We start from the raw sequence: 72,089 nt of genomic DNA, 5'->3' as shown, positions 1-72,089 counted from the left end.
GTCCTATACAGAATCAGTTTACTTTTGAACGCTTGAGACATGAAAAGTTTCTGGAAATGATTTTGTTGTTAATCTGCATCCCAACTGACCTAAAAGACAAAATGACTAAGATACATTCAGTGATTAATTCCATGTTTTCCAAAAATTTGTAGCTTGTTCCGGAAGAATGGACAGACTGTTTTTGCCATTATTTGTTTAAAATAGTACATTTTTGAAATGTCCAACTTGTTTAAGACTTGCTATGGATTTGAAAGTTAAACTGATTAGTTACATTGTTGAGAAATCTTCAGTGATGGTCACTGTTTTTTTGTTTTTTGTTTTTTAAACAGAAACATACGTCATTCTGATAGCAGACAAAACAACAATACCAGCAGAGGGCAGTGTGACACTGACCTGTACTGTGGAGAAACCTGCTGGTTCATCATATGAACTCTATAGACGAATAGCAGACTTTCTGAGAATTAATCAAGATCAGTTCTTAATTTTTAACTTCTGGAAGTTGAATTTCATAAAATAAAATAAATCAAACTCATTAATCTTCTATTTACGCTCCAGGCACTTCCTAGTTTTTAATTTAATGATGATAATAGTTTCTGTTTTCATTACATTTTTTAATAGTTTCCAGCACAGCTTCAGTGACTCTTCAACACAGCTGGTCTCTGATATACAGAGGAGAGACGGTCACTCTGAGATGTGAGATCCAGAAAGATGAAGGATCTCAGTGGACGTATTATTGGAGGGTTAACAGTGTAGACTATACATCATCCAATGAATACAGGATCAACACATCTACTATGGCCTACAGTGGAGAATATCAATGTTCGGGTAGAAGAGAAAATCAGCTAACAGAATGGAGTGATACCTTCAGACTGTCAGCTTTATGTGAGTCAGACTGATCCTCATTCATACTGAGAATATTCTGTCTTTAGTTTACTGATCTACATAAACAAACCAGAACAGGAAGCATTTCTGATCCAGGAGCCTCATGAAGCTCTCTCGTGATTTCTCTGGTAAACATCAGATATTGAACTGAACTGTAGCATTAGTGGAAAATAGAGAGAGAGTAATATATATAGAAGAATTTTTAGAGAACACATTTTGGAGAACTGTGTCTGTTTTCAAAACTAAACAGATGCAAAGAGAGGAGAGTTAAGATGAACTTAGTAGTTAAAGATAAACACTGAATCAGATTTAGCATCACACCGCTGCAACAAACTGTCTATTGGACAAGATGTTAAAGAGCAACAGGATATATGTTTTGATGTCTGTTTATGGTTTCTCTCCAGTGTGAAATGGATCATATTTAAATGTATATTAACAGAGTTCAACATTAATCGACACCAATAACTGAAATAGTTACATATTTAATCACTATGATGTTTATAAACAAGGTTTACTAGCAGATGTCAGATAAACGACCTTACTATAATTAATACATTTCTAAAAGTATAAAAAGATTATGCAGTGTTCATCTAAGCAGCAACATGATAAAAACATTTCCAGACACAATGTGTCTGGACTGTGTGTTTCTATGATTTTCTTGAGTTCTTTCAGTCTGATGTTAAAAACTCTTCCTGAGTCGTTCAGTCTGGACCTTCATGGTTCTGGACCTCCTGGTTGATAAATACACAAGTAGTTTTAGAAATTATAAGACAAAACTTAATTATTAATGCAGGTTTGAGATTTTGCTTACAATAATGTGATGTCTTTCATCTTGTTATTATTGTATATTTTTAAGACATAATTTAATTCATATTCATCTGACCTGTCAATCATGTTTAGGTTTCATTATTTGTGCTTGGTTCTAGAAGGTAAATTTGTGATTTGTAATATTTATTTAAGTAATAATCTGAATATTTAATTGTATTTATGTTTTGCCACAGCTGATAAACCCAAAGCCACAGTAACACCAGAGAAAATATTCCTGCCAGCAGGGGGCAGTGTGACACTGACCTGCTCTGTTTTTAACTCTGATGGCTGGAAGTTTGACTGGTTCAGACAAGAGTCAGAGTCTTCTACAGCTCAGCCCATCAGAAACAATGAACCAGATAAAATCCTCAGTGTCTCAGATGGAGGAGTTTACAGCTGCAGAGGAGGAAGAGGAGATCCAGTTTTCTACACTGAATACAGCAATGAAGTCGACATTAAAACTGGTGAGACAGACATTAGCAGCTTCAAGCTTTGGATGATTTCTTAGATCAGGTGTTACAAAAGGAATATCTAGGCTGAGATTAGATATTTACAGCTGACAGTATCCTGGTATGGAAAGTATTTGTTAGATTTATGGATTTTAAATTAATGACTTCTATTATATATTACTCATGATTATTCATTGTCTTGTCAAATTAACCTATGTTTTGTGCATTTTCAATGATTTCTTTAATTGAACGTTTTTTGGTTGTTGTTTTTTTTGTAATATTAACCCTTGAATTTAAGGGTCAATAAATTTAACCTGACTTAGCAGGAAAGTTTTTATTTTCTGACCACAGATTTCTTTTTGTGAACAGTCTCCATTTATGTGACCTTGAAACAAAACTGGCCTCATATATTCAGTGGAGAGACGGTCACTCTGAGATGTGAGATCAATGGAGGAGGAGAAACTCAGTGGACGTATGAATGGAGGACAAATGACAAAAACTCTCCAACATCCAGTGAATATAGGATCAACAATATTACTGAGTCTGACAGCGGAGAATACAGCTGTAGAGGAAAAGGAAACAATCGGTTCACACAGTGGACTAATTACTCATTAAGTGTTTGTAAGTAGATCATCTATTGTAGATATGAAATAATTATTTACAATGTTTCATTAAGTCACATCTAAACGGTTCACTTTAAAAAAAAAAACATGAAGCTCTTATGGTGTTCACTAAAGTTCACTTCTGTGATATTCCATAATGTATTTAACATGCAGATTACAGTATTTTCTGTTTAAGACTTTTAAACCAGCTCTACTTTGATGCTGCTGGGCAGCCAGACTTTGTTTTAACCTTTTTACCGTCATGTCAGCACAGATTAGATTCATATATTTATATTCACTTCAACAGGCTGATCCTGAAAGATGAAGATTTACTGAAAAATTAGAAGGAAAATAAATTCAATGCCCAAAGTTTCTTTAGCTCAATTCTATGGAAATAAAGATTAAATCCAGGTGACCTTTTTATAATTCTGGATGTAAGATGAAGAATATTTTAATATTATTTAATATTATTGTTGTGTTTAATAAAAAAGAAGCCAAACCTGGTAGAAAACAAAACACTAAAATTAGAAAGTCTGGAGGATGTTTGAATACAATCAGTTTTAAACTGATCAGAAATGTAGCTTTCTTGGAAGGACAATAGAAAATTAGTGGATGGACCAATACTTTTGCACAATACTGTCTGTATTTTAATAAAGTTTTGACTCTCATATAAAGCCCCTCCATCCTCCAATGAGCCAATAAAAGCTGATGAGGCAGATTGTGATTCTCTGGTCCTGCTGCAGTTTTACCACTGAGTTCAATTCATCTGATTGTCTGAAAGTGTAGGAAAATCACCACTAGACTAAAAATAGTTCAACCTTTAGTTGTCAGCAGCTGTTTCCTTGTTGAATGACTGAGAAGTGATTTGTTCAGTAGAGCTGATTTCCAGCCCAGTTCTCCTGACTGCAGCAGAACATTAGAAGATGTTCTGGTTCAGTTTGGTTCAGTTCAGCTCTGAAGGGATTTGATACAACATGATTTGATTCAATCACAATCAGATTGTTTTGATTTCTGTAATTCATCAATTAATGTGTCGATCAACAGAAGATATTCTAATGTCAATAAACTGCATGTTTATGAGAAAAGATTATTTTAGTGTTAAATTTCAATAAATATGTGAATCCATAACAACCACATGTACTGCTGTTTGAAAACATTTGACAGATAAAATGAGTCAATAGTTGTATTGATCTTTGTCTTTGCCTCAATCAGCAACAAATAAACCCAGAGCCACAATGACAGCAAGTCCAACGATCATACCAGCAGGGGGCAGTGTAACACTGAGATGCTCGGTGGACATGGGTGATGGTTGGAGGATTTACTTGTTCAGACAGGATCCAGATCAGCCAATAGCAATCAGTGAACCAGATGGAGTCTTCATCGTCTCAGATGGAGGTTTTTACACCTGCAGAGGAGGAAGAGGAGATCCAGTTTTCTACACTAAAACCAGCAGAGTGGTCACTATTCATGAGACTGGTGAGTTTAGTTTCTGTTCATCAGTGAAACAAACAAATTATCTTGAACTTGTAAATATGTTTATAGAAGTTTTTCATTTTTGGAATATTAACTAAGTGTAATTTTGTATTACTTAATAATGTTACACAGCATTTTATTGCATGTATTTATTATTTAAAGCTTACATCAATCTGCTGTGAAATGTATTTATTAAGTTTAAAAGTTTTGAAACTGAAGTTGGTATTATTATTTATGTTATGTTTTACAAAAAATATTGCATCTTCTATATGTTTAGAAGACACAGTTGTATTAATAATTTTATTTAATACCCTAATTTATTCTGTTTAAATATTATTTTTTTTTCTTATATCAGTTTGATCTTTGAATTCATTGAATGATTCCCTCCTGAAAACGAGGAAAGGTTTTACTTCTGACTTTATTATTGTTACATTTCTAACCAGAGATTTATGTCAACAGTCAACATTAAACCCACAATAACCAGGAAACCCAACTGGCCTCAGATATTCAGAGGAGAGAGAATCAGTCTGAGATGTGAGATCAGAGGAGGAGGAACTCGGTGGACGTATGAATGGAAAAAAAACAAGATAAACTCTCCACCATTTGATGAATACATGAACATCTCAGCTGGATATAGTAGCAGATTCAGCTGCAGAGGAAAAGGAAACTATCAGTTCACACAGTGGAGTGATGATTTCTCATTAGCTGTCTGTAAGTAGATCATCTGTTACAGACATAGAATGATTATTTACAATGTCAAACTGATGACTTTTTATTGAACATTAAAATGTTTCATGTTGTTTATTATATATAATAAATATATGATTTATTGATTATCTTCTAAGACAAACTAAAATCATTATTTCCCCAATCAGCTGCACATTTATAGTTTTCTCAGTACCATATTCTTCATATTACAAAATTTGGCTTCTGTAATTTATGTCAAATATGATTTGACATAAAATAAGATCTTGTTCACAGATCTTATTGTCTGTGAAATCCAATCCTTCTTTGATGCTGAGCAGCAAGACTTTCTGTTAATTTGCTTATTACAATCTTGGCAGTAAAGACTAAAAAAAGAAAAGTGTAGTGATCCACAGTAAGAAACAATATGATTAACACCTGCTCAGATACTGACTGTGTTTCTGTGATTTTCTTGAGTTCTTTCAGTCTGATATTAAAAACTCTTTCTGAGTCCTTCAGTCTGGACCTCCTGACTGATAAATAATTTATATTTAGAAATAATCTGACAGGGCCTGAATTGTAGTAATCAGTCCTGTTTTGAAGTTTAATCAATTTTACATACTAGTAAAATGTCATTTATTTTCTAATTATGGTATAATGGCATGATGGTAAATATGACCTGTCAGTCTTGTTTAGGATTCATTATTGGTGTTTGGTTCTAGTAACTCAACATTTGATTTATGGCAACATATAGTAATATATGTTTCCATATTAAGATTAGATTGTAACAATAATTTTAATATTTACTTGTTTTTATGTTTTGCATCAACAGCTAATAAACCCAAAGCCACAGTAACACCAGCAACAACATCCCTGCCAGTAGGGGGCAGTGTGACACTGACCTGTTCAGTGAAGGTCTCTGCTGGCTGGAAGATTCACTGGTACAAGAAGTCAGTGTATAATAGATATGAGTTCATCACAAACAATGAACCAGGTGGAGTCCTCAGTGTCACAGAGGAAGGTGTTTACAGCTGCAGAGGAGGAAGAGGAGATCCAGTTTTCTACACTGATTACAGCAGTGAAGTCGACATTAAAACTGGTGAGTTTAATCATTTTAATCATCAACCTAATTAGAGATTCAGTTTGGATCATCAGTTTCTGTCCTACTTCTATAGAAATAGTTCATTTTTGAACCAACAATATCAAATAATAATCACTAGAAACAGACACGCGATGGACTATTTAACAAACCTTTTAAACACAGTGAAAACAAGATTCACGTTATTTATTATAAACAATCTGAAACAAGTTTACCAGAATAACTTGAGAAAAAAACAGTATAATTACAAGCCTATTAGTCACTGAAACAATGAACAGAATGAACCACAATCTTCACTGTGAGATCACAACAACAATCAAATCAAAGATGAACTGTTGTCCCAATCAGATCATTTCCTTATATTAAATAAATCCATCAGTAAAACAAAAATGCTGAGCAGCTGCATAATCCATCTTATGTGAACACGATGCTTCTGTCAAGATGTCGCTCTGCATAAGGGCACATCCTCACATGGATCGATGTTTTCAATGTTTTTATCTTTTTATTTTTAAAATCTTTTTCAAAATCTCTTTCTCTGTTTTTATTTTTATTTTAATCATGTAAAGCACTTTGAAATGCCTTCCTGCTGAAATGTGTTACACAAATAAAATTTGATTGATTGATTGATTGATTGTCATGATCAGATGTCTGAGACTTTAGATATTTCTTGTTGGACATTTTAAAACATAAACCACATGTGGCTCTGCTGCAGTTAATGGAAGATTTGCTGTATTATATTTTACCTGTATGAATATGTCAAAGACTTTAACTCTCAGGTAAAATCTGTTCTCTGCTGGAACTAATTTGTCATTTTGAGTTTTAAATGTAAAATTGCAACAATGCTGCAATTTGTGACATAATATGATTAACATCAACACAGCAGGAAAAGTTTTACTGCTAATGTTTTTTATTAGATATTTTTTTATGTGAACAGTCGACATTAAACCCAGGTTGACCCTGAAACCCAACTGGTCTCCAATATATAATGGAGAGACGGTCACTCTGAGCTGTGAGATCAGAGGAGGAGGAACTGAGTGGACGTATGAATGGAAACCAACCACGTTAAATTATTCTCCAACATCCAGTGAATACAGGATCAGCAAAGCTCACAGTGGAACATTCAGCTGCAGAGGAAAAGGAAACCATCAGTTCACACAATGGACTCAATACTCATTAACTGTTGGTAAGTAGATCATCTGTTATAGACATGAAGTTATTATTTACAATGTTCCATCAAGTTGCAATTAAAAAGGTCACTTTTCCTAACATTTGTTGACCACATATTTTAGTTTAGCTTTTCACACACAGAAATTAAAAATCAATGTTTCCCTTTCTTTCAAATCATTCATTGATCAACTTGATCAATGAATGATTGGTCATTCATTAATCAAAAGAAAAAATCATTTCATAGATTTATGCCAAATAAAAGGTTGATGCTAAAAGACAAAGATTTCTTGACAGAGAAAGAGGAGCACTGACCCGTTACACAATGTGTGTTTTATGTTTTTGACAGTTCTATAGCAATAACATAATTTCAGGTGACATTTTGTTTAATTCTGGATTTAAGACAAATTTCCTGTTAAAGTACTTGTTGTTAATAATAAATAAACACAATAAATAAATCAACATTGCTTGGAAAGTCTGGAGGAACTTTAAAAACAATAACTTTTATAGATGACAGAAAGTTTAAATATTTGAAGGAGAATTTAAACTTTAGTTGTCAGCAGCTGTTTCCTTGTTGAATGACTGAGAAGTGATTTGTGCAGTAGAGCTGATTTCCAGCCCAGTTCTCCTGACTGCAGCAGAACATTAGAAGATGTTCTGGTTCAGTTTGGTTGAGTTCAGCTCTGAAGGGATTTGATACAACATGATTTGATTCAATCACTATCAGATTATGATTATTATGATTTATTATAATTTCTGTGTTTAAAAAATGATTTGCAGTGATCCTCAGTAAGCAACAACATGATGAAGTTCTGTCCAGACACTGACTGTGTGTTCCTGTGATTTTCTTGAGTTCTTTCATTCTGATTTTAAAAACTCTTCCTGAGTCGTTCAGTCTGGACCTTCATCCTTCTGGACATCCTGGTTGATAAATACACAAATTGTAACTTTAGAAATTATCTGAACTTTTTTAATCAGTGCAGGTTTGAGATTTTGCTTGCATGAATCAGATGTCTAGAGTGTTATCATTATTATATACTTTTAGAATATAATTTATTTCATAATTATTATAAGCATGATGATAGAACAGACCTGTCAGTCTTTCCTAAGCATTCATTATTTGTGTTTGGTTCTAGTGGCTTAAGATTTTATTCTGAATATTTATTTGTTTTTGTTTTACTTCAACAGCTAATAAACCTAAAGCCACAGTAACACCAGCAATAACATCCCTGCCAGCAGGGGGCAGTGTGACACTGACCTGTTCAGTGAAGATCTCTGCTGGCTGGAAGTTTTACTGGTACAAGAAGTCAGTGTATAATAGATATCAGTTCATCACAAACAATGAACCAGGTGCAGTCCTCAGTGTCACACAGGAAGGTGTTTACAAATGCATAGGAGGAAGAGGAAATCCAGTTTTCTACACTGATTACAGCGATGAAGTCGACATTAAATCTGGTGAGTTTAATCATATTAATCATCAAAATAATTAGAGATTCAGTTTGGATCTTCAGTTTCTGTCCCAGTTCTATAGAAATAGTTCATTTTTGAACCAACAATATCAAATAATAACCAGGAACAGACAAGCAATTAAGTATTTAACAAACCTTTAAATACAATGAACCCAACATTCATGCTATTTTATATAAACAATCTGGAACAAGTTTACCAGAATAACTTGAGAGAAAACAGTATAATTACAAGCCTATTAGTCACTGAAACAATGAACAGAATGAACCACAATCTTCACTGTGAGATAACAACAACAATCAAATCAAAGATGAACTGTTGACCCAATCAGATCATTTCCTTATATTCAATAAATCCATCAGTAAATCAAAAATGCTGAGCAGCTGCATAATCCATCTTATGTGAACATGATGCTTCTCAAGCTCAGATGTCTGAGACTTTAGAGATTTCTTGTTTGTCCAACATGAACCAAATCAAATTACATTTTGAAACATAAACCACATATATGGCTCTGCTGCAGTTAATGGAAGATTTGCTGTATTATATTTTACCTGTTTGAATGTGTCAAAGACTTTAACTCTCAGGTAAAATCTGTTCTCTGCTGGAACTGATTTGTCATTTTGAGTTTTAGATGTAAAACTTGCAACAATGTTGCAATTTGTGACATAATGTAATTATCATAAACATAGCAGGAAAAGTTTTACTGCTATTTTTTATATTACATTTCTAACCAGATATTTCTTTATGTGATCAGTTTCCATTAAACCCAGTGTGACCCTGAAACCCAACTGGTCTCCAATATATAATGGAGAGACGGTCACTCTGAGCTGTGAGATCCAGGGAGGAGGAACTGAGTGGACGTATGAATGGAAACCAACCAGGTTAAATTATTATCCAACATCCAGTGAATACAGGATCAGCAAAGCTCACAGTGGAACATTCAGCTGCAGAGGAAAAGGAAACCATCAGTTCACACAATGGACTCAATACTCATTAACTGTTGGTAAGTAGATCATCTGTTATAGACATAAAGTTATTATTTACAATGTTCCATCAAGTTGCAATTAAAAAGGTCACTTTTCCTAACATTTGTTGACCACATATTTTAGTTTAGCTTTTCAAACACACAAATTAAAAATCAATGTTTCTTTCTTCTTCAAATCATTCATTGATCAACTTCTAAGAAAAACAAAAATAATTTTTTGCTCCAATCAGCTGCATATGTACAATTTTCTCAGTAAAACAATTTTGTAAAGTTTAAATTGCAATTCTGTGATATTTAATCCAACTTTTTATGTCTCTGATTATCTTATTATCTCTGTAAGACATTTAAACCAGCCAGGCTGGCAGCCAGACTTTCTTTTACCCTTTTTACCGTCCTGCCAGATGCAGATGAGATTTTATACAATTATGTTGAATAATATCTTGATGCTGAAAGATAAAGATTTCTTGAAAGAGAATAAGGAGCACTGACCCATTACATAATGTGCGTTTTATGTTTTTGACAGTTCTATAGATATAAAATAAATCCAGATCACATTTTGTATAATTCTGGATTTAAGATGAAAAAGATAAAGAGTTGTTAATAATATATAAATAAAATAAAATAAATCAACACTGAGATTGCTTGGAAAGTCTGGAGGAACTTTGAAAACAATAACTTTTAAAGATGACAGAAAGTTTAAATATTTGAAGGTATATTTAAACTTTAGTTGTCAGCAGCTGTTTCCTTGTTGAATGACTGAGAAGTGATTTGTTCAGTAGAGCTGATTTCCAGCCCAGTTCTCCTGACTGCAGCAGAACATTAGAAGATGTTCTGGTTCAGTAGTTTGGTTCAGTTCAGCTCTGAAGGGATTTGATACATGAATTGATTCAATCACTATCTGATTATTATGATTTCTGTTTTTTTTATTGAATATGTAAGTCCATAAAGATCACATATGCTGTTAAAAACATTTGACAGAATAAATCTGTGAATTGTTGTATATTCATACAAAAGTTAAGAAACGTGTCTCATGTGTTCTTTAGACTCACTTCTGTCAAATATTAGAAGTTAAATTAAAACAATTACGTTTTAAAGTGTGATTTGAGGGAATAAAATGCATACTTTGTTAGAATTAACTTGCTTCAAAAAATATTATACAGTGGATATGAATTGTACTTGTCCAATTCATATCCACTTAAAAAAATCAAATGATGTTTTTTAAGTGGTGCTATATAAATGAATCAAATTAAATGACATTGAAACGAGTCAAATTATGATATTTTAGTTCTATTTGTCTTTTTCTCAATCAGCTTCAAATAAACCCAGAGCCTCACTGACAGTGAAGGACACAATCATACCAGTAGGGGGCAGTGTAGCACTGACCTGCTCTGTGGACATTGGTGAAGGCTGGAAGAATTACTGGTTCAGACATTCACATCGTACAGCTCGGGACATAATAAACAATAAACCAGATGGATTCCTCAGCGTCTCAGATGGAGGTGTTTACAGCTGCAGAGGAGGAAGAGGAGGAAGAGGAGATTCCGTTTTCTACACTGAATACAGCACAAAGGTCACCATTCATGAAACTGGTGAGTTTAGTTTCTGTTCATCAATAAAAAAACAAATTGATTGATTGACTCTTTGTTTACCAACAGAGTAAAACTAACAAGAAAAGGATAAAATGTAGTTTTTATTTATAAAGTCTGAAAATTTAATCCAATGGATTTAAGATCAGGGTGTATCCTGCCTTTGACCAGAAACTGCTGGAGATAGAAACCATTAAAGACAATCAGCTGTAAACAATGGATGAATATTTGTTAAGATTTATAATCACTAAACTGTTGCCATTTTAAGTAAATCTCATAAGTGTCATTAAAATCATTTAGAAATTAAGTTTATAGTATATTTTGATATGCAGCATTTTAGTCTGTCAAATTTTAAAATAATAATATTAATGTTTCTTGATGTTTGATTTCAACAGGTAAACTTGTTCCTGTCCTCTCTGTGTCTCCATCATGGCTGAATCCTGGAGCCTCAGTGACTCTGAGCTGTGAGGTTCAACCTCAGGATACAGGATGGAGGTTCTACTGGTATAAAGCTGTTCCTGACTCATCAGTCAGAAATTATAGTTTTGAGCTGCTTCCTAACGGCACCAATGGTACTGAACAGAACTACATCATTAATGGATCGACTCACACAGCAGGATTTGTGTGCAGAGCAGGAAGAGGAGAACCAGTGAACTACACTGAATACAGCGAACCAAAGTTTGTCTGGTCTGCAGGTCAGTTTAATTCTCTCTATGTAAAACAGCCAATATATTGTGACAGCATAGTATGAGCCATATAATCTGCGAAAAAATCCATTTCCTCAGTCTTGTTCCAGTGCTCCCATTTCAAACTACACAAATACACAGGTTGGTCAGATCTAGAAGGAGGGTCCTAGCGCTGTCAAATAATCTTGTGTACACGCTGCTCACATCCTCCTCGTTGCTCTCTTCTTCGTTACATCTAGTTAACCACACTAAAGCCCGCCATGAATGCTCTCGCTCATTAGCATGGACACTTATGAAGGCAAATAAACAGTTAAACGGTAAGTTGTTTTTCCACCATTAGCACATTGAGCAGCATGTACCTGAAGGTGATTGGCTGCACAAACATGCTCCTTCTGGCTGATTGGTTGTTTCTGTCCGAGCTGTGGATATTTGCAGACTGCGTTAGTAGCACTGTTAGGAGGTGGACTTTACTGCATCTTCACTAAAAAAGATCAGAGCAAACATTTTGGCAAGCTGATAAAAGTCCAATGGTTAATTTTATAACCAGCCAAATGGCTTAGGCCAGTGGTGCCCAAAGTGGATCCTTGAGGGCCGACATTCTCCTGCATGTTTTAGTTCTCTCCCTGGTGGTAGTAACAACCTCCTCAGCAAGTCATTGTTCTTCTAAGGCAGTGTTTCTCAATTCTGGTCCTCAGGCCCTCCTGCCCTGCATGTTTTAGGTGTTTCCCTTCTGCCACACACGTGGGCTGAATATTTGTGTGATTAACAGGCTTCTGCAGTACTTGATGGTGATGTAATCATTTGAATCTGCTGTTCTGGAATAGAGGCACATCTAAAACATGCAGAGCAGGGGAGCGTGAGGACTGGAATTGGGAAGCACTGTTCTAAGGTCTTCTAATGAGCCATCATTTGATTCAGGTGTGTTAAACCAGGCAGAGAACTAAAACATGCAGGATGCCGGCCCTCGAGGACCAACTTTGTGCACCACTGGTTTAGCCTATCTCTAACTAGCTGACTGGCTGGCTATAAGAGTGATGTTTGTGATCTCAGCTAAAATCCTGTCTTGTTTCCAGATCCTCATCCAGCAGCTTCTCTCTCAGTGAATCCTGACAGAGTTCAACACTTCAGCTCTGAGTCTGTGTCTCTGATCTGTGAGGGAAACTCTACTTGGAGAGTGATGAGGTTTACAGAAACAGATTCACTGTCAGACTGCTCCATCTGGGGGAAAATGAATGGATCCACAAGTACCATCAACATAAACCAGTCTGATAGTGGAGTTTACTGGTGTGAGTCTGGATCAGGAGAGTTCAGCAACGCTGTCAACATGTCTGTACATGGTGGGTTATGATGTATGAACTTTTCCTTATGCCTCAACTTTGAATGTACGTTTGAGTGCATGTGCTGCTTTTATAAATATTTTGAATATTTGTCACTTGAGCTCGTCATAATGTGTGCTACAACATGACGAGATCATGTTACAGCAGGTAAAGTGCAAAATGTTTACTGATTTAACTTTATGAAGTTTATTTTATACCCCGCCTCTCGCCCGAAACGTTGGCTGGAGATGGGCACCAGCACCCCTCCCGACCCCACTGAGGGAAAAAGGGTGCAAGAAAATGGATGGATGGATGGAAGTTTATTTTATCTTCAAACATAAAAACTCTGTTTGACATTAAAGACTCCAGATGTGATTCACCTCCTAGACAGCTGGTGCTACTGCTGTTTTTTAAATTGTGTCCGTATTTCTTGAAATGTAGCTGTGTCAGAAAATATTTTCTTTAGGATTGGTAGATGGTAGATGTGGCTTTTAGTGGTCATGAGATTAAGAAGAAGAAAGACGGAGAGCAACTGCATCAGCGCTTGGAGGAGGAACGATTTACATCCTAGTCGATTCTTTGACTAGAATTGAAGAAATTATCTTCATTTTTTGTCACTTTGACTTGATTTCATGTAATTAAAGTGCATTTAGATGTATTTCACACAACATTTCACCAGAGTCTCTTGGTTGTTATAGTCGATGGAAAAGCTCCACCTTAATTATAACCTCTTTATGTTGGAGAATATTTAATCATCACTGGTCACCACAAGCAAGCAGTGATCAGGTGAAGGGATCACACACAGATTGGCTTTTACAATACACTGACCCTTAGAGAAAGATTTAAAACTATCCTGGAAACGGAAATAAAATATTACAAGCATTGACAAAGAAAATATCAGCTTATCATGGAAAAAACATGATGATCTGTGATCAGCAGGTCTGGATTTTCACTTGAGGAAAATTAAAAAATCTGAATCAAAAGTTTGTTTTAAGTATGTTTCCATATTCCCTGCCAGTAAAGAGGTGAAGAGGATAAAAGTATTTGATGCATTTTAGTCAGTAAAACTAATTAGTTGTTGGAGAAGAACAAGGTGATCACTGATTAGGTTGATGTGGATCTGCTGCAGGTTCTGATTATGTTCAGATTTGAAATCAGATTTTTACAAAACAGAGGATGATGTCATGAAACCTGCAGTTAAATAATATTTATTCATTTTTAATGTTTCTTATTTTCAGTAACTGCATCCAGTCCTGTCAGCTCTTCATTTCCTGTCATGTTGATCATTAGACCAGTTGTTGGAATCGTTGTCATGACTCTCCTGTTCTTGTTGTGGCGCTTCAGACGGTCCAGAGGTGAGACATTTTTCTGACAATACTGGATCAGATTCAGTGAAATACTTTTTGTTCAAATGTTTCAAATTTATTGTGATGTTTTAAGATGGACGGAACTTATTAAAAAAAATTTAAATGTGTTTTTATCCCTGCAGATTTAAGCAGTAACAGGTCAGTAAAAACCATCTGTTATCTCTTTAATCTTGAATCAAAAATAATTACTTTCATGAAAACATTAAAGTTTTGTTTATTTTCAGACTGAATCAAGCAGAGACCCAGAATGACGGTTCTGTTTACAGCTCTCTGCTTCATGGTTCGTCTCACATTAAACATCTTTATGATTAATTGGGATTTATATTTACTCATTTTACTGATGAATAAGTTTCTGGAACAAACAAAATAAATAATTAAACACAGAGTGAATCAGGTTTCTACATTAATGGTGCTTGCATAGAAAAAAATATTCTGACATAATTGATCCATAATTACTACTCTTCATTAGAGTAACATAAAAATACAAAATTCACAAGTAAATGTCCAAATATTGTCAGGAAACATATTAAAATAATCAAATAGAGCTAAAATCAAACCATGAGAACATCAACTTTGTGAAATCATTTGATCTATTTCCAGTCATTTGAACTTTGACCTTGTTTTATTGTCTTTAGGTGACTCTTCCCTCTATGAGACAATCCAACTCAGCAGAGCCTCAGGAAACGGTAAAGTAAATGTTTTATAGCAGAAAGAGATTCAACATCTGGATGATTTAAAAAGACTGATGATGGAAAATACAGAAATATTTCAAATGAAGATGAATCCAAACATGTTAATCAAAAAACTTAAATACTTCAGTTACTCCAACATATTGGATATAAGAAAACTAAGATTGTTTCTCAATATTAAGTTTCTCTTTTTGTTTGATTCCCAATTTATTCATCTGACAGTTTCAGCAGAGATGATTCATCATCCAGCAGAAGATTCTGACTATGATGATGTTGACCAAGGTAATTATAATTTAACATCTACATAATAACTGTAGTCATAACACAGACAAAATTACTAATCAAAACAAAGGACAATAAAATAGGTAGATTGATTCTGCATTGATCTTTATGCATTTTTATCCAATGTTTATTTTTAGATGAATCAAAACAGATCATCTATTAATATCTTCAAATTCTATCAATCTTTGATATGCTGCATACGATTTAAAGTAAATGACTTAAATAGAGTTAAAAATCTAATTTTATATTAGAAAATGTTCAAGTCTCAAAAACTAACACATTTTTAATGCTGAGAAATATCTCACTAAATTATCTCTCCATTGACAGAAAAACAGAATTCTGCAGCAACAGACCCAGCAGTGTCAACTGAATGATTCTCCTGCATGAGATAAAAGCTGTTTTCTTGGATAATCCCATATTTTTGTAAATGTATGTTTTTATTTTGAACATGATGGAAATATAAAACCACACACACAAACCAGGAATGCAAAAGACACTTTTTTGTACTACAATATTCTTAACATGCTCGAAACAGAGTAGGAAGAAGTAAGAAACTTATGAACTCCATAAACACATACAGTATTTTTAAATGAACTCATTAAATCAATTAAAAAAATAAACAAGTTAATTAATTAATTTTTCCTTTTTATCTGGGTTTACATGTATAAATATACATGTGTTAGCCTCTACTTACATAAACACATTAGTACTATCTCGCTCACCCATATTTCTGTATCTTGCGAAAATGACCTTGTTCTCCTTTTAAATTGTATTAAATTTTGACTGTTTTAACTCATTTAACTTGTTCCATAACTTTATACATAAACTGAAATACAAAAGCTTTTTCTTGTTGTTCGTAAACTACGAATCTTTAAGTTTGACTTTAAACCCCTTAAGTTAAATCCTCCTTCTCTTTCTAAAAACATGCTCTGAGCTCAGTTTGCAGTTTATTAGATGTCTTAAACACAATTTGAGCAATTTTAAATTCCAGATTTAAGAATTCTAGATTTTAAGAATAACAGGTTTGTGTGTTCATTATATCCAACATTATGGATGATTCTAATGGCTGGTTTCTACAGGATACTTAGGATGTAAAGAGATTTTTTATTAATTCCCCACACTTCTGAACAATATGTGAAATATGGCAAAATCAGAGTTATATAGAATAGAATATGAAGTTATTTATTATTCAGAATAGCTTTAGGATCGATATGCTTCAACTTAGTTTATCCCGTAAATGTTTGATATGAGGTTTCCAACTAATTTTGTCATCTATTATAACACAGAGAAACTTATTAACATAAACCCTTAGAGTTACTCCCTCTACCTGAACTTGAATTTGAGCTTTTTTGTAGCAGTTTCCAAAAACCATCATTTTAGTCTTGTCCAAATGTAGTGATAATTTATTATTGTCAAACCATTTCTTTAATTTATTGATTTCTGAGGTGACTATGGACATTAGTTGTAAGTTTTCACCAGAGACTAGAATATTTGTGTCGTCAGTAAATAACAGAGTTTAATAAATTAGACACTTTGCTTATGTAATTTCTATACAAATTAAATAAAACTGGTCCCAGTACTGACCCTTGAGGTTCCCCACATGTAATCTCCAGACAATCAGATTCAATATCTCCCATTTTCACTAATTGTTTTCTGCTCTTTAAATAACTCCTCATCCTGTTCAAAACCTCTCCTCAAATTCCATGATGTTCTAATTTTTTAATTAAGATATCATGATTTATTGTGTCAAAATCTTTCTTTAGGTCTCTGAATACCCTTACAGCTAATTTCTAACTATCTGTTGCTTTGGTAATTTTTTCTTCTAAGTCATTTACGGCTGGTGATGTTGACCCATTTGCTCTGAATCCATATTGACTACTGTAGAGTAGTGTATGTTAATTTTATGTTTTTCTATGATTTTTTTTCTATTCTCTTCATAAAATGTTCTTCTAGAACTTTAGAGAACCGAGAGAGAAGAGAGAGACAGGCCTGTAGTAGTTTGTGAAGAGGTGATTATTGCCAATTTTATACGTTATTATGATCTTTGCTATTTTTGTTTTGTTGGGAAATTGTCCCATCTGGAATGATAAATTACAAATGTAAGTTCATGATTTATTAATTATAATGATTATTTTTATATGATTTATTGTAAATCTGTGTGAACTAAAATGGATTGCAAATATTTTTTGTTTGCATGCATTGTTCATTGTTAATGTAAGAGAAAAATATCATATTCATATTTGAGATGATTTGATTCTGTTAAATGTTAACATTTAAATGTGTGACACAAATTTTGCTTTCATAAGTCTCTTTGGTGATTAAATATTTGTAAGGTACTTTCAGAATTGTGATTGTAAATAAATGCCAAATAAATCTATTGTAATGCCATTTAACAGCCACTAGATGGTGATACAGACTAGTAATTTAACCGTGAAGGTACAGAGTTTCATCATCCCAGTTTATTTTTGAACTGTTCATATTTATGACAAGCAACACAAAACGAATGTATATAGGAACCAGAACCAGAAGCTATAATTTTCTAAACTTAACCCTCCTGCTATATTATGATTATAAATGCATTAATAAAATCTGTCAATGAGATATTTATGAAGAAGCAGGAAGAAACTTTAAAACTTCTTGAATTCTGACTGTTGACATAAGTTTCTGCCTTATGTCAACATAAGGCAGAAACTGTTGGAACCTTTTAGTGTTGGAACTAAAAGGTTCCAACACTTGTTGGAACCTTTTAGTTCCAACAAGTGTTTGCTACATGCTGCTGCTGCTAATCTGGAGGAGCAACATGGAGGAGGCAGAAGGAAAGAGTTCACTGTGTGGGAGAGATTGGCTGAGGACTGCAGCTATAAGTAGAAGATTTGTGCAAATAAATGGCACATTTTATGAACTTAACACTTGATTGTGGATAAAATGGGAATTTTGACACATAATTTGTCCCTGTAGAACAGAAAGCATAGAGAGACGTCACTTATTATACATTCTGATGCTGGTGATCAGTCTGACTGCATTTGCTTCACACAGTCTTACTTCTATTTTTATTATAGTTCAGTTCATATCTGATTGTGGTAATGAGGTAATTCTCACTATGAGGCTCTTTAGACACGAAGAGGAACCATAAAGTTTCTGTCTGTCTGTTCTCACAACCTAGAAACCAGAAAAAAACAAAAACATCTCTATAAACAGACAGTAGAAGCATATTGTCACTGTTGGACAGAAAACATTTTATATAGAAAATTTAAATTTTTCAACAACAAAAAACATACAGAAAAACTACATCAAATGAAAAAAAACTAGAAAAAGAAAAATTGATTTGAACCAGTTTAAATTTTAAACACTATTATTATCCTTCATTCTCTGCATTAATGGATCCACCAGACCTTGATGATCCAGAGCTGGTGGATCATCAAGGTCATAATCTGGGTCTGATATTTAAGGTTGAACGCAGCCCGGCTCCAGACGAGTTTAAAAAGGGTGGGGGGGAATCGGATTATTTTTGGGGATAAAGTCAATCTATAGTAATATTAATATTACACATGTAAAAGAAAAAGGTACAGTGCAGTAAAACTACTCCTATAAGAACATTTTTTTCCAAAAAGGTTATTCAAGTTAATGTAATAAGTACTACCCACTTTTCAGCATAGACAACATCAGTAGCCTACAGGCTACATGTTAACAAGCTGAAGGTGCTGTATTGATATTAGCTAGCTAGTTATCTTTTAGCAAACTTTACCTGCATCCAACAGCTTTACTCAACTCAGTCAGTTAGTTTGGGGGACAAAACTCTACAAAGTTTTTTGTGTTTTGCTGGTTTTCTGCCATGATTCTAATACAAACCTGAATAGCTCTGTACAGCAGCAGCAGGTCTCCGTCACTGCCGCACTTTGACTATTTTATCCTCAAACAATGACTGAGGATGATATGTTGGAAATTGACTCAACATGTAAGTTTATGTCAAAGAAATCATCAGCTAAAGGACTTTATTGCCCATAGTGCCATTTTATAGCACAGTCTAGTAACTGTGTTACCTTTAGTTGTTATGAAAATGCTGTCCATATTAAAAATTACTTAAAAGAAATTAGACTTTGCATCAAAGCTGCTCTGTCTCTTTAAGAAGTTGCGATTCGTTCCAACACTTCCCCTTCAGTACCTCATGTCAACAATGCTTCCCCTTATTGTCCATTGATGTCGTTTACAATGTCTTATGGTCTTAGAGCTCATGTTGCGTTTAAAGGCTGCTCAGAAAAATAGGTTACCATTTGTTAGCTACGTTTTAAACAGTTTTAACTGCTGAAAAAAGTGACAGAAGGTAGAGACATGGGGAGTGCGGAAGCCCCTACTGTATCAAATTGATATAGGAATAACAGAGTTGGCCACTTTAAGGTAAAAACAACAATCAACTTCCAGTCCAGGAGGGACACGGGTGACTCTGTGGGCAGGCAATGTCTACTAATGCCGCCGGGCCTGGTTGAACGCCTTGCTGCGGCTCAACCATCTCTTGTTGGTTTCACTTAACCTCTCTCTCTCTCTCGCACACACACACACATATTACACATATTCACACCAGCTTTAGCTCCTTTTCAGTAACATCATGGTATTCAATGTTCCATGAGTCATGAGCTGCTTTTAATCACATTATAATAACCCATTGTGTCACTTAGCAGCAAAGAAGCTGCAAAACCACCAGACAGATCATTTGTTCATCACTGAGCTGAGAAGCAGATGAAAGGAAGTTACTCGAAGAAGGTGTGAAAAAATATTTTTTGAAAAAATTAGAAGTTTAAGAATCAAAAAAGAAACGAGCTATTTTGCAAACTTTAAACACAAAACTGCTCACAAAAACTCTGATTCACATCAAGGTCTTTCTTTAAAGTCACAGTATTTTTATAACCACATTAATAGTTGTGTTCATGAAACAGGTTGAAATGTTTGTGCAGTGGACAGAAAATAAAACCCACCAACTGCTGCGATCAAAGCAGCTGCTGCTGTTCTGACGTTTGTGATAAAGGGAAGGAAACACACAGCTATACTGAGAAGCATAAAACATGCTGGTGTCATTTATGTGTGACAGATGTAACTTCTGCTTCATTCTTCTAGATAAAACATCGTAGAAACCTTTCTGATGAGCAGAAGGTCTGGATGTGAGGATGGAGAACGCTCTGCTCTGCATGCTGGGATTTTTCTGTAAGTTCATCACTGACTTTATGTTTAATGATCAAAATGATTCTGAATGAAGGAATTAGAGTTTATCATTATTTGATCTGTTTCTCTGTCACCTTGACAAGAAGCGATGTGTGTTTCTAACTCTATATGTTGTCTTGGGGTTATTATATAAAGACGGAAAGTCTTATTGGTATTACATTTTTTATCTCTGACTTTATTTCTAAAACCAAAGCATTTTTACCTGAAATGCTGCTATAGTTAAAATATATTTGTTTTGACTTTAATCATGTCTGATCAGCTTTTATTCTTCATTGCAGTTCTCAGTCATCTCATCTATGTAAATGCTGAAGGTAAGAATCAGTTTTTCTTGTTTGTTTTTCATTCAGTTTATGATGAATATATAATTAAACACCAACTTTAAGCATTTTTATGCATTTTAAACAAAATATATATTTTTATCAGTTTTATTTGATAGCTAGTTGAACAACATTGTATCGATTTGTGTTGAAATAAAGATCTTTAAGTACAAAATATTAACCGTTGATGAACATTTTTCTCTCTATTTGATCATCTCAACTGATTCGAGGGAATCAGGAAATAAAGACTATAATCAGGAAAGAGACACGGAAACAAGTCAGTAACTGTCTGGTTTCAAGATCAAACTGTCTAACTCATTTAATGGCTGCCTCAGCATCTTATATTAATCATATGAAGTTAGCATGTTTATAAGATGTTAATGTGTTTAAAACTGAAGATTCACATGAGAGGAACCTTAAAGAGGAGAAAGGTTTGTGCTTTTCTGTAAAAGTTGAAAGGTTTTCTCTCTTCAGTGCCATCTGGTGTCTGTGATGTGAAGGCAAAAAGTTAATGTGGACAAAGTTACTTCCCTTTTCTTTACACTGACATTTATTAATCTCACCATCAGTCATTAAGACTTTACTATTTATAATCGTGCAGTTTTTTAGAAAATTATTCTGACTATTATTTCTTACATTTACAACAAATATCATTGGATCTTTTGTTGTCTTCAATGAGTTTATTTTCTCATTGAGATTTCAAAAATACCTTCAGTGATTTATTCTTGTTTTCTGTAAGTCAGTATTGGTCTGGATCAAAGGAAAGATTGTCTTTAAGATCCAAATATGTATTTTTTGAGATATTGGTGCAGTTGGTAGAACTGCTGCCTTGCAGCAAGAAGGTCCTGGGTTCGATTCCCATTCTGGGGTCCTTTGCATGTTCTCCCTGTGCATGGTGGGTTCTCTCCAGGTACTCCGGTTTCCTCCCACAGTCCAAAAACATGACTGTCAGGTTAATTGGTTTCTCTAAATTCTCTTTAGCTGTGAGTGTGTGTATCGTTGTCTGTCTCTGTGTTGCCCTGTAATGGACTGGCGACCTGTCCAGGGTGACCCCGCCTCTCGGGGTCAGTTGACAGCTGTGCACCAGCATCCCTCCTGACCCCCGTTTGATAAGGGTGTAAAAAAATGGATGGATGGATTCCTGGCATCATCAGCATCACTAAGAGTGTTTAAATATAAGTTTGGTGAAATTTGTGAACAAATCAAACTTAAACACAAAGATTATTAGCAACACAACAATCAAACTATGAAGAAGATTCTTTGGACTGTCTAATTAAATCCTAAATTAAAAATTTAATCTTTTATCTCTGTTGAAACCATTAAATTTAATTTAATACCACTGATATGCTTGATATATGAATGCTAAGACTTTAGATCTGTGGTCTGTGTTAAAATTCCAGCAGTAAAATAAAAAACCCTCTGATAAAGTCAGATTTAGAAATGTCTGATCTGGTTGGTGGATCTTCGGGTTTTCTCTCCAATTCATCCTGCAAATGCCTGCAGTCAATAAATGACTTAACAGTTTTCTTGTGTGTGTGAAGGTTTCAAAGTTTCAGTCACAGGAAACATCATTCTCTGCTGGAGCTGATTTATTATTTTCAAGCTCAACATATTTTCTTCTTGTGATAAATGAAATAATCTGCCAGTGGAACTAATAGTTTTTCATCACTAGTTCAGAATCGTTTTATTTGCTGATAAGTTCCTTGTAAGTTTCTCTTGTCTATTTTCAAGTGTTTTAAGATATTTGCACTACAAACTAGATGAAAATATTTGATTAGATTTTGTATTTTAGATTTTGTATTTTTGCAAATACATTATTTTTTAGATTAAAAACCTGCAACATTTCTGCAATTTTTTAGAACAACAAACTGTCTCTATAGTTTGTTGTTCATCTGTGAGGATCCTGGTTCAGGAAGATGTGCAGGAAATCATGATTTCAGCTAAATAACTACTATTGCAGCCTGATGATGTTTATCTGTATTTAATATTGTAAAATGATTTAATTAATTGTTTTTTAGTGTGCAGTTTCTCCAGACCACAAACAAACATTTGTAACTCCCATCATTTGATGATTTGACAGATTTTTATATTTTTAACTGATTCAAAGGAAACAACTACACTGACCTCAGGTGCAAACTTCATACAGGAACTTGGTACAAAATATACATTTTATGTTTGAAGATTTTTGAATGAATATATTCTTTTTATTTCTGTATCATCTGTGATTACTTTTTGTCCTAAAAATCGACAAAATTTCTGTTGTCATATTTACCCTTGGACACAATAAATGATTGATTCTTGACATGACAGGAAATGTTTATATGTTACATTTCTAACCAGAGATTCTTTATGTGAACAGATTCCATTAAACCCACTGTGACCCTGAAACACAACTGGTCTGAGATATTCAGAGGAGAGACGGTCACTCTGAGATGTGACATCAGAGGAGGAGGAACTGAGTGGACGTATTATTGGAAAATAAATGACAGAGACTATGAAATATCCAGTCAATCCATACCAATAACAGCCTACAGTGGAAGATTCAGGTGCTATGGAAGAAGAAACGATGAACCAACACAATTGAGTGATTATTACTCATTAACTGTTTGTAAGTAATCTGTTATTGACATGAAGAGACTATTACAAATGTTTCATCAATCTCATTTAATCAGCAACATTTTTCCTACCTAGAATTTTATATTGCTTTAATATTTTAAAGTTTCAGACAAAAACTAAAAATCAGCTTTTCCTGCTGCTTAAAATCATTTATTGATCAATTTTTTAGAGAAAAAATATCATATCGCTATAATCATCTGCAGAAGTGAATGTTTTGTCAGTAAAACAATGTTATAAATGTTAAACTTCATTTCTGTCATATTTATTTAAAATCAATAACCCCAAACTGAGAGAAAATATAAACATGGAGGAAGTTTAAAAACAATCAGTTTTAAATATGATCAAAAGATTGGAAGGAGCATAGAGAACAGATGATTGGACCAAGACTTTTGCTCAATACCGTCTCTATTTTAGTAAAATGTCTCTCATATAAAATCACTCCATCTTTAATTGATCCAATTAAAGCTGATAGGAGGCAGATTGTGATTCTCTGGTCCTGCTGCAGTTTTACCACTGTGGTTCCTCTGAGTTCAATTCATCTGATTGTCTGAAAGTTTAGGAAAATCACCACTAGACTAAAAATAGTTCAGCCTTTAGTTGTCAGCAGCTGTTTCCTTGTTGAGTGACTGAGAAGTGATTTGTTCAGTAGAGCTGATTTCCAGCCCAGTTCTCCTGACTGCAGCAGAACATTAGAAGATGTTCTGGTTCAGTTTGGTTCAGTACAGCTCTGAAGGGATTTGATAAAACATGATTTGATTCAACCACAATCAGATTATTATGATTTCTGTGTTTAAAATATGATTTGCAGTGATCCTCAGTAACCAGCAACATAATAAAGTTCTGTCCAGACACTGACTGTGTGTTTATGTATTTTTCTTGAGTTCTTTCATTCTGATGTTAAAAACTCTTCCTGAGTCGTTCAGTCTGGACCTTCATCCTTCTGGACCTCCTGCTTCATAAATATACAAGTTGTAGCATTAGAAATTATCAGATTTTTTTTTTTTACTGCAGATTTGAGATTTTGTTTACATTTTGCTTGAGGTTTTGCTAGATAACACTCTAGAATCAAATATCTAGAGTGTTATTATTATATTTTTTTAAGATATCAGTTATTTCATAATTATTATAAGCATGATGATAGAACAGACCTGTCAGTTTTTGCTAAGGATTCATTATTTGTGTTTGGTTCTAGTGGCTCCAGATTGTAATCTGAATATTTATTTGTTTTTATGTTTTGCCTCAACAGATAATAAACCCAAAGCCACAGTAACACCAGTGACAACATCCCTGCCAGTAGGGGGCAGTGTGACACTGACCTGTTCAGTGAAGGTCTCTGCTGGCTGGAAGTTTTACTGGTACAAGAAGTCAGTGTATAATAGATATGAGTTCATCACAAACAATGAACCAGGTGGAGTCCTCAGTGTCACAGAGGAAGGTGTTTACAAATGCAGAGGAGGAAGAGGAGATCCAGTTTTCTACACTGAATACAGCGATGAAGTCGACATTAAATCTGGTGAGTTTAATCATTTTAATCATCAACCTAATTAGAGATTCAGTTTGGACCATCAGTTTCTGTCCCAGTTCTATAGAAATAGTTCATATTTGAACCAACAATATCAAATAATAATCACTAGGAACAGACAGATTATGCAGTATTTTACAAACTTTTTGACACAGTGAACACAACATTCATGCTATTTTATATAAACAATCTGGAACAAGTGAACCAGAATAAATGGAGAGAAAACAGTATAATTACAAGCCTATTAGTCACTGAAACAATGAACAGAATGAACCACAATCTTCACAGTGAGATAACAACAACAATCAAATCAAAGATGAACTGTTGACCCAATCAGATCATTTCCTTATATTCAATAAATCCATCAGTAAATCAAAAATGCTGAGCAGCTGCATAATCCATCTTATGTGAACATGATGCTTCTCAAGCTCAGATGTCTGAGACTTTAGAGATTTCTTGTTGGACATTTTAAAACATAAACCACATGTGGCTCTGCTGCAGTTAATGGAAAATTTGCTGTATTATCTTTTACCTGTATGAATGTGTCAAAGACTTTAACTCTCAGGTAAAATCTGTTCTCTGCTGGAACTGATTTATCCTTTTGAGTTTTAGATGTAAAATTGCAACAATGCCGCAATTTGTGACATGATATGATTAACATCAACACAGCAGGAAAAGTTTTACTGCTAATGTTTTTTATTAGATATTTTTTATGTGATCAGTTTTCATTAAACCCAGTGTGACCCTGAAATCCAGCTGGTCTCCAATATATAATGGAGAGACGGTCACTCTGAGCTGTGAGATCCAGGGAGGAGGAGGAACTGAGTGGACGTATGAATGGAGACCAACCAGGTTAGATTATTCTCCAACATCCAGTGAATACAGGATCAGCAAAGCTCACAGTGGAACAAAAGATAAAGATTTCTTGAAAAATATTGAGGAGCACTGGCCCGTTACACAATGTGTGTTTTATGTTTTTGACAGTTCTATAGCAATAACATAATTTCAGGTGATATTTTGTATAATTCTGGATTTATGATGAATTACCTGTTAAAGTAACTGTTGAGAAGTGATTTGTTCAGTAGAGCTGATTTCCAGCCCAGTTCTCCTGACAGCAGCAGAACATTAGAAGATGTTCTGGTTCAGTTTGGTTCAGTTCAGCTCTGACTGGGATTTGATACAACATGATTTGATTCAATCACAGTCAGATTATTATGATTTCTGTGTTTCATCAGTTAATGTGTTGACTAAAAGTAAGTTCTCTAATATGAATAAAGTTTATATTTGAGTAAAGACATTTTATAATGTTACATTAAATCAATGTGTCAGTAGATAAAGACCAGAGATGCTGTTGGTTAAAAACATTTGACAGAATAAATGAGTCAATATTTCATTGATTTTTCTCAAAATAAAATTAAGAAAACATGTTATCAGTTGCATGTATAGTTTTTTTTATTTATGTTTGATTTTACTGATTAAATAAAACCATAAAACTTTTTTGACTATGTTACTGAATTTCTCCCTTTGGATCAAATCAGATTTTTTAAATGTGCAACTAATGGGAATTCATTAACTTAGATATTAATTGAAGCTGTTTGTCTTACAATGATTCCTGTTATTTGTTGTTAAGTGGTGCTGTATAAATTAACCAAACTGAATGTAATAAAACTAGAACAACTTTGATAATTTTGTTATCATTGTCTTTATCTCAATCATCAGCAAATAAACCTGCAGCCAAACTAACAGCCAGTGATACAATCATACCAGCAGGGGGCAGAATAACACTGACCTGCTCTGTTAGTGGATCTGATGGCTGGAAGTTTGATTTGTTCAGACGACAGACAGTGGATCATACAGCTCAGTTCATCAGAATCAATGAATCAGATGGAGTCTTCAACGTCTCAGATGAAGGTGTTTACAGTTGCAGAGGAGGAAGAGGAGGAAGAGGAGACCCAGTTTTCTACACTGAAACCAGTGATAAAATCACCATTTGGAAAACTGGTGAGTTTAGTTTCTGTTCATCACTGAAACAAATTATCTTGAACTTGTAAAAACATTTATACATCAAGCTCAATTATGGAATATGACATTAAGTGTAATATTGGCTAATAATTTTAAACTGCATCTTGCTGCATGAGTGATGTTGACAGTTCACATCAAACTGTTATAAAATCTAATAAGTTTAAAAGTATTTAAGTGTATGTGGTTTTCTTATTTCTGTTATCTTTTCGACTAATGTTAATTTTTTTCTATATTTAGAATTCACTTATTTCATTTATGTCCTCAAATTATTCAGTTTTAATATTTTTTTTTCTTAAATCAGTTTGACCTCTAAACACAGAGAATCACAGCCTTCTGACAAACGAGCAAATGTTTTAGTTCTGACTTTATTGTTGTTACATTTCTAACCAGAGATTTTTCTATGTCAACAGTTTCCATCAAACCCACTGTGACCCGTAAACCCAACTGGACTCAGATATTCAGAGGAGAGACGGTCACTCTGAGCTGTGAGATCAGAGGAGGAGGAACTGAGTGGACGTATGAATGGAGACCAAACTACAGAAACTCTCCAACATCCAGTGAATACAAGATTATTGCAGCTGATAGAGACAAATTCAGCTGCAGAGGAAAAGAAAACTATCAGTTCACAGAGTGGAGTGATGATCTGTCATTAACTGTCTGTAAGTAGATCATCTGTTATAAAACTTAAGTGATTATTTACATTTTTCATCAAGTCTCTTCTTCAGTCATATTTTCTGATACACATTAAACTTTTCTATGTTGTTGAAACATTTTAGTTTAGATTTCTAAACACATGAAATAAAAATCAGCTTTAATTAGTGATTTTAGTTCTTTCTTGTAAATATAATTCTAGATTTAATATCAATAATATTTAAGAGGTTATGGTTAAAAATAAAACAACTAAAGCTGATAGAAAAACAAAAACTCTTAAATTACTTAAAAAGTCTGAAGGATCATTGAAATCAATCAGTTTTAAAAGTGACAAAAAGTTTAGATTCTTGCATTAGAGAGTTTAGAACTGATGGACCAAGACTTTTGCACAATCCTGTCTACATTTTAGAAAATGCAGACAGTAAGTAAGTAAAGTTTGTGTTTATGGAAAAAAAATAGTTTTCTTTATTATATTTTAGTAAATATGTGAATACATAGACCAGATGTGATTAACAACTTTGACAGTGTAATGAGAAAATAGTTATATTGATATTTTATATAACATTAAAAGAAACATGTCCCATCAGTCCTGCTTAAAGTTTATTTTCGTTTGATTTTAGTGGTTAAATTAAACCATAAAAATTTACACTGTGATTTATTTGAATAAAATGTTTTTTTAGTGAAATAAATTTGATTTTTTTAAAATTTGGACAAAATAGTGTTTTATAAACCTGGATATTAATTGAACATATCTGTCTTATAAAGTGAACAGTGATATTATTTGTTGTTAATTGGTGCTGTATAAATAAACAAAACTGAATGTAATAAAACTAGTACAACTTTGATAATTTTGTTATCATTGTCTTTGTCTCAATCACCAGCAAATAAACCTGCAGCCAAACTAACAGCCAGTGATACAATCATACCAGCAGGGGCAGAATAACACTGACCTGCTCTGTTAGTGGATCTGATGGCTGGAAGTTTGATTTGTTAAGACGGGAGACAGTGGATCGTACAGCTCAGCCCATCAGAAACAGGGAACCAGATGGAGTCTTCATCATCTCAGTTGAAGGTGTTTATAGCTGCAGAGGAGGAAGAGGAGATCCAGTTTTCTACACTGAAACCAGTGATAAAATCACCATTCATGAAACTGGTGAGTTTAGTTTGTGTTCATCAATGAACAAATGAGCTCTGAATCTTGAATTTCTGTTCAGTGCTGCAGTTTATGATGACAACCAGCAGAGCAAAACTAACTAGAGTAGAATAAAATGTAGTTTATTTATACCTAAATTAATCTATAAATGGATTTAAGATGAGAGGCTCATCCTTTAGTCATTTGGTGGTAAAGTTTCTTTATTGAATCACATCATTTTGATTTAAACTTATTTCAGAGCTATTTTTAAATTAAAATATGTTTGTCTTGTAGGAAAAACTAAACTAAAACTTTGCCTGATTTTGTTAAGAATTCCTTAATCACATTAGTTTTGTTTGACCAAGGTTTAAAGTGTGTGAGCTCTTTTTAATGACATGATGTATTTGAAAAAAACATTTCCACTGATTCTTTGAGTGTTAACCAAGCCGTGATTTCATGTTTAAAACTCAAACATAAATTGTGAGCGATTTTTTTATCTTTCAGTAATTTTAAATTGTTTTAAATTTAAAATTTAAAACAATTTAAAATTAAACTTCATCAGTTCAGAAACTTTTTTTTAGAAAAGTTTCTGAACTGATGAAGTGTCATGTTGGGGTCTAACTTTTTAACCCACATGCAGATCAACTCCAGAGAGTGGGAATGATTTAAGAGATTTATTACAAAAAATAAGAAAAGAAACACAGGTAAACACAGCCCGGTGCGTTTGGGCTGGAACTCAGGTCAGCTTTGAGAGAAACAGATGGTAAGTTTGAGGTCGTCGGAAATTTGGATATGGTGCTGGTGGCGAGGTTACCTCCAATCGGGAGGGAAAAGGACTGGGGGGAATCCTGTGGAATCCGGAGTTTGTTTGAGGTGCTGAGGATGGAGGGCTGCGGCGGCGTTGGAGGACGGACAGGTAAGTCTGGGAGCTTAAACTGCTTGGAGTTGTGCTTGGAGGGGGACTGCCAATCTGTAGGTCCAGAAGGGCCTTTGGCAGAATCTGCTTTCACCAGTACGTCGCAGGACAACCAGCTGCAAAAAGTCAGAGACACAAGAGGATCAGAATCCTGGAAGGGATCAGTAAGTATTGACCTGAGGTAAGCATGTACCATAACTGGCTAACAATCTGGCAGAGAAGTGGGCAGCCTCCTCCAGTTATACAGCTCCTGATGGCAGAATGGTTTCAGGTGCGAAGGTCCGCAGACGCCCTCTGGTGGATGAAACAAACAACTCCAGATCCCAACATGAGGCAGCAATCTGACTGAGTTAGAGCAGATTTCCCTGGGAGTCATGGGAAGTCTGACTTTGAACAGTCCGAACATGAAAGACTGGATGATGAACTGAATCAGAGGAGACTTCCTGTTTGTACTTAGTTTTCCAGGTTCCTTTTCTGGCATTTACATTTGTTACATAAGAAAAAACTCCAAAAAATGTCAGTCACTCTGACTGTATAGTTGTTACATGTTGATCGCATGTGGTCATAAATAAAAATGTCAAAATATAAAAAGAACTATGTGGTCCTGATAGACATCTATAAAATACCCTGGATTTAAAAAGAAAATATTTAGGTCACCAACAACAAAACAAATATAAGGTGTTAATATTACAACATTAGATGTTTTCTTCCAGGAACATGAGATAAAACATGAATTTTAAATGATTTTTGTTTAGAGCTGTTTAGTTCTACTCTCACCAATCTGACTAAATGTCATGATTCTCTAATTGTTTTACAGATGATTCTTCTTCTGCTCCTCTCCTCCTGAGTCCTGTTCATCCTGTGACTGAAGGAGATCCTGTTACTCTGAGCTGCAGAGATAAAGAACAAAATCTTCTCTCCAATGTGTTTTTCTATCATAATGATAAACTCCTTGACTCTGGCAGCAGAGGGAGCTGAAGATCTCTGCAGTGTCAAAGTCAGATGAAGGTTTCTACAAATGTCAACATTCAGGAAAAGATGCACCGAGGAGCTGGATGTCTGTTAGAGGTGAGGAGGAGGAAAATGTTTGATTTAAAAAAAATTCACTTTAATTAGGAATCAGGTGAACACTGACAATGTTTATATGATGGTCAAATTTAAGTCACATTTATCTGTTGTTAGTGAATAATATCATCAAATCTAAAAAAAAATGTATTTCCAGTAACTGTATCCAGTCCTGTCAGCTCTTCACTTTCCATCATGTTAACTGTTGGAATCGTTCTCATTACTGTCATTATTCTCCTGGTCTTGTTGTGGCGCTGCAGACGGTCCAAAGGTGAGACTTTTTTCTGACAATAAAGGATCAGATTTAATCAAAACTTTATTTGCTCAAATGTTTTAATTTTATTGTGATGTTTCAAGATGGACTGAAAGTAGAAAAAATTGTTAAATGTCTTTTATTCCTGCAGATTTAAGCAATATCAGGTCAGTGAAAAACATCTGTTCCCTCTTTAAACATGCATCAAAAATAATGACTTTCATGGAAACATTAAAGTATTTTTTTATTCTTAGATTGAATCAACCAGAGAGCAGCAATCCAGATCCTGGAGTGACCCAGAATGACGGTTCTGTTCCCAGCTCTCTGCTTCATGGTGTGTCTCACATTAAACATCTTTATGAATAATTGAGATTTATATTTACTAAATTTTCTGATTAACCAGTTTCAGAAACAAAACAAATAAACACAAAGTGAATAACATTTTTACATTATCGTAGAAAAAAATATTCTGACATTATATACATAGTTATCACTCTTCAACAGTGTAACATAAAAATACAGCTGTAACATTTTTATGAAATGAATAAAATTAACACTGGAAGCAAATATGAAAATTTTATCAGGAAACATAGCAAACTACTCAAACACAACTAAAAACAAACCATGGCAACATCTACTTTGTGTGAAAATGATGTAATTATTTAATTTATTTCCAGTCATTTGAACTTTAACCTTGTTTTTTTTTGTCTTTAGGTGATGATTCCCACTATGAGACAATTCAACTCAGCCAAACTTCTGGAAACGGTAAAGTAAATATTTTATAGCAGAAAGAGATTCAACATCTGACTGATTAGAGAGACTAAATGATGGAAAATCATGAAATATTTCAAATGAAGATAAATCCAAACATGTTAAATACTCAAAGAACTTCAACTCTTCAGAGTTACTCCAATAAATGGAACATTAAATAACTTGAAAATTGTTTCGCAACATTAATTTTCTGTTTTTTGTGATTCCCAATTTATTCATCTGACAGATTCAGCAGAGATGATTCATCATCCAGCGGAAGATTTTGACTATGCTAATGTTGACCATGGTAATTATAATTTAATATCTACATAATAACTGTAGACGTAACACCGACAAAAATTACTAACCAAATCAAAGGGCAGTTCAATAAAAAAGGTAGATTGATTCTACATTCCTATTTTGCTTTTTTATCCAGTGTTTATTTTTAGATGAATCAAAACAGATCATCTATTAATATCTTTAGATTGTATCAATCTTTGTATTCCTGATATGCTTTATAACAGAAGGTTTAAAGTAAATCACTGAAATGGTTAAAAATATAATTTTATCTTATAACATGTTCAAGTCTCAAAGACTAACAAATGTTTAATGTTGAGAAATGTCTCACCAAATTATCTCTCCATTGACAGGAAAGAGGAGCAACAGCTGCAGCAGAGGTGAATGATTCTCCTGAATGAGATAAAAGCTGTTTTCTTGGATAATAATCCCATATTTTTGTAAATGTATATTTTTATTTTGAACATGATAAAAATATAAAATCACACACATGAACAAGGAATGTGAAAGACACTTATTTTTTGTACCACAATAATCTTAACATGCTCGAAACAGAGTAGGAAGAAGTAAGAAACTTATGAACTCCATAAACTCATACAGTATTTTTAAATGGACCCTCATTATTAAATCAATTAAAAAGATAAAAAATAAACATGTGTTAATTAATTTTCCTTTTTATCTGGGTTTACATGTCTAAATATATACATCCATCCCCACATACACTCATATGCGTTAGCTTCTATTTACATAAACACATTAGTGGTATCTCTCTCACCCATTTTTTTATATCTAATGAAAATGACCTCCTTATATTTCCTTTTAAATTGTATTAAATTTTGACTTTGTTTTACCTCCTCATTTAACTTGTTCCATAACTTTATACATAAATTGAAATACAAAAGCTTTTTCTTGTTCGTAAACTACGAATCTTTAAGTTTGGCTTTAAACCCCTTAAGTTAAATCCTCCTCCTCTTTCTAAAAACATGCTCTGAGCTCAGTTTGCAGTTTATTAGATGTCTTAGACATAATTTGAGCAATTTTAAATTCCAGATTTAAGAATTCTAGATTTTAAGAATAACAGGTTTGTGTGTTAATAATAACCAACATTGTAGATGTTTCTAATGACTGGATTCTGTAGGTTACAGTGGATGTAAAGAGATTTTGTAGTTAATTCCCCACACTTCTGAACAATATGTGAAATAGGGCAAAATCAGAGAGTTATATAGAATATGAAGTTATTTATTATTCAGAATAGCTTTAGCCAGGATCGATATGCTTCAACTTAGTTTATCCTGTAAATGTTTAATATGAGGTTTCCAAAACATTTGTCATCTATTATAACACAGAAAAACTTATTAACATAAACCCTTAGAGTTACTCCCTCTGCCTGAACTTGAATTGGAGCTTTATTGTAACAGTTTCCAAAAACCATCATTTTAGTCTTGTCCAAATGTAGTGATAATTTATTATTGTCAAACCATTTCTTTGATTTACTGATTTCTGAGGTGACTATGGACAGAAGTTGTAAGTTTTCACCAGAGACTAGAATATTTGTGTCATCAGCAAATAACACAAATTTTAATACATTAGACACTTTGCTTATGTCATTTATATACAAATTAAATAAAACTGGTCCCAGTACTGACCCTTGAGGTACCCCACACATAATCTCCAGACAATCAGATTCAATATCTCCTATCTTCACAAATTGTTTTCTGCTCTTTAAATAATTCCTGATCCTGTTCAAAACCTCTCCTCAAATTCCATGATGTTCTAATTTTTAATTAAGATATCATGATTTATTGTGTCAAAATCTTTCTTCCGGTCTCCGAATACCCTTACAGCTAATTTGTAACTATCTGTTGCTTTGGTAATTTATTCTTCTAAGTCATTTACGGCTGGTGATGTTGACCCATTTGCTCTGAATCCATATTGATCACTGCTAATTAGTGTATGTTTGTCTATGAATTTTATGTTTGTCTATGATTTTTTTTCTATTCTCTTCATAAAATGTTCTTCTAGAACTTTAGAGAACCGAGGGAGAAGAGAGAGACAGGCCTGTAGTTTGTGAAGTGGTGATTATTGCCAATTTTACACGTTATTATGATCTTTGCTATTTTCATTTTGTTGGGAAATTGTCCCATCTGGAATGATAAATTACAAATGTAACTTAATGATTTATTAATTAGAATTATTATTTTATATGATTTATTGCAAATCTATGAACTTAAATGGATTCCAAATATCCCAATATTTTTGTTTGCATCCATTGTTCATTGTTAAATGTAACAAACATATCATATTCATATTTGAGATGATTTGATACTGATATTGATGTTAAATATTAACATTTAAATATGTACTTAAATAGGTACTTTCATTATTGTGATTGTAAATAAATGCTAAATAAACCTGCCAGACTGTCATTTTTATTAATATGTTTTTATGTCGGATGACTCTGCAGATAAGAAATAACATCTTGGTTCTCTAGTTCAGTTTTAATGAGTTTATGTTAAGTGGAAAAGGTTAATCGTTAATCTGGTGTGAAACCAGCATTATTGTAATGCTCTTTAACATCCACTAGATGGGGCTACAGACTATTAATTTAACCATGAAGGTACAGAGTTTCATCATCCCAGTTTATTGTGGGGCTGTTCATATTTCTGACTAGCAACAAAAAACAAATGTACACTGCTCAAAAAAATAAAGGGAACAGTTAAACAACACAATATAACTCCCAAGTAAATCAAACTTCTGTGAAATCAAACTGTCCACTTGGGAAGCAACACTGATTGACAACAGGGACCCTCGTCGGGTCAATCAGTGTTGCTTCCTAAGTGTGGAGAATTGTGGAGTACTCACTTTAACCCAGAAAAGGAATTAGATCAGTTTTAGCTTATTTTATCAGAAACTGTAGAGTACTCACTATTTAGAAATGGAATTAGATACTTAGTAACCCTGAACAGGAGAACTTAGTCTACATACTTTAGAACAACATTAGATTAGTTTTCTTTCCTCTTTTTTCTTTCCTTTGGTTTGTTATTTGGTTTGTATTTCCTTTTAACTCATGTAAAGCTCTTTGATTTGCCTTGTTGCTGAAAATGTGCTATATAAATAAAATGACTTTACCTTACTCCAAAAATAAGCTCATTTCTGATTGGTTCATCTGCTGCTGTGGCTCTGAAGCTGAATCTGAAACAATAAATGTTGAAGATCAGTTTCATTTCTATTAAACTCTCTCTTTATGGCATTATCCATCCCACTTCTTTTCCCCCAAACCCATAATCCTACCTGCAGCTCTGAACCTCACCTGCCTTCCCTCTCCAGCCCACAGTTCATTCCTGTCAGAGAAACTTACCTCAGACCTCCCAATTGGTTGCCCAGATCCAACTTCCTCCTTACCCGCTCCCGCTGAGAAGCCTTCCAGGAGACGTCGGCTAATTTCTCCTGCTGTCCTATCAGAAATTCTGTCCACCACTCGCACAGTCGTTGACCCGTCTCTCCCCTTCCAGTCGAACCCCAGACCCGGTTCAAAGGATCACCTGTGATTGTTTTTTGTAAATAAATTCTTAACTTACTGTTGCTTCCCATATCTGATTCTACATGTGGGTTAGAAGCCTACCCTCGAACATGACAGAGTGTGTGTGTGTGTGTGTGTGTGTGTGTGTGTGTGTGTGTGTGTGTGTGTGTGTGTGTGTGTGTGTGTGTGTGTGTGTGTGTGCGTGCGTGCGTGCGTGCGTGTGCTGTGTGTGAGTGTGTCTCATTTTGTAGCTTCCTTAAAAGCTCCATCTCTTTCTACTTGATCAGTTTACGTAATTTATTTTTAAATAATATTTATGATTCACATGTGTGATTTTTCCATTCAGTAAGAATAGACCCCTAACTCTTTCACCATCACATATACTTTTGACTTGGTGTTGATGCTGATCTCAGAAATGAGGAAACAAAATATTTTAAGCTCTTTTAAATGCAGCTGTATTCAAGAGTAAATGATTGCTTATGATTTATTGATTCTATTAATTTTTAAATACACTTGAGCTTCAGACTAAAGAACCACATGAAGATATTTAATCCTCAAACAATGACTGAGGATGGTATGTTGGAAATTGACTCAACATGTAAGTTTATGTCAAAGAAATCATCAGCTAAAGGACTTAAAGACCCATTGTGCCATTTATAGCACAGTCTAGTAACTGTGTTACCTTTAGTTGTTGTGAATATGCTGTCCATATTAAAAATAACTTAAAAAGAAATTAGATTTGCATCAAAGCTGCATGTAGCACCTTGAAACTGGCCTCTGTCTCTTTAAGAAGTTGCTATTTGTTCCAACACTTCCCTTCAGTACCTCATGTCAACAATGCTTCCCCTTATTATCCATTGATGCCATATTCAGTTGTTCTTTGAAGTATTGGACTGTGAAGTATTTCCTATGATGAGCTCAGCAGACGTGCAGATCCAACAAGTGTTTGCTAACTGCTGCTACCGCTAATCTGGAGGAGCTACATGGAGGATGCAGAAGGGAAGAGTTCACTGTGTGGGAGAGATTGGCTGAATTCTGCAGCTCCAAGTAGAAGATTTGTGCAAATAAATGGCACATTTTATGAACTTAACACTTGATTGTGGATAAAATGGGAATTTTGACACATAATTTGTCCCTGTAGAACAGAAAGCATAGAGAGACTTCACTTATACATTCTGATGCTGGTGATCAGTCTGACTGCATTTGCTTCACACAGTCTTACTTCTATTTTTATTATAGTTCAGTTCATATCTGATTGTGGTAATGAGGTAATTCTCACTGTGAGGCTCTTTAGACACAAAGAGGAACCATAAAGTTTCTATCTGTCTGTTGTCACAACCTAGAAACCAGAAGAAAAAAAAAACATCTCTATAAACAGACAGTAGAAGCATATTGTCACTGTTGGACAGAAAACATTTTATATAGAAATTTAAATTTTTAACAACAAAAAACATACAGAAAAAATACATCAAATGAAAAAAACTAGATAAAGAAAACTGATTTGAACCAGTTTAAATTTTAAACACTATTATTATCCTTCATTCTCTGCATTAATGGATCCACCAGACCTTGATGATCCAGAGCTGATGGATCATCAAGGTCATAATCTGGGTCTGATATTTAATATTGAACGCAGCCCGGCTCCAGACGAGTTTAACAGGGATGGGGGGAATCGGATTATTTTTGGGGATAAAGTCAATCTATAATATTAATATTACACATATAAAAGAAAAAGGTACAGAGCAGTAAAACTACTCCTATAAGTACCTTTTCCCAAAAGGTTATTCAAGTTAATGTAATAAGTACTACCCACTTTTCATCATAGACATCATCAGTAGCCTTCAGGCTACTTGATGACATGCTGAAGGTGCTGTATTGATATTAGCTAGCTAGTTATCTTTTAGCAAACTTTACCTGCATCCAACAGCTTTACTCAACTCAGTCAGTTAGTTTGGGGGACAAAACTCTACAAAGTTTTTTGTGTTTTGCTGGTTTTCTGCCATGATTCTAATACAAACCTGAATAGCTCTGTACAGCAGCAGCAGGTCTCCGTCACTGCCGCACTTTGACTATTTTATCCTCAAACAATGACTGAGGATGATATGTTGGAAATTGACTCAACATGTAAGTTTATGTCAAAGAAATCATCAGCTAAAGGACTTTATTGCCCATAGTGCCATTTTATAGCACAGTCTAGTAACTGTGTTACCTTTAGTTGTTATGAAAATGCTGCCCATATTAAAAATTACTTAAAAGAAATTAGACTTTGCATCAAAGCTGCACGTAGCACCTTGAAACTGGCCTCTGTCTCTTTAAGAAGTTGCGATTCGTTCCAACACTTCCCCTTCAGTACCTCATGTCAACAATGCTTCCCCTTATTATCCATTGATGTCGTTTACAATGTCTTATGGTCTTAGAGCTCATGTTGCGTTTAAAGGCTGCTCGGAAAAATAGGTTACCATTTGTTAGCTACGTTTTAAGAAGTTTTAACTGCTGAAAAAGTGACAGAAGGCAGAGACATGGGAGTGCGGAAGCCCCTACTGTATCAATTGATATAGGAATAACAGAGTTGGCCACTTTAAGGTAAAAACCTGGTTGAACGCCTTGCTGCGGCTCAACTAACTCTTGGTTTCACTTAACCTCTCTCTCTCACTCACACACACACGCACATGCACACACTCATACATATTTGCGTGGCTATATTTGTGGGACTTTCCATTCCATTCATTTCTACAGCCTAAACCTTACCTTTACACTTTTCCTAAGCCCTCGAGAGTGAAAATTCTCAAGCCTAACCATCACATACCTACCCTAACCAAACTAAATTCACACCTTAGACCTAACTCTGACTTCTCACCCAAAAATAGGGTTCGCCCCACATGGAGCAATTGGTCCCCACACCGTAGTATGTGTCAGGAAAATCGTCCCCACAAGGTATGCAAATAAACAAACACACACACACACACATGCACATGCACACACACACACACACACACACACACACACACACACACACTCATACCAGCTTTAGCTCCTTTTCAGTAACATCATGGTATTCAATGTTCCATGAGTCATGAGCTGCTTTAATCATATTATAATAACCCATTGTGTCACTTAGCAGCAAAGAAGCTGCAAAACCACCAGACAGATCATTGTTCATCACTGAGCTGAGAAGCAGATAAAAGGAAGTTACTCGAAGAAGGTGTGAAAAAATATTTTTGAAAAAATTAGAGGTAAAGTATCAAAAGGAAAAAAGTTATTTTGCAAACTTAAACACAAAACTGCTCACAAAAACTGAGATTCACATCAAGGTCTTTCTTACATTATGCAATATTTGTTTAAAGTCACAGTATTTTACAACCACATTAATAGTTGTGTTCATGAAACAGGTTGAAATGTTTGTGCAGTGGACAGGAATAAAACCCACCAACTGCTGCGGTCAAAGCTGCTGCTGCTGCTCTTCTGACGTTTGTGATAAAGGGAAGGAAACACACAGCTATACTGAGAAGCATAAAACATGCTGGTGTCATTTATGTGTGACAGATGTAACTTCTGCTTCATTCTTCTAGATAAAACAACGTAGAAACCTTTCTGATGAGCAGAGGTCTGGATGTGAGGATGGAGAACGCTCTGCTCTGCATGCTGGGATTTTCTGTAAGTTCATCACTGACTTCATGTTCAATAATTAAAATGTTTCTGAATAAGGAATTAGAGTTTACCATTATTGATCTGTTTTCTCTGTCACCTTGACAAGAAGCGATGTGTGTTTCTAACTCTATATGTTGTCTTGGGCTTATTATATAAAGACGTTAAGTCTTATTGGCATTATACTTTTATCTCTGACTTTATTCTAAGTCAGAGATAATTTTACCTGAAATGCTGCTATAGTTAAAATATATTTGTTTGAGTTTAATCATGTCTGATCAGCTTTGTTCTTCATTGCAGTTCTCAGTAATCTCATCTATGTAAATGCTGAAGTAAGAATCAGTTTTTCTTGTTTGTTTTCATTCAGTTTATGATGAATATATAATTAAACACCAACTTTAAGCATTTTATGCATTTTAACAAAATATATTTTTATCAGTTTTATTTGATAGCTAGTTGAACAACATTGTATCGATTTGTGTTGAATAAAGATCTTTAAGTACAAAATATTAACCGTTGATGAACATTTTCTCTCTATTTGATCATCTCAACTGATTCGAGTGAATCTGGAAATAAAGACGATGATCAGGAAGAGACACGGAAACAAATCAGTAACATTCTGGTTTCAAGATCAAACTGTCTAATGTTTCTAATGGCTGCCTCGCATCTTACATTATCCATATATTATCCAGTTCATCCTGCAATGCCTGCAGTCAATAATGACTAACAGTTTTCTTGTGTGTGTGAAGGTTTCAAAGTTTCAGTCACAGGAAACATCATTCTCTGCTGGAGCTGATTTATATTTTTCAAGCTCAACATTTTCTTCTTGTGATAAATGAAATAATCTGCCAGTGGAACTAATAGTTTTCATCACTAGTTCAGAATCTTTTTATTTGCTGATGAGTTCCTTTTAAGTTGTCTTGTCTATTTTCAAGTGTTTTAAGATATTTGCATTAGAAACTAGAAGAAATATTGATTAGATTTGTATTTTAGATTTGTATTTTGTAAATACATTATTTTTAGATTAAAACCTGCAACATTTCTGCAATTTTTAGAACAATTTATCTCTATAGTCTGTGAGGATCCTGGTTCAGGAAGATGTGCAGAAATCATGATTTCAGCTAATAACTACTATTGCTGCCTGATGATGTTTATCTGTATTGTAGTGTAAAATGATTTAATTAATTGTTTTTTTAGTGTGCAGTTTCTCCAGACCACAAACAACATTTGTAACTTCAATCATTTGATGATTTGACAGATTTTTATATTTTTTAACTGATTCAAATGAACAACTACACTGACCTCAGGTGCAAACTTCATACAGGAACTTGGTACAAATATACATTTTTATGTTTGAAGATTTTTGTATATTCTTTTTATTCTGTATCATCTGTGATTACTTTTATCCTTAAAAATTGACTAAATTCTGTTTGTCATATTTACCCTTGGACACAATAAATGATTGATTCTTGACATGACAGAAATGTTTAATGTTACATTTCTAACCAGATTCTTATGTGAACAGCTTCCATTAAACCCACTGTGACCCTAAACACAACTGGTCTGAGATATTCAGAGGAAGGCGGTCACCTGAGATGTGAGATCAGAGGAGGAGGAACTGAGTGGACGTATATTGGAAAATATATGACAGAGACTATCAAATATCCAGTGAATCCATCATCACTATAGCTGACAGTGGAAGATTCAGGTGCTATGGAAGAAGAAACGATGAATCAACACAAGAGAGTGATTATTACTCATTAACTGTTTGTAAGTAATCGTTATGACATGAAGAGACTATTATAAATGTTTCATCAATCTCATTAATCAGCAACATTTTTCCTACCTAGAATTTATATTGCTTTAATATTTAAAGTTTCAGACAAAACTAAAAACAGCTTTTCCTGCTGCTTAAAATCATTTATTGATCAATTTTAGAGAAAAATATCATATCGCTATAATCATCTGCAGAAGTGAATGTTTGTCAGTAAAAAACAATGTTATAAATGTTAAACTTCATTCTGTCATATTTATTAAAATCAATAACCCCAAACTGAGAGAAATATAACATGGAGGAAGTTTAAAAACAATCCATTCTAAATATGATCAAAAGATTGGAAGGAGCATAGAGAACAGATGATGGACCAAGACTTTTGCTCAATACTGTCTATTTGAGTAAAATTCTCTCATATAAATCACTCCATCTTTAATTGATCCAATAAAAGCTGATAGGAGCAGATTGTGATTCTCTGGTCCTGCTGCAGTTTTACCACTGTGGTTCCTCTGAGTTCAATTCATCTGATTGTCTGAAAGTTTAGGAAAATCACCTCTAGACTAAAAATAGTTCAGCCTTTAGTTGTCAGCAGCTGTTTACTTGTTGAATGACTGAGAAGTGATTTGTTCAGTAGAGCTGATTTCCAGCCCAGTTCTCCTGACTGCAGCAGAACATTAGAAGAGTTCTGGTTCAGTAGTTTGGTTCAGTTCAGCTTTGACTGGGATTTGATACAACATGATTTGATTCAATCACAATCAGATTATTATTATTTCTGTGTTTAAAAAATGATTTGCAGTGATCCTCAGTAAGCAACAACATGATGAAGTTCTGTCCAGACACTGACTGTGTGTTCCTGTGATTTTCTTGAGTTCTTTCATTTTGATTCTAAAAACTCTTCCTGAGTCGTTCAGTCTGTATCTTCATCCTTCTGGACCTCCTGCTTCATAAATATACAATATACACTCTAGAATCAAATATCTAGAGTGTTATTATTAATTTTTAAGATATCAGTTATTTCATAATTATTATAAGCATGATGATAGAACAGACCTGTCAGTTTTTGCTAAGGATTCATTATTTGTGTTTGGTTCTAGTGGCTCCAGATTGTAATCTGAATATTTATTTGTTTTTATGTTTTGCCTCAACAGCTGATGAACCCAAAGCCACAGTAACACCAGTGAAAACATCCCTGCCAGTAGGGGGCAGTGTGACACTGACCTGTTCAGTGAAGGGATCTGCTGGCTGGAAGTTTGACTGGTACAAGAAGTCAGTGTATTATCCATATCAGTTCATCAGAATCAGTGGACCAGGTGCAGTCCTCAGTGTCACATGGGGCGGTGTTTACAAATGCAGAGGAGGAAGAGGAGATCCAGTTTTCTACACTGAATACAGCGATGAAGTCGACATTAAATCTGGTGAGTTTAATCATTTTAATCATCAACCTAATTAGAGATTCAGTTTGGACCATCAGTTTCTGTCCCAGTTCTATAGAAATAGTTCATATTTGAACCAACAATATCAAATAATAATCACTAGGAACAGCCAATTATGCAGTATTTTACAAACTTTTTAACACAGTGAACACAACATTTATACTATTTTATATAAACAATCTGGAACAAGTTTATCAGAATAACTGGAGAAAAAAGAGTATAATTACAAGCCTATTAGTCACTGAAACAATGAACAGAATGAACCACAATCTTCACTGTGAGATCACAACAACAATCAAGTCAAAGATGAACTGTTGACCCAATCAGAGTCTTTCCTTATATTAAATAAATCAATCAGTAAAACAAAAATGTTGAGCAGCTGCATAATCCATCTTATGTGAACATGATGCTTCTGTCAAGATGTCGCTCTGCATAAGGGCACATCCTCACATGGATCAATGTTTTCAATGTTTTTATCTTTTTATTTTTAAAATCTTTTTCAAAATCTCTTTCTCTGTTTTTATTTTTATTTTAATCATGTAAAGCACTTTGAAATGCCTTCCTGCTGAAATGTGTTACACAAATAAAATTTGATTGATTGTCATGATCAGATGTCTGAGACTTTAGATATTTCTTGTTGGACATTTTAAAACATAAACCACATGTGGCTCTGCTGCAGTTAATGGAAGATTAACTGTATTATATTTTACCTGTATGAATGTGTCAAAGACTTTAACTCTCAGGTAAAATCTGTTCTCTGCTGGAACTGATTTGTCATTTTGAGTTTTAGATGTAAAATTGCAACAATGCTGCAATTTGTGACATAATATGATTAACATCAACACAGCAGGAAAAGTTTTACTGCTAATGTTTTGTATTATTACATTTCTAAACAGATATTTTTTATGTGATCAGTTTTCATTAAACCCAGTGTGACCCTGAAATCCAGCTGGTCTCCAATATATAATGGAGAGACGGTCACTCTGAGCTGTGAGATCAGAGGAGGAGGAACTGAGTGGACGTATGAATGGAAACCAACCAGGTTAGATTATTCTCCAACATCCAGTGAATACAGGATCAGCAAAGCTCACAGTGGAACATTCAGCTGCAGAGGAAAAGGAAACCATCAGTTCACACAATGGACTCAATACTCATTAACTGTTGGTAAGTAGATCATCTGTTATAGACATGAAGTTATTATTTACAATGTTCCATCAAGTTGCAATTAAAAAGTTCACTTTCCCAGCATTTGTTGCCCAAGTATTTTAGTTTAGTTTTTCAAACACACAAATTAAAAATCAATGTTTCCTTTTGCTTCAAATCATTCATTGATCAAATTCTAATAAATAATAATTTTGCTACTGTGGTGCAGTTTTCTCAGTAAAATGTTATAAAGTTTAAATTTCACTTCTGTGTAATTAAATCAAATATTTTATGTCCCTGATTATCTTATTATCTCTGTAAGACTTTTAAACCAGACCTGCTTTGTTGCTGCAGAGCCAGACGTTCTTCTAACCTGGCAGACTGGATTTCATAGAGTTATGATGAATAACAGGTTGATGCTAAAAGATAAAGATTTCTTGAAAAATATTGAGGAGCACTGACCCGTTACACAATGTGTGTTTTATGTTTTTGACAGTTCTATAGCAATAACATAATTTCAGGTGATATTTTGTATAATTCTGGATTTAAGATGAATTACCTGTTAAAGTAACTGTTGAGAAGTGATTTGTGCAGTAGAGCTGATTTCCAGCCCAGTTCTCCTGACTGCAGCAGAACATTAGAAGATGTTCTGGTTCAGTTTGGTTCAGTTCAGCTCTGAAGGGATTTGATACAACATGATTTGATTCAATCACTATCAGATTATTCTGATTTCTGTGTTTCATCAGTTGATGTGTTGACTAAAAGTAAGTTCTCTAATATGAATAAAGTTTGTGTAAAGTTCATGAACTTGTATATTAATTGAAGCTGTTTGTCTTAATGATTAACAATGATTCCTGTTATGTGTTGTTAATTGGTGCTGTGTAAATGAACCAAACTGAATGTTTTAAAACTAGTAAAATTTTGATAATTTTGTTATCATTGTCTTTATCTCAATCATCAGCAAATAAACCTGCAGCCAAACTAACAGCCAGTGATACAATCATACCAGCAGGGGGCAGAATAACACTGACCTGCTCTGTTAGTGGATCTGATGGCTGGAAGTTTGATTTGTTCAGACGACAGACAGTGGATCATACAGCTCAGTTCATCAGAATCAATGAATCAGATGGAGTCTTCATCATCTCTGTTGAAGGTGTTTACAGCTGCAGAGGAGGAAGAGGAGATCCAGTTTTCTATACTGAAACCAGTGATAAAATCACCATTTGGAAAACTGGTGAGTTTAGTTTCTGTTCATCACTGAAACAACAAATTATCTTGAACTTGTAAAAACGTCTATAGAACGTCCTCATTCATGGAATATGACATTAAGTGTAATATTGTATTAACTAATAATTTTAAACTGCATTTTGTTGCATGAGTTTGATGTTGAAGGTTCACATCAAACTGTTATGAAATCAATCAAGTTTAAAAGCTTTTAACTGTATGTTGTTTTCTTATTTCTGTTATCTTTTCTACTAATGTTAATTATTTCCTACATTTAGAATTCACTGTTTGTCATTTCATTTCTATCTCCAAATTATTTAGTATTAATATTTACTTTTTTCTTAAATCAGTTTGACCTCTAAACACAGAGAATCACAGCCTTCTGACAAACGAGCAAATGTTTTAGTTCTGACTTTATTTTTGTTACATTTCTAACCAGAGATTTTTCTATGTCGACAGTTTTCATTAAACCCAGTGTGACCCTGAAATCCAGCTGGTCTCCAATATACAATGGAGAGACGGTCACTCTGAGCTGTGAGATCCAGGGAGGAGGAGGAACTGAGTGGACGTATGAATGGAGACCAAACTACAGAAACTCTCCAACATCCAGTGAATACAAGATTATTGCAGCTGATAGAGACAAATTCAGCTGCAGAGGAAAAGAAAACTATCAGTTCACAGAGTGGAGTGATGATCTGTCATTAACTGTCTGTAAGTAGATCATCTGTTATAAAACTTAAGTGATTATTTACATTTTTCATCAAGTCTCTTCTTCAGTCATATTTTCTGATACACATTAAACTTTTCTATGTTGTTGAAACATTTTAGTTTAGATTTCTAAACACATGAAATAAAAATCAGCTTTAATTAGTGATTTTAGTTCTTTCTTGTAAATATAATTCTAGATTTAATATCAATAATATTTAAGAGGTTATGGTTAAAAATAAAACAACTAAAGCTGATAGAAAAACAAAAACTCTTAAATTACTTAAAAAGTCTGAAGGATCATTGAAATCAATCAGTTTTAAAAGTGACAAAAAGTTTAGATTCTTGCATTAGAGAGTTTAGAACTGATGGACCAAGACTTTTGCACAATCCTGTCTACATTCCTGGAAAGTGCTGATGAACAGCAGATCCTGCAGTGTGTAAAGTTTGTGTGTACGGAAAAAGATTATGTTTCTTTATTATATTTTAGTAAATATGTGAATACATAGACCAGATGTTCATTAAAACTTTGACAGTGTAATGAGAAAACAGTTATATTGATATTTTATATAAAATTAAAGGAAACGTGTCCCTTCAGTCCTGCTTAGAGTTTATTATTTCTGTTTGATTTTAGTGGTTAAATTAAACTATCAAAACTTAAAGTGTGATTTATGGGAATAAAATGTTTTCCTTAATGGAATAAATTTGATTTCTTTGAATTTGGACAAAAAAGGATTTTATAAACCTGGATATTAATTGGACATGTTTGTCTTATAAAGTAAACTGTGATGTTATTTATTAATTGGTTCTGTATAAATAAACCAAACAATGTATTAAAACTAGTAAAATTTTGATAATTTTGTTATCATTGTCTTTGTCTCAATCATCAGCAAATAAACCTGCAGCCAAACTAACAGCCAGTGATACAATCATACCACTAGGGGGCAGAATAACACTGACCTGCTCTGTTAGTGGATCTGATGGCTGGAAGTTTGATTTGTTAAGACGGCAGACAGTGGATCATACAGCTCAGCCCATCAGAATCAATGAACCAGACGGAGTCTTAATTGTCTCAGATGGAGGAGTTTACAGCTGCAGAGGAGGAAGAGGAGGAAGAGGAGATCCAGTTTTCTATACTGAAACCAGTGATAAAGTTACTATTCATGAAATTGGTGAGTTTAGTTTTTGTTCATCAATGAACAAATGAGCTCTGAATCTTGAATTTCTGTTCAAGAAATTCAGGATTCTTGAATTTCTTGAACAAAACCAGCAGTTTGACAACCAGCAGAACAAAACTAACTAGAGTAGAATAAAATGTAGTTTATTTATGATGCCTGAGATTTAAATTAATCTGTAAACGGATTTAAGATGAGAGGCTCATCCTTTATTATATTTTGTGTCATTTTGTGGTAAATTTGTTTCTTTATTGAATCACATTCATCATGTCTGTTTTGGAGATTTTCTCACAGCTTTATTTAATTTAGGATTTTATGTTTCCTAATTTTATCCTAGGGCTGCACAGTGGCGCAGTTGGTAGAGCTGTTGCCTTGCAGCAAGAAGGTTCTGGGTTCGATTCCAGATCTTTATTATTAAAGATGTCTAAAAATCAAAGTATTATTTTCAACCAGACATTTTAAAGATGTTTCTGATCTCAGATGAAATCCTGTCTTGTTTCCAGATCCTCATCCAGCAGCTTCTCTCTCAGTGAATCCTGACAGAGTTCAACACTTCAGATCTGAATCTGTGTCTCTGAACTGTGAGGGAAAAACTGCTGAGTGGAGAGTGATGAGGTTTATAGAAACAGGACAACTATCAGACTGCTCCATCTGGGGGAAAATGACTGGATCTACATGCACCATCAACATGAACCTGTTTCATAGTGGAGTTTACTGGTGTGAGTCTGGATCAGGAGAGTTCAGCAATGCAGTGAACATCACTGTACATGGTAGGTCAAGATTTATCATTGTTTTCCTTCTCTTCACTTTGAATTTCAGCATCAAAGGGCTGATGTGCGTACTGTTTTAAGCACCTTTAAATATATTTTTTTTTTTTCCTAAATTGTAATGTCTAAATATTTTATCATCAAGGATGTCCAGGCAAGTGTATCTGTAGAGGTGCAATGACTAACAAATTAAAATAAAAACATTTTGATTTAAATTTAGGTCAAACTTATTGCTCTTATCCATATTTGCTTCTAGATTAAATGTGTTCTACTTCAATAAAACATAAACTAAAACTTTACCTGATTTCTGTCAACAACAAAAATCAGCCTGACCTACTGTGTGGTCAGGCACTCAGTCTGGGTTCAGGGTTCCCAAGTTGTCTTTTTGAAAATGACATGATGTATCAATAACAAAAAAAAAATCACTGATTCTTTTAGTGTTTAACCAAATTGTGATTTTATATTTTAAAAATGAAAAACTTTCATTTTGTGAGATTCTTGTCACTCAGTCGTTTTAAACTCTTGTTTTGTCCTCTGTTGTGGACATCTGAACGCTCAGCTTATCTTTTATTCATAAATCTGAATAGAGGAAGCAAAAATTTGACTGAGAGCAGATTTCCATGGAAATAATGAGAAATGTGCATTTACATGAGTTACACAAGAAAAAACGCCAAAAATCATCAAAATCATTCTAATGGTATAGTTTTACATGGCATTGACAAGTGGTCATAAATCAAACTGACAAAATGTAAAAAGATATGTGGTCCTGATCCTCATAGGTGGCTTAAAAAGAAAATATTCAGGTGACAAAACAAATATGAGGTATTAATATTAAAACAGATGTTTTATACTTGAAGTATGAGATAAAATATTAATTGGATATCATTTTTGTTTAAATGTGTTTAGTTCTACTCCCACCAATCTGACTGAATGTCATGATTCTCTGATTATTTTAGATGATTCTTCTGCTCCTCTCCTGCTGAGTCCTGTTCATCCTGTGACTGAAGGAGATCCTGTTACTCTGAGCTGCAGAGATAAAAAACAAAATCTTCTCTCCAATGTGTTTTTCTATCATAATGATAAACTCATCCAGAATGAAAGCAGAGAGGAGCTGAAAATCTCTGCAGTGTCAAAGTCAGATGAAGGTTTCTACAAATGTCAACATTCAGGAAAAGATTCACCAAGGAGCTGGATGTCTGTTAGAGGTGAGGAGGAGGAAAATGTTTGATTTAAAAAAAATTCACTTTAATTAGGAATCAGGTGAACACTGACAATGTTTATATGATGGTCAAATTTAAGTCACATTTATCTGTTGTTAGTGAATAATATCATCAAATCTAAAAAAAAATGTATTTCCAGTAACTGTATCCAGTCCTGTCAGCTCTTCACTTTCCATCATGTTAACTGTTGGAATCGTTCTCATTACTGTCATTATTCTCCTGGTCTTGTTGTGGCGCTGCAGACGGTCCAAAGGTGAGACTTTTTTCTGACAATAAAGGATCAGATTTAATCAAAACTTTATTTGCTCAAATGTTTTAATTTTATTGTGATGTTTCAAGATGGACTGAAAGTAGAAAAAAATTGTTAAATATCTTTTATTCCTGCAGATTTAAGCAATATCAGGTCAGTGAAAAACATCTGTTCCCTCTTTAAACATGCATCAAAAATAATGACTTTCATGAAAACATTAAAGTCTTTTTTTTATTTTCAGACTGAATCAACCAGAGAGCATCAATCCAGCCTCAGCCACAGATCATGAAGTGACCCAGAATGACGGTTCTGTTTACAGCTCTCTGCTTCATGGTTCGTCTCACATTAAACATCTTTATGATTAACTGGAAGGTTTAACTGCTTCATTTTCTGATTAATCAGTTTCAGAAACAAACATAATTAAACACAGAGTGAATCACATTTCTACATTAACATAGAAAGAAATATTCTGACATTATTGCTCCATAATTATTACTCTTCAACCGTATAACATAAAAATATAACATTTTTATGAAATGAAGAAAATTCACACTGGAAACAAATATCAATACATTGTCATGAAACATATTAAACTAATCAAACACAACTAAAAACAAACCATGAGAACATCTACTTTGTGTGAAAATCATTTGATCTATTTCCAGTCATTTGAACTTTGACCTTGTTTTATTGTCTTTAGGTGACTCTTCCCTCTATGAGACAATCCAACTCAGCAGAACCTCAGGAAACGGTAAAATAAATGTTTTATAGCAGAAAAAGAATCAACATCTGACTGATTAGAGAGACTAAATGATGGAAAATCATGAAATATTTCAAATGAAGATAAATACAAACATGTTAAATACTCAAAGAACTTAAACTCTTCAGAGTTACTCCAATAAATGGAACATTAAATAACTTGAAAATTGTTTCGCAACATTAATTTTCTGTTTTTTGTGATTCCCAATTTATTCATCTGACAGATTCAGCAGAGATGATTCATCATCCAGCGGAAGATTTTGACTATGCTAATGTTGACCATGGTAATTATAATTTAACATCTACATAATAACTGTAGATGTAACACCGACAAAAATTACTAACCAAATCAAAGGGCAGTTCAATAAAAAAGGTGGATTGATTCTGCATTGATCTTTATGCCTTTTTATTCAATGTTTATTTTTAGATGAATCAAAACAGATCATCTATTAATATCTTTAGATTGTATCAATCTTTGTATTCCTGATATGCTTTATAACAGAAGGTTTAAAGTAAATCACTGAAATGGTTAAAAATATAATTTTATCTTATAACATGTTCAAGTCTCAAAGACTAACAAATGTTTAATGTTGAGAAATGTCTCACCAAATTATCTCTCCATTGACAGGAAAGAGGAGCAACAGCTGCAGCAGAGGTGAATGATTCTCCTGCATGAGATAAAAGCTGTTTTCTTGGATAATAATCCCATATTTTTGTAAATGTATATTTTTATTTTGAACATGATAAAAATATAAAATCACACACATGAACAAGGAATGTGAAAGACACTTATTTTTTGTACCACAATAATCTTAACATGCTCGAAACAGAGTAGGAAGAAGTAAGAAACTTATGAACTCCATAAACTCATACAGTATTTTTAAATGGACCCTCATTATTAAATCAATTAAAAAGATAAAAAATAAACATGTGTTAATTAATTTTCCTTTTTATCTGGGTTTACATGTCTAAATATATACATCCATCCCCACATACACTCATATGCGTTAGCTTCTATTTACATAAACACATTAGTGGTATCTCTCTCACCCATTTTTTTATATCTAATGAAAATGACCTCCTTATATTTCCTTTTAAATTGTATTAAATTTTGACTTTGTTTTACCTCCTCATTTAACTTGTTCCATAACTTTATACATAAATTGAAATACAAAAGCTTTTTCTTGTTCGTAAACTACGAATCTTTAAGTTTGGCTTTAAACCCCTTAAGTTAAATCCTCCTCCTCTTTCTAAAAACATGCTCTGAGCTCAGTTTGCAGTTTATTAGATGTCTTAGACATAATTTGAGCAATTTTAAATTCCAGATTTAAGAATTCTAGATTTTAAGAATAACAGGTTTGTGTGTTAATAATAACCAACATTGTAGATGTTTCTAATGACTGGATTCTGTAGGTTACAGTGGATGTAAAGAGATTTTGTAGTTAATTCCCCACACTTCTGAACAATATGTGAAATAGGGCAAAATCAGAGAGTTATATAGAATATGAAGTTATTTATTATTCAGAATAGCTTTAGCCAGGATCGATATGCTTCAACTTAGTTTATCCTGTAAATGTTTAATATGAGGTTTCCAAAACATTTGTCATCTATTATAACACAGAAAAACTTATTAACATAAACCCTTAGAGTTACTCCCTCTGCCTGAACTTAAATTTGAGCTTTATTGTAACAGTTTCCAAAAACCATCATTTTAGTCTTGTCCAAATGTAGTGATAATTTATTATTGTCAAACCATTTCTTTAATTTACTGATTTCTGAGGCGACTATGGACATTAGTTGTAAGTTTTCACCAGAGACTAGAATATTTGTGTCGTCAGTAAATAACAGAGTTTAATAAATTAGACACTTTGCTTATGTAATTTCTATACAAATTAAATAAAACTGGTCCCAGTACTGACCCTTGAGGTTCCCCACATGTAATCTCCAGACAATCAGATTCAATATCTCCCATTTTCACTAATTGTTTTCTGCTCTTTAAATAACTCCTCATCCTGTTCAAAACCTCTCCTCAAATTCCATGATGTTCTAATTTTTTAATTAAGATATCATGATTTATTGTGTCAAAATCTTTCTTTCGGTCTCTGAATACCCTTACAGCTAATTTGTAACTATCTGTTGCTTTGGTAATTTATTCTTCTAAGTCATTTACGGCTGGTGATGTTGACCCATTTGCTCTGAATCCATATTGATCACTGCTAATTAGTGTATGTTTGTCTATGAATTTTATGTTTGTCTATGATTTTTATGTTTGTCTATGATTTTTTTTCTATTCTCTTCATAAAAAGTTTTTCTAGAACTTTAGAGAACCGAGGGAGAAGAGAGAGACAGGCCTGTAGTTTGTGAAGTGGTGATTATTGCCAATTTTACACGTTATTATGATCTTTGCTATTTTCATTTTGTTGGGAAATTGTCCCATCTGGAATGATAAATTACAAATGTAAGTTAATGATTTATTAATTAGAATTATTATTTTTATATGATTTATTGCAAATCTATGAACTTAAATGGATTCCAAATATCCCAATATTTTTTGTTTGCATCCATTGTTCATTGTTAAATGTAACAAACATATCATATTCATATTTGAGATGATTTGATACTGATATTGATGTTAAATATTAACATTTAAATATGTGACACATATTCAATTTTGCTTTCATAAGTCTCTTTGGTGATTAAGTTACATATCTGTAAGGTACTTTCATTATTGTGATTGTAAATAAATGCTAAATAAAACCTGCCAGAGTGTCATTTTTTATTAATATGTTTTGATGTCGGACGACTCTGCAGATAAGAAATAACATCTTGGTTCTTTAGTTCAGTTTTAATGAGTTTATGTTAAGTTGAAAAGGTTAATCATTAATCTGGTGTGAAAACCAGCATTATTGTAATGCTCTTTAACATCCACTAGATGGGGCTACAGACTATTAATTTAACCATGAAGGTACAGAGTTTCATCATCCCAGTTTATTGTGGGGCTGTTCATATTTCTGACTAGCAACAAAAAACAAATGTACACTGCTCAAAAAAATAAAGGGAACACTTAAACAACACAATATAACTCCCAAGTAAATCAAACTTCTGTGAAATCAAACTGTCCACTTGGGAAGCAACACTGATTGACAACAGGGACCCTCGTCGGGTCAATCAGTGTTGCTTCCTAAGTGTGGAGAATTGTGGAGTACTCACTTTAACCCAGAAAAGGAATTAGATCCCAATTAGGGGGGGGGTGCTGAGTGAGCGTCGCTCCTTCACCCTGATGTTCCGTCCCTCGGTCGGGGGGGGGGGGGGGGGGGCGCCGATCTATGTTTTTGCATCCACCTGAATAATGTGTAGTTGCGCCACTGGTTAGAAGCCTACCCTCGAACATGACAGAGTGTGTGTGTGTGTGTGTGTGTGCGCGCGCGCGCGTGTGTGTGTGCGCGCGCGCGTGTGTGTGTGCGCGCGTGTGCGTGTGTGTGTGTGTGCACGTGTGCGTGTGTGTGGGGGTGTGTGCGTGCGTGTGTGTGTGTGTGTGTGTGTGAGTGTGTCTCATTTTGTAGCTTCCTTAAAAGCTCCATCTCTTTCTACTTGATCAGTTTACGTAATTTATTTTTAAATAATATTTATGATTCACATGTGTGATTTTTCCATTCAGTAAGAATAGACCCCTAACTCTTTCACCATCACATATACTTTTGACTTGGTGTTGATGCTGATCTCAGAAATGAGGAAACAAAATATTTTAAGCTCTTTTAAATGCAGCTGTATTCAAGAGTAAATGATTGCTTATGATTTATTAATTCTATTAATTTTTAAATACACTTGAGCTTCAGACTAAAGAACCACATGAAGATATTTAATCCTCAAACAATGACTGAGGATGGTATGTTGGAAATTGACTCAACATGTAAGTTTATGTCAAAGAAATCATCAGCTAAAGGACTTTATGGCCCATAGTGCCATTTTATAGCACAGTCTAGTAACTGTGTTACCTTTAGTTGTTATGAAAATGCTGTCCATATCAAAAATAACTTAAAAAGAAATTAGATTTTGCATCAAAGCTGCATGTAGCACCTTGAAACTGGCCTCTGTCTCTTTAAGAAGTTGCTATTCGTTCCAACACTTCCCCTTCAGTACCTCATGTCAACAATGCTTCCCCTTATTATCCATTGATGCCATATTCAGTTGTTCTTTGAAGTATTGGACTGTGAAGTATTTCCTATGATGAGCTCAGCAGACGTGCAGATCCAACAAGTGTTTGCTAACTGCTGCTGCCGCTAATCTGGAGGAGCTACATGGAGGATGCAGAAGGGAAGAGTTCACTGTGTGGGAGAGATTGGCTGAGGACTGCAGCTCCAAGTAGAAGATTTGTGCAAATAAATGGCACATTTTATGAACTTAACACTTGATTGTGGATAAAATGGGAATTTTGACACATAATTTGTCCCTGTAGAACAGAAAGCATAGAGAGACTTCACTTATTATACATTCTGATGCTGGTGATCAGTCTGACTGCATTTGCTTCACACAGTCTTACTTCTATTTTTATTATAGTTCAGTTCATATCTGATTGTGGTAATGAGGTAATTCTCACTGTGAGGCTCTTTAGACACAAAGAGGAACCATAAAGTTTCTATCTGTCTGTTGTCACAACCTAGAAACCAGAAAAAAAACAAAAACATCTCTATAAACAGACAGTAGAAGCATATTGTCACTGTTGGACAGAAAACATTTTATATAGAAAATTTAAATTTTTCAACAACAAAAAACATACAGAAAAAATACATCAAACGAAAAAAACTAGATAAAGAAAAACTGATTTGAACCAGTTTAAATTTTAAACACTATTATTATCCTTCATTCTCTGCATTAATGGATCCACCAGACCTTGATGATCCAGGGCTGGTGGATCATCAAGGTCATAATCTGGGTCTGATATTTAAGGTTGAACCCAGCCCCGGCTCCGGACGAGTTTAACGGGGAGGGGAATCGGATTATTTTTGGGAATAAAATCAATCTACATAGCAATGATAATTAATATTACACATGTAAAAGAAAAAGGTACAGTGCAGTAAAACTACTATAAGTACCTTTTTTTCCAAAAATGTTATTCAAGCTAATATAACAAGTACTACCCACTTTTCAGCATAGACAACATCAGTAGTCTACAGGCTACTTGTTAACAAGCTGAAGGTGCTGTATTGATATTAGCTAGCTAGTCATCTTGTAGCTAACATTACCTGCATCCAACAGCTTTACTCAACTCAGTCAGTTAGTTTGGGGGACAAAACTCTGCAAAGTTTTTTGTGTTTTGCTGGTTTTCTGCCATGATTCAAACACAAACATGAGTAGCTCTGTACAGCAGCAGCAGGTCTCCATCACTGCCGCAGTGCGGCAGTGACTGACTATTTAATCCTCAAACAATGACTGAGAATGGCCTGTTGGAAATTGACTCAACATGTAAGTTTATGTCAAAGAAATCATCAGCTAAAGGACTTTAAGGCCCATTGTGCCATTTTATAGCACAGTCTAGTAACTGTGTTACCTTTAGTTGTTATGAAAATGCTGTCCATATTAAAAATAACTTAAAAGAAATTAGACTTTGCATCAAAGCTGCATGTAGCACCTTGAAACTGGCCTCTGTCTCTTTAAGAAGTTGCTATTCGTTCCAACACTTCCCCTTCAGTACCTCATGTCAACAATGCTTCCCCTTATTGTCCATTGATGTCGTTTACAATGTCTCATGGTCTTAGAGCTCATGTTGCGTTTAAAGGCTGCTCAGAAAAATAGGTTACCATTTGTTAGCTATGTTTTAAGAAGTTTTAACAGCTGAAAAAAGTGACAGAAGGCACAGACATGGGGAGTGCGGAAGCCCCTACTGTATCAAATTGATATAGGAATAACAGAGTTGGCCACTTTAAGGTAAAAACCTGGTTGTACGCCTTGTTGCGGCTCAACTAACTCTTGTTGGTTTCACTTAACCTCTGTCTCACACACACGCACACATACACACTCACACACACATATTTGCGTGGCTATCTTTGTGGGGACTTTCCATTGACGTCCATTCATTTCTACAGCCTAAACATTACCTTTACACTTTTCCTATGCCCTCGAGAGTGAAAATTCTCAAGCCTAACCATCACATACCTACCCCAACCCTAACCAAAACTCAATTCACACCTTAGACCTAACTTTGACTTCTAACCCAAAAACAGGGTTTCGCCCCCACAAGGAGCAATTGGTCCCCACACCGTAGTATGTGTCAGGAAAATCGTCCCCACAAGGTATTGCAAACAAACACACACACACACACACACACACACACACACGCACGCACGCACGCACACACACACACACACACACACACACACACACACATTCATACCAGCTTTAGCTCCTTTTTCAGTAACATCATGGTATTCAATGTTCCATGAGTCATGAGCTGCTTTTAATCACATTATAATAACCCATTGTGTCACTTAGCAGCATAGAAGCTGCAAAACCACCAGACAGATCATTTGTTCATCACTGAGCTGAGAAGCAGATAAAAGGAAGTTACTCGAAGAAGGTGTGAAAAAATATTTTTGAAAAAATTAGAAGTTTAAGTATCAAAAAGGAAAAAAGTTATTTTGCAAACTTTAAACACAAAACTGCTCACAAAAAAACTCAGATTCACATCAAGGTCTTTCTTTACATTATGTAATATTTGTTAAAGTCACAGTATTTTTATAACCACATTCAGAGTTTTGTTCATGAAACAGGTTGAAATGTTTGTGCAGTGGACAGGAAATAAAACCCACCAACTGCTGCGGTCAAAGCTGCTGCTGCTCTTCTGAAGTTTGTGATAAAGGGAAGGAAACACACAGCTATACTGAGAAGCATAAAACATGCTGGTGTCATTTCTGTGTGACAGATGTAACTTCTGCTTCATTCTTCTAGATAAAACAACGTAGAAACCTTTCTGATGAGCAGAAGGTCTGGATGTGAGGATGGAGAACGCTCTGCTCTGCATGCTGGGATTTTTCTGTAAGTTCATCACTGACTTCATGTTCAATGATCAAAATGTTTCTCAATGAAGGAATTAGAGTTTATCATTATTTGATCTGTTTCTCTGTCATCTTGACAAGAAGTGATGTGTGTTTCTAACCCTATATGTTGTCTTGGTGTTATCATATAAAGACGTTAAGTCTTATTGCTATTACATTTTTTATCTCTGACTTTATTTCTAAAAACCAAACCATTTTTACCTGAAATGCTGCTATAGTTAAAATATATTTATTTTGAGTTTAATCATGTCTGATGAGCTTTTATTCTTCATTGCAGTTCTCAGTAATCTCATCTATGTAAATGCTGAAGGTAAGAATCAGTTTTTCTTGTTTGTTTTTCATTCAGTTTATGATGAATTTATAATTAAACACCAACTTTAAGCATTTTTATGCATTTTAAACAAAATATATATTTTTATCAGTTTTATTTGATAGCTAGTTGAACAACATTGTATCGATTTGTGTTGAAATAAAGATCTTTAAGTACAAAATATTAACCGTTGATGAACATTTTTCTCTCTATTTGATCATCTCAACTGATTCGAGGGAATCAGGAAATAAAGACTATAATCAGGAAAGAGACACGGAAACAAGTCAGTAACTGTCTGGTTTCAAGATCAAACTGTCTAACTCATTTAATGGCTGCCTCAGCATCTTATATTAATCATATGAAGTTAGCATGTTTATAAGATGTTAATGTGTTTAAAACTGAAGATTCACATGAGAGGAACCTTAAAGAGGAGAAAGGTTTGTGCTTTTCTGTAAAAGTTGAAAGGTTTTCTCTCTTCAGTGCCATCTGGTGTCTGTGATGTGAAGGCAAAAAGTTAATGTGGACAAAGTTACTTCCCTTTTCTTTACACTGACATTTATTAATCTCACCATCAGTCATTAAGACTTTACTATTTATAATCGTGCAGTTTTTTAGAAAATTATTCTGACTACTATTTCTTACATTTATAACAAATATCATTGGATTTGTTTGTTGTCTTCAATGAGTTTATTTTCTCATTGAGATTTCTAAAATACATCCAGTGATTTATTTGTGTTTTCTGTAAGTCAGTATTGGTCTGGATCAAAGGAAAGATTGTCTTTAAGATCCAAATATGTATTTTTTGAGATATTGGTGCAGTTGGTAGAACTGCTGCCTTGCAGCAAGAAGGTCCTGGGTTCGATTCCCATTCTGGGGTCCTTTGCATGTTCTCCCTGTGCATGGTGGGTTCTCTCCAGGTACTCCGGTTTCCTCCCACAGTCCAAAAACATGACTGTCAGGTTAATTGGTTTCTCTAAATTCTCTTTAGCTGTGAGTGTGTGTCTGTGTCTGTGTTGCCCTGTAATGGACTGGCGACCTGTCCAGAGTGACATCTGGGCACCAGCATCCCTCCTGACCCCCGTTTGATAAGGGTGTAAAAAAATGGATGGATGGATTCCTGGCATCATCAGCATCACTAAGAGTGTTTAAATATAAGTTTGGTGAAATTTGTGAACAAATCAAACTTAAACACAAAGATTATTAATAGCAACACAACAATCAAACTATGAAGAAGATTCTTTGGACTGTCTAATTAAATCCTAAATTTAAAATTTAATCTTTTATCTCTTTTGAAACCATTAAATCTAATTTAATACCATTGACATGCTTGATATATGAATGTTAAGACTTTAGATCTGTGGTCTGTGTTAAAATTCCAGCAGTAAAATAAAAAACCCTCTGATAAAGTCAGATTTAGAAACTTCTGATCTGGTTGGTGGATCTTCAGCTTTTCTCTCCAGTTCATCCTGCAAATGTCTGCAGTCAATAAATGACTTAACAGTTTTCTTGTGTGTGTGAAGGTTTCAAAGTTTCAGGCACAGGAAACAATTATCTGCTGGAGCTGATTTATTATTTTTAAGCTCAACACATTTTCCTCTTGTGATAAATGAAATAATCTGCCAGTGGAACTAATAGTTTTTCATCACTAGTTCAGAATCTTTTTTATTTGCTGATAAGTTCCTTGTAAGTTTCTCTTGTTTTATTTCAAGTGTTTTAAGATATTTGCATTAGAAACTAGAAGAAAATATTTGATTAGATTTTGTATTTTAGATTTTGTATTTTTGCAAATACATTATTTTTTAGATTAAAAACCTGCAACATTTCTGCAATTTTTAGAACAATTTATCTCTATAGTCTGTGAGGATCCTGGTTCAGGAAGATGTGCAGGAAATCATGATTTCAGCTAAATAACTACTATTGCTGCCTGATGATGTTTATCTGTATTTAATAGTGTAAATGATTTAATTAATTGTTTTTTAGTGTGCAGTTTCTCCAGACCACAAACAAACATTTGTAACTCCAATCATTTGATGATTTGACAGATTTTTATATTTTTTAACTGATTCAAAGGAAACAACTACACTGACCTCAGGTGCAAACTTCATACAGGAACTTGGTACAAAATATACATTTTTATGTTTGAAGATTTTTGAATGAATATATTCTTTTAATTTCTGTATCATCTGTGATTACTTTTTGTCCTTAAAAATCGACTAAATTTCTGTTTTGTCATATTTACCCATGGACACAATAAATGATTGATTCTTGACATGGCAGGAAATGTTTATATGTTACATTTCTAACCAGAGATTCTTTATGTGAACAGATTCCATTAAACCCACTGTGACCCTGAAACACAACTGGTCTGAGATATTCAGAGGAGAGACGGTCACTCTGAGATGTGAGATCAGAGGAGGAGGAACTGAGTGGACGTATTATTGGAAAACATACGACAGTGACTATCAAACATCCAGTGAATCCATATTGATAACAGCCTACAGTGGAAGATTCAGGTGCTGTGGAAGAAGAAACGATGAATCAACACAAGAGAGTGATTATTACTCATTAACTGTTTGTAAGTAATCTGTTATTGACATGAAGAGACTATTATAAATGTTTCATCAATCTCATTTAATCAGCAACATTTTTCCTACCTAGAATTTTATATTGCTTTAATATTTTAAAGTTTCAGACAAAAACTAAAAATCAGCTTTTCCTGCTGCTTAAAATCATTTATTGATCAATTTTTTAAAGAAAAAATATCATATTGCTATAATCATCTGCAGAAGTGAATGTTTTGTCAGTAAAAAACAATGTTATAAATGTTAAACTTCATTTCTGTCATATTTATTTAAAATCAATAACCCCAAACTGAGAGAAAATATAAACATGGAGGAAGTTTAAAAACAATCAGTTTTAAATATGATCAAAAGATTGGAAGGAGCATAGAGAACAGATGATTGGACCAAGACTTTTGATCAATACGGTCTCTATTTGAGTAAAATGTCTCTCATATAAAATCACTCCATCTTTAATTGATCCAATAAAAGCAGGTAGGAGGCAGATTGTGATTCTCTGGTCCTGCTGCAGTTTTACCACTGTGGTTCCTCTGAGTTCAATTCATCTGATTGTCTGAAAGTTTAGGAAAATCACAACTAGACTAAAAATAGTTCAGGCTTTAGTTGTCAGCAGCTGTTTCCTTGTTGAATGACTGAGAAGTGATTTGTTCAGTAGAGCTGATTTCCAGCCCAGTTCTCCTGACTGCAGCAGAACATTAGAAGATGTTCTGGTTCAGTTTTTTTTTCATTCTGATGTTAAAAACTCTTCCTGAGTCTTTCAGTCTGGATCTTCATCCTTCTGGACCTCCTGCTTCATAAATATACAAGTTGTAGCATTAGAAATTATCAGATTTTTTTACTGCAGATTTGAGATTTTGTTTACATTTTGCTTGAGGTTTTGCTAGATAACACTCTAGAATAAAATATCTAGAGTGTTATTATTATATTTTTTTAAGATATCAGTTATTTCATAATTATTATAAGCATGATGATAGAACAGACCTGTCAGTTTTTGCTAAGGATTCATTATTTGTGTTTGGTTCTAGTGGCTCCAGATTGTAATCTGAATATTTATTTGTTTTTATGTTTTGCCTCAACAGATAATAAACCCAAAGCCACAGTAACACCAGTGACAACATCCCTGCCAGTAGGGGGCAGTGTGACACTGACTTGTTCAGTGAAGGTCTCTGCTGGCTGGAAGATTCACTGGTACAAGAAGTCAGTGTATAATAGATATGAGTTCATCACAAACAATGAACCAGGTGGAGTCCTCAGTGTCACACAGGAAGGTGTTTACAGCTGCATAGGAGGAAGAGGAGATCCAGTTTTCTACACTGAATACAGCGATGAAGTCGACATTAAAACTGGTGAGTTTAATCATTTTAATCATCAACCTAATTAGAGATTCAGTTTGGATCTTCAGTTTCTGTCCCAGTTCTATAGAAATAGTTCATTTTTGAACCAACAATATCAAATAATAACAAGTGAACCAGAATAACTGGAGAAAAAAAGAGTATAATTACAAGCCTATTGGTCACTGAAACAATGAACAGAATGAACCACAATCTTCACTGTGAGATCACAACAATCAAGTCAAAGATGAACTGTTGACCCAATCAGATCATTTCCTTATATTAAATAAATCAATCAGTAAAACAAAAATGCTGAGCAGCTGCATAATCCATCAAATATGAACATGATGCTTCTGTCAAGATGTCGCTGTGCTAAAACTCTGTTCGAGGAGACCCCATAAGGGCACATCCTCACATGGATCAATGTTTTCAATGTTTTTATCTTTTTATTTTTTAAAATCTTTTTCAAAATCTCTTTTTCTGTTTTTATTTTTATCTTAATCATGTAAAGCACTTTGAAATGCCTTCCTGCTGAAATGTGTTACAAAAATAAAATTTGATTGATTGTCATGATCAGATGTCTGAGACTTTAGATATTTCTTGTTGGACATTTTAAACATAAACCACATATATGGCTCTGCTGCAGTTAATGGAAAATTTGCTGTATTATATTTTACCTGTATGAATGTGTCAAAGACTTTAACTCTCAGGTAAAATCTGTTCTCTGCTGGAACTGATTTGTCATTTTGAGTTTTAGATGTAAAATTGCAACAATGCTGCAATTTGTGACATAATATGATTAACATCAACACAGCAGGAAAAGTTTTACTGCTAATGTTTTGTATTACTACATTTCTAACCAGATATTTTTTATGTGATCAGTTTCATTTAAACCCAGTGTGACCCTGAAATCCAGCTGGTCTCCAATATACAATGGAGAGACGGTCACTCTGAGCTGTGAGATCCAGGGAGGAGGAACTGAGTGGACGTATGAATGGAAACCAACCACGTTAAATTATTATCCAACATCCAGTGAATACAGGATCAGCAAAGCTCACAGTGGAACATTCAGCTGCAGAGGAAAAGGAAACCATCAGTTCACACAATGGACTCAATACTCATTAACTGTTGGTAAGTAGATCATCTGTTATAGACATTAAGTTAATATTTACAATGTTCCATCAAGTTGCAATTAAAAAGGTCACTTTTCTTAACATTTGTTGACCACATATTTTAGTTTAGTTTTTCAAACACACAAATTAAAAATCAATGTTTCCTTTTGCTTCAAATCATTCATTGATCAAATTCTAAGAAATAATAATTTTGCTGCTGAGGTGCAGTTTTCTCAGTAAAGTGTTACACAGAAGTGAAGTTTAAACTTTATAATTAAATCAAATATTTTATGTCCCTGATTATCTTATTATCTCTGTAAGACTTTTAAACCAGACCTGCTTTGTTGCTGCAGAGCCAGACGTTCTTCTAACCTGGCAGACTGGATTTCAAAGAGTTATGATGAATAACAGGTTGATGCTAAAAGATAAAGATTTCTTGAAAAATATTGAGGAGCACTGACCCGTTACACAATGTGTGTTTTATGTTTTTGACAGTTCTATAGCAATAACATAATTTCAGGTGACATTTTGTATAATTCTGGATTTATGATGAATTACCTGTTAAAGTAACTGTTGAGAAGTGATTTGTTCAGTAGAGCTGATTTCCAGCCCAGTTCTCCTGACTGCAGCAGAACATTAGAAGATGTTCTGGTTCAGTTTGGTTCAGTTCAGCTCTGAAGGGATTTGATACAACATGATTTGATTCAATCACAATCAGATTATTATGATTTTAGTGTTTTATCAGTTAATGTGTTGACTAAAAGTAAGTTCTCTAATATGAATAAAGTTTGTCATAACCTCATTTTCTAAGCAGAATCTCAGAGAGGAAAAAAAGAGAAATTACGTCTCTGTAACGCAAGAACAAATTATAGCAGCCAAGTGGAAATATTCACTCTAATGTGGATTATAATTATGAAACAGCAAAGGTAGATGTCATATTTTCGGGATTCGGGAAATACGTGATTTGTACCATTTGTTCTGTGGGTTTTTTATGTGGGTCGGTGCCACTTAAACGGCTGTAAAGTGAAGGTTTTGGACCTTAATCTGACTAACTAGTTCGGGCTGAAGCGTTGCTGCCCTCGGTTGTTCTTAAATTACCTGCTCTGTATCGCTTGGACTGCATGTCAAATGTATTTTATATAATTATCACATTAAAAAAAAGCTAAGAAGTTGCCTATAAATAACTTCATACTCCGTATAACACAAACGCAAACATCAACACACACGTATTGACTTACCTTGTGCCGAATCGTTGCCTCTGTTCTCAGCCTGTTCCCGTAGCAGTGGATTTCCTCCTGCATTATTTTCCTCCAGCAAATTATTCCAGTGAATGAAGCTCGTACAGCTCCCGTTTAACCTCCGTCTTCCCATTTCTGACGCTGGATCTTCAATATCCTCAAGCTTTGAAGTAGCAGGCAGCTACAAACCGGGTGTTAGCTGTAGTGGCTAAGTCTTGGCTACAGTCCTCTGTTGCCTTGATTTCAGCAGGAAAATGAAAAAAACTAAGCACTGGATGGTACCGGCAAAGTACTGGACACAACGGCACACCACAAAACGCAATTGTTGTACCAGTAGCTCACAGATATTTAAAGTTTTGCGTCTTTTTCATGGTACAGATCTTGCAGCTTTGGGTAAAAACAATAGGAGCAAGCAGGACCTGGAACCAATCTATGTGGCATAAATTCAAACGGAAATACGTCACCACCTCTCGTGGCATATACCCCATTGAAGCTGTTTGTCGTAATGATTAACAATGATTCCTGTTATGTGTTGTTAATTGGTGCTGTGTAAATGAACCAAACTGAATGTTTTAAAACTAGTACAATTTTGATGATTTTGTTCTTTTTTCTTTTCCTCAATCATCAGCAAATAAACCTGCAGCCAAACTAACAGCCAGTAATACAATCATACCACTAGGGGGCAGAATAACACTAACCTGCTCTGTTAGTGGATCTGATGGCTGGAAGTTTGATTTGTTCAGACGGCAGTCAGTGGATCATACAGGTCAGTTCATCAGAATCAATGAACCAGATGGAGTCTTCATCATCTCTGTTGAAGGTGTTTACAGCTGCAGAGGAGTAAGAGGAGATCCAATTTTCTACACTGAAACCAGTGATGAAGTCACCATTCATGAAACTGGTGAGTTTAGTTTCTGTTCATCACTGAAACAACAATTATCTTGAACTTGTAAAACGTCTATAGAATGTCCTCATTCATGGAATATGACATTAAGTGTAATATTGTATTAACTAATCATTTTAAACTGCATTTTGTTGCATGAGTTTGATGTTGAAGATTCACATCAAACTGTTATTAAATCAATCAAGTTTAAAAGCTTTTAACTGTATGTTGTTTTCTTATTTCTGTTATCTTTTCTACTAATGTTAATTATTTCCTACATTTAGAATTCACTGTTTGTCATTTCATTTCTATCTCCAAATTATTCAGTTTTAATATATTTTTTTTCTTAAATCAGTTTGACCTCTAAACACAGAGAATCACAGCCTTCTGACAAACGAGCAAATGTTTTAGTTCTGACTTTGTTTTTGTTACATTTCTAACCAGAGATTTTTCTATGTCAACAGTTTCCATTAAACCCACTGTGACCCTGAAACACAACTGGTCTCAGATATTCATAGGAGAGAGAATCACTCTGAGATGTGAGATCAGAGGAGGAGGAACTGAGTGGACGTATGAATGGAGACCAAACTACAGAAACTCTCCAACATCCAGTGAATATAAGATTATTGCAGCTGATAGAGACAAATTCAGCTGCAGAGGAAAAGGAAACTATCAGTTCACAGAGTGGAGTGATGATCTGTCATTAACTGTTTGTAAGTAGATCATGTTATAAAACTGAATGATTATTTACATTTTTTATCAAGTCTCTTCTTCAGTCATATTTTCTGATACACATTAAACTTTTCTATGTTGTTGAAACATTTTAGTTTAGATTTCTAAACACATGAAATAAAAATCAGCTTTAATTAGTGATTTTAGTTCTTTCTTGTAAATATAATTCTAGATTTAATGTCAATAATATTTAAGAGATTATGGTTAAAAATAAAACAACTAAAGCTGATAGAAAAACAAAAACTCTTAAATTACTTAAAAAGTCTGAAGGATCATTGAAATCAATCAGTTTTAAAAGTGACAAAAAGTTTAGATTCTTGCATTAGAGAGTTTAGAACTGATGGACCAAGACTTTTGCACAATCCTGTCTACATTCCTGGAAAGTGCTGATGAACAGCAGATCCTGCAGTGTGTAAAGTTTGTGTGTACGGAAAAAGATTATGTTTCTTTATTATATTTTAGTAAATATGTGAATACATAGACCAGATGTTCATTAAAACTTTGACAGTGTAATGAGAAAACAGTTATATTGATATTTTATATAAAATTAAAGGAAACGTGTCCCTTCAGTCCTGCTTAGAGTTTATTATTTCTGTTTGATTTTAGTGGTTAAATTAAACTATCAAAACTTAAAGTGTGATTTATGGGAATAAAATGTTTTCTTTAATGGAATAAATTTGATTTCTTTGAATTTGGACAAAAAAGGATTTTATAAACCTGGATATTAATTGGACATGTTTGTCTTATAAAGTAAACTGTGATGTTATTTATTAATTGGTTCTGTATAAATAAACCAAACAATGTATTAAAACTAGTAAAATTTTGATAATTTTGTTATCATTGTCTTTGTCTCAATCACCAGCAAATAAACCTGCAGCCAAACTAACAGCCAGTGATACAATCATACCACTAGGGGGCAGAATAACACTGACCTGCTCTGTTAGTGGATCTGATGGCTGGAAGTTTGATTTGTTAAGACGGCAGACAGTGGATCATACAGCTCAGCCCATCAGAATCAATGAACCAGACGGAGTCTTAATTGTCTCAGATGGAGGAGTTTACAGCTGCAGAGGAGGAAGAGGAGGAAGAGGAGATCCAGTTTTCTACACTGAAACCAGTGATAAAGTCACCATTCATGAAATTGGTGAGTTTAGTTTTTGTTCATCAATGAACAAATGAGCTCTGAATCTTGAATTTCTGTTCAAGAAATTCAGGATTCTTGAATTTCTTGAACAAAACCAGCAGTTTGACAACCAGCAGAACAAAACTAACTAGAGTAGAATAAAATGTAGTTTATTTATGATGCCTGAGATTTAAATTAATCTGTAAACGGATTTAAGATGAGAGGCTCATCCTTTATTATATTTTGTGTCATTTGGTGGTAAAGTTGTTTCTTTATTGAATCACATTCATCATGTCTGTTTTGGAGATTTTCTCACAGCTTTATTTAATTTAGGATTTTATGTTTCCTAATTTTATCCTAGGGCTGCACAGTGGCGCAGTTGGTAGAGCTGTTGCCTTGCAGCAAGAAGGTTCTGGGTTTGATTCCAGATCTTTATTATTAAAGATGTATAAAAATCAAAGTATTATTTTCAACCAGACATTTTAAAGATATTTCTGTTCTCAGATGAAATCCTGTCTTGTTTCCAGATCCTCGTCCAGCAGCTTCTCTCTCAGTGAATCCTGACAGAGTTCAACACTTCAGATCTGAATCTGTGTCTCTGAACTGTGAGGGAAAAACTGCTGAGTGGAGAGTGATGAGGTTTATAGAAACAGGACAACTATCAGACTGCTCCATCTGGGGGAAAATGACTGGATCTACATGCACCATCAACATGAACCTGTTTCATAGTGGAGTTTACTGGTGTGAGTCTGGATCAGGAGAGTTCAGCAATGCAGTGAACATCACTGTACATGGTAGGTCAAGATTTATCATTGTTTTCCTTCTCTTTACTTTGAATTTCAGCATCAAAGGGCTGATGCGCATACTGTTTTAAGCACCTTTAAATATTAATTATTTTTTTCCTAAATTGTAATGTCTAAATATTTTATCATCAAGGATGTCCAGGCAAGTGTATCTGAAGAGGTGCAATGACTAACAAATTAAAATAAAAACATTTTGATTTAAATTTAGGTCAAACTTATTGCTCTTATCCATATTTGCTTCTCGATTAAATATGTTCTACTTTAATAAAACATAAACTAAAACTTTACCTGATTTCTGTCAACAACAAAAATCAGCCTGACCTACTGTGTGGTCAGGCACTCAGTCTGGGTTTAAGGTTCCCAAGTTGTCTTTTTGAAAATGACATGATGTATCAATAACAAAAAAAAATCACTGATTCTTTTAGTGTTTAACCAAATTGTGATTTTATATTTTAAAAATGAAAAACTTTCATTTTGTGAGATTCTTGTCACTCAGTTGTTTTAAACTCTTGTTTGTCCTCTGTTGTGGACATCTGAACGCTCAGCTTATCTTTTATTCATAAATCTGAATAGAGGAAGCAAAAATTTGACTGAGAGCAGATTTCCATGGAAATAATGAGAAATGTGCATTTACATGAGTTACACAAGAAAAAACGCCAAAAATCATCAAAATCATTCTAATGGTATAGTTTTACATGGCATTGACAAGTGGTCATAAATCAAACTGACAAAATGTAAAAAGATATGTGGTCCTGATCCTCATAGGTGGCTTAAAAAGAAAATACTCAGGTGACAAAACAAATATGAGGTATTAATATTAAAACAGATGTTTTATACTTGAAGTATGAGATAAAATATTAATTGGATATCATTTTTGTTTAAATGTGTTTAGTTCTACTCCCACCAATCTGACTGAATGTCATGATTCTCTGATTATTTTAGATGATTCTTCTGCTCCTCTCCTGCTGAGTCCTGTTCATCCTGTGACTGAAGGAGATCCTGTGACTCTGAGCTGCAGAGATAAAAAACAAAATCTTTTCTCCAATGTGTTTTTCTATCATAATGATAAACTCATCCATAATGACAGCAGAGAGGAGCTGAAGATCTCTGCAGTGTCAAAGTCAGATGAAGGTTTCTACAAATGTCAACATTCAGGAAAAGATTCACCAAGGAGCTGGATGTCTGTTAGAGGTGAGGAGGAGGAAAATGTTTGAATTTATAAAAAAAATCCCTTTATCTGTTCCTAATGAATGATGTCATCACGTATACAGATAAATGATTTCTTTATTTCCAGCAGCTGTACCCAGTCCTATCAGCTCTCTTGTCATGTTCATCGTTGGACCAGTTGTTGGAATCATTCTGATTATTCTCCTGATCTTGTTGTGGCGCTGCAGACGGTCCAAAGGTGAGTGTGTGTTCTCCTCACACTGGATCCAAAGGATCCAGGAATATTTAATTATTCCTGACCTTACTTCTTTTATGATACAAAATGGCAGCAGAAGGATTTGAATAATAAAATGTGACAAATATCTTTTTTCACAGACTTGTGCTGCATCAGGTGAGAACATTGTCGTAATTTTTTCTCCCTTGCAGAAATAGTTTGGGTTTTTTTTTTTCTTAAACGAGTTTCATGTATTTATTTTATTTCAGATCAAAAGGCTCACAGAGCAACAGTCAGACCTTCAACAGAAACCAGACTGAACATCATAATTACAGTTCCCTTCATCACGGTCAGTTTATTTAGATACATTTTCTTACAAATGTATCTTAACCTCAGTGTTTCTACTATAGATGTGGATCATCAATGAATCTCTGCTGCTGACCCAGACTCCAGCTGCAGATATTATACAGTTTCTATGTGTTCATGCAACACATCTTAAATGCAGTGCTATATGTAAAATGATGAGATTATGTGATGCAGTTATTACTGTTTATGTGCTGCTGTCTGTCTGCTGTGAAATTTGTGAACATTTATTTTAGCTATGAATTTTCTAAATATCTGTATTGTGACTTTATGTCTGGTTGATCTGCTGCTGCTGTTTGGATCAGAGATTTAACAATCTGAAGAAAAATGACTTGCTGTTTATGGTCAAATTAATTACATGTTTCTCTTTTCAGGTAATCCTCATCTTTATGATACTGTCAGCTCTCCTGAAGCTGCTGGAAATGGTAAAGTAAATATTTTCAAGCTGTTTTCATATTAAATTATTGGGTCATTTACAGACAATTACCTAACAAGAAAACGTACATATTTCAGCCTCAGATGAACCCAGAGACGTTACATACACTCCCATTGAACTGAAAACATTTGGGAAAGAGAGTGAGTCCCACATGTCTCCAGTCAATAAAATGACTCAGAATGATTTTATCCAATATGTTGTTGATTATTTTATGATTTTTCCAGAGAAACATCCTGCACCAGAAAAGGGCGCTGTTTACTCTGAGGTGAAAACAGGAGCTGCAGGTACAGTTGGTCTTTTTAGAGAAACGTTTCTTCATGTCAACTTTACACTGCAGGTTATTACAGCTCAGCTATTGTATGTCCTGTAATTCATCAGTTCTGTGTGAAAGGAGATAAACTGATCAAACGTTTCCTGAGATCTGTTCTGTTTTCAGACTCCACTCCAATGTATGCTGACATCAAACCGAAAAAGAAAGATAAGAAGAAAAGAAAGGGTAAAGTCAACATTTATCTGCTGTACTTACTGCTCGTAATTTTACAAACTATATTTTATGCCATTTAATATGTTGCAGTATATCCAGTTATAATTGCTCTAATTGTCTTCATTTGACTTTTAGTTTTTAAAATCTCTTTGTTTCCAGGATATCTGGGTCCGGCAGAGGCAGTAGTTTATTCTGACATCAGATCAGCTCCAGGTCTGAGGAACAACGCTGCCATGTAGGCTGGAGGCTCTGATGGTTTATTCTCATATTTAGTCAATCAGTCAAAATAACTTCTTTGATCACTCAGCATTTTTATCTCTCTCACACAAAGTCAGTGAGAGAAGCTGTTTAAGCCATAAACTATACACATTTCAGATTGGTAGCATGTTTTATGGCTCATACATAAAGAAACTTAAATTTGGTTGAATGTTTGCTGTGTGACATGATGAAGCAGATATTTGTGTAAAATATGTGATGTGATTTTTTATCTTCTGCTCCTCTTGAACATCATCAATATTTTTGAAATGGCAGCATGAGAATATTTTACCTCATTTTGATTCTGTATGTGTTTTTATATCTATTTTTGGAATTTGTCTTTTTGACCTTTGCTTTTATAATGAGCGCTCTGCTGCAGTGATTGTTTAAAATCCTTCTACTGTTTCAAAATAACATGTAAGTGTTTGACATGCAGTAATATTTATGAAACTTAACTGCTTTCCGTTAATTTTCCAGTAATGATTTCAGTAATATGCTCAATTTTTCAGAATAGATGAATGTAATGCATTTTATTTAAATGTAAATAAATGACATAATAAAAAAAATATAGTAATATTTGCTTAAAAATGTTCATAGACACAGTTTAATCTGTTTAGAGTGACTAAATATTCTGTTGTTTTTTTGTTGTTTAATCAGTCATGTTTATTGTCAGCTTAAACTATGATACTTATAAAAGCCTTAGCTAACATAATTATACTGTGTACTTTCAATAAAATATCAAAAACATGAGGGGATTTTTTTCTTCCTTTTGAGTAAATCTAAGTTAATTCAGTCTGTATTGTTTCAATGTCTTTTTCATGTTTATGAATTTATATAACTTGTGTAAAATGATGAAATTAGTAGGAATCATTTAGTTGAAATTTTCTAAATGAAACAGTTCACTGTCTTATAGTAACATTAAAGCTACTATAATGGCTCTAGTGAAGGTTTATGATCACTTCTAATTTAACGTGATTTATTCGTAATAAATATGGATTTGATCTGTTGACTTTTGCTTTTCCTAGGTAAAAATTTAATTATATTCAACCAAGATTCTTACAGGGGTTAAATAATTATCCTCCTTATACATCTAAATGAAATGTAGCGCCTCAATAGATGAACTCTACAACTGAAACGATGAATTTCTTTACAGAACACTCATTAAATAATTAAAATATTGCTGGTATTCACAATAATACTAAAGTAAGATCTGCTGCAGTTTCCACCATCTTTTAAAGTTCGTCTTAAAACTCATTTATTTTACTTGGCTTTTAACTCCTGTGGGATCTAGTTTTAGAGTGTATGTTTTTGTTTTTAAACTGTAAGAGTTTTTTTATTTTTTTTTTATTATGCTGTGTTTTAATGTACAGCACTTTGTATCAGCTGTGGTTGTTTTAAAGTGCTTTATAAATAAAGTTGGTATGGTATGGTATGGTATCTGCCACCAGAGGTCAGTATTTCAAGCATAAATGGAAGTTGATTAGAGATTTTAAGAATAACCAAATGTGAAACTTACATTAAAGTGTTTTTGGCGTTTTAAAGGAGAAAAAAATCACATTTACACCAAGCAGACTGGACACCACCTTGAGTTCAGTTTATTTTTACCAACTTCTAACATTTATGATTTTCATTAGCCTGGCTGTGAAGAATTGACCACTTGACTTCTCTGTCTGGTGTCTTTGACATGGTGTGTGTCAGAGTCCAAAGAAAACACACAGCATGTGTGATACATGTCTCATACGTGTCTCATGCTGAAGCCTGGATGTACGGAGACAGAGAGCTGTACACGGACAAAACCAGAAACACAAATTAATGGAGTGAAAATAGTCTCAAAATATCTGTGTGTGTGTAAAAAGATTTGTGTGTGTGTAAAAAGATTTGTGTGTGTGTAAAAAGATTTGTGTGTGTGTAAAAAGATTTGGGTGTTCATAAAATGTTTTGTGTGTGCTTAAGAGGATTTGTGCGTGTGTAAAAAAAATCTATGTGTTTAATACTCGATTTGTAAAACTTAAGAATAAAATAAGAATCATTTAGATTAGCGGTTCTCAACGTGGGCGGTACCCCGTTATGTGCGCGAGGTGTACGGGAAAACATAATCG

The 72,089-nt window shown here is 34.1% G+C and overlaps 5 protein-coding genes across 5 annotated transcripts in view; all 5 read left to right on the top strand.

Annotated features, from left to right (window-relative positions):
- The window catches only part of LOC103460890 (Fc receptor-like protein 5), a 19,218-nt gene extending 1,313 nt beyond the window's left edge, over positions 1–17,905 (top strand). The window contains exons 3-20 of the mRNA XM_081599958.1: positions 619–882; positions 1,884–2,153; positions 2,508–2,759; positions 3,953–4,216; positions 4,673–4,924; positions 5,730–5,996; positions 6,931–7,179; positions 8,349–8,615; positions 9,382–9,630; positions 10,923–11,201; positions 11,594–11,893; positions 12,958–13,221; positions 14,439–14,555; positions 14,690–14,705; positions 14,792–14,847; positions 15,203–15,253; positions 15,479–15,538; positions 15,866–17,905. Of these exons, the coding sequence (XP_081456084.1) occupies positions 619–882; positions 1,884–2,153; positions 2,508–2,759; positions 3,953–4,216; positions 4,673–4,924; positions 5,730–5,996; positions 6,931–7,179; positions 8,349–8,615; positions 9,382–9,630; positions 10,923–11,201; positions 11,594–11,893; positions 12,958–13,221; positions 14,439–14,555; positions 14,690–14,705; positions 14,792–14,847; positions 15,203–15,253; positions 15,479–15,538; positions 15,866–15,912 (3,524 nt within the window). The 3' untranslated portion in view covers positions 15,913–17,905. The remainder of the gene's footprint in view (positions 1–618; positions 883–1,883; positions 2,154–2,507; positions 2,760–3,952; positions 4,217–4,672; positions 4,925–5,729; positions 5,997–6,930; positions 7,180–8,348; positions 8,616–9,381; positions 9,631–10,922; positions 11,202–11,593; positions 11,894–12,957; positions 13,222–14,438; positions 14,556–14,689; positions 14,706–14,791; positions 14,848–15,202; positions 15,254–15,478; positions 15,539–15,865) is intronic.
- Positions 17,906–18,915: 1,010 nt separating this feature from the next.
- LOC145548885 (high affinity immunoglobulin gamma Fc receptor I-like) lies at positions 18,916–29,137 on the top strand. Its single transcript, XM_081599957.1, has 5 exons — positions 18,916–19,024; positions 23,429–23,677; positions 24,932–25,216; positions 27,640–27,888; positions 28,762–29,137. The coding sequence occupies exons 1-5, from the start codon at positions 18,916–18,918 to the stop codon at positions 28,821–28,823; spliced, it is 954 nt and encodes a 317-aa protein (XP_081456083.1). The 3' UTR covers positions 28,824–29,137.
- An 18,272-nt stretch (positions 29,138–47,409) lies between these two features.
- Positions 47,410–52,622, top strand: LOC103460891 (uncharacterized). Its single transcript, XM_081599641.1, has 9 exons — positions 47,410–47,682; positions 48,636–48,884; positions 49,039–49,152; positions 49,287–49,302; positions 49,391–49,482; positions 49,850–49,900; positions 50,133–50,192; positions 50,537–50,563; positions 52,224–52,622. Exons 1-9 carry the CDS (start codon positions 47,523–47,525, stop codon positions 52,229–52,231), a joined length of 777 nt encoding a protein of 258 aa, XP_081455767.1. The 5' UTR covers positions 47,410–47,522; the 3' UTR covers positions 52,232–52,622.
- Positions 52,623–56,696: 4,074 nt separating this feature from the next.
- On the top strand, positions 56,697–64,773 carry LOC108167171 (uncharacterized). The gene is made up of 5 exons (XM_081599956.1): positions 56,697–56,940; positions 57,238–57,270; positions 59,597–59,845; positions 64,159–64,431; positions 64,769–64,773. Exons 1-5 carry the CDS (start codon positions 56,904–56,906, stop codon positions 64,771–64,773), a joined length of 597 nt encoding a protein of 198 aa, XP_081456082.1. The 5' UTR covers positions 56,697–56,903.
- Positions 64,774–66,814: 2,041 nt separating this feature from the next.
- LOC103480266 (uncharacterized) lies at positions 66,815–69,815 on the top strand. Its single transcript, XM_081599955.1, has 9 exons — positions 66,815–67,062; positions 68,014–68,262; positions 68,366–68,476; positions 68,614–68,629; positions 68,722–68,801; positions 69,190–69,240; positions 69,329–69,391; positions 69,476–69,535; positions 69,688–69,815. Exons 1-9 carry the CDS (start codon positions 66,903–66,905, stop codon positions 69,813–69,815), a joined length of 918 nt encoding a protein of 305 aa, XP_081456081.1. The 5' UTR covers positions 66,815–66,902.
- Positions 69,816–72,089: the final 2,274 nt, after the last annotated feature.

The sequence above is a fragment of the Poecilia reticulata genome, chromosome 18, assembly GCF_904066995.2.
Source record: "Poecilia reticulata chromosome 18, P_reticulata-male-v2, whole genome shotgun sequence".
NCBI lineage: Eukaryota > Metazoa > Chordata > Actinopteri > Cyprinodontiformes > Poeciliidae > Poecilia > Poecilia reticulata.
The sequence above is the reverse complement of the archived record's forward strand: the minus strand, read 5'-3'. Positions and strand labels throughout refer to the sequence as shown.

What these genes read in the sequence shown, in the direction of transcription:
- LOC145548885 (XM_081599957.1), top strand. Translation starts at nt 18,916, where the DNA reads ATGGATCCACCAGACCTTGATGATCCAGAGCTGGTGGATCATCAAGGT. An exon ending in TCCAGACGAGTTTAAAAAGG is followed by an intron (nt 19,025 to 23,428) that starts GTGGGGGGGAAT and finishes TTATGTGAACAG; the next exon opens with ATTCCATTAAACCCACTGTG. An exon ending in TGGTGAGTTTAATCATTTTA is followed by an intron (nt 25,217 to 27,639) that starts ATCATCAACCTA and finishes CTATGTCAACAG; the next exon opens with TTTCCATCAAACCCACTGTG.
- LOC103460891 (XM_081599641.1), top strand. Translation starts at nt 47,523, where the DNA reads ATGAGGTTTATAGAAACAGGACAACTATCAGACTGCTCCATCTGGGGG. An exon ending in GAGCTGGATGTCTGTTAGAG is followed by an intron (nt 48,885 to 49,038) that starts GTGAGGAGGAGG and finishes ATGTATTTCCAG; the next exon opens with TAACTGTATCCAGTCCTGTC. An exon ending in CTATGCTAATGTTGACCATG is followed by an intron (nt 50,193 to 50,536) that starts GTAATTATAATT and finishes CTCCATTGACAG; the next exon opens with GAAAGAGGAGCAACAGCTGC.
- LOC108167171 (XM_081599956.1), top strand. Translation starts at nt 56,904, where the DNA reads ATGGAGAACGCTCTGCTCTGCATGCTGGGATTTTTCT. An exon ending in CTGCATGCTGGGATTTTTCT is followed by an intron (nt 56,941 to 57,237) that starts GTAAGTTCATCA and finishes TCTTCATTGCAG; the next exon opens with TTCTCAGTAATCTCATCTAT. An exon ending in TTATTACTCATTAACTGTTT is followed by an intron (nt 59,846 to 64,158) that starts GTAAGTAATCTG and finishes CTCAATCATCAG; the next exon opens with CAAATAAACCTGCAGCCAAA.
- LOC103480266 (XM_081599955.1), top strand. Translation starts at nt 66,903, where the DNA reads ATGAGGTTTATAGAAACAGGACAACTATCAGACTGCTCCATCTGGGGG. An exon ending in GAGCTGGATGTCTGTTAGAG is followed by an intron (nt 68,263 to 68,365) that starts GTGAGGAGGAGG and finishes CTTTATTTCCAG; the next exon opens with CAGCTGTACCCAGTCCTATC. An exon ending in TTACAGTTCCCTTCATCACG is followed by an intron (nt 68,802 to 69,189) that starts GTCAGTTTATTT and finishes TTCTCTTTTCAG; the next exon opens with GTAATCCTCATCTTTATGAT.